Below are 72089 nucleotides of genomic sequence, written 5' to 3'. Positions count from 1 at the left end.
ATCATCCCGTGATCAACTCCTTGATCACATTGTGCACATTATGATGATGTCCTACCGAGTGGGCCCAGAGATACCTCTCCGTCACACGGAGTGACAAATCCCAGTCTCGATTCGTGCCAACCCAACAGACACTTTCGGAGATACCCGTAGTGTACCTTTATAGCCACCCAGTTACGTTGTGACGTTTGGCACACCCAAAGCACTCCTACGGTATCCGGGAGTTGCACAATCTCATGGTCTAAGGAAATGATACTTGACATTAGAAAAGCTTTAGCATACGAACTACACGATCTTGTGCTAGGCTTAGGATTGGGTCTTGTCCATCACATCATTCTCCTAATGATGTGATCCCGTTATCAACGACATCCAATGTCCATGGTCAGGAAACCGTAACCATCTATTGATCAACGAGCTAGTCAACTAGAGGCTTACTAGGGACATGGTGTTGTCTATGTATCCACACATGTATCTGAGTTTCCTATCAATACAATTCTAGCATGGATAATAAACGATTATCATGAACAAGGAAATATAATAATAACAATTTATTATTGCCTCTAGGGCATATTTCCAACAGTCTCCCACTTGCACTAGAGTCAATAATCTAGTTCACATCGATATGTGATTAACACTCAAGGTCACATCCCCATGTGACTAACACCCAAAGAGTTTACTAGAGTCAATAATCTAGTTCACATTTACCATGTGATTAACACTCGATGAGTTCTGGGTTTGATCATGTTATGCTTGTGAGAGAGGTTATAGTCAATGGGTCTGAACCTTTCAGATCCGTGTGCGCTTTACAAATCTCTATGTCATCTCCTAGATGCAGCTACCACGCTCTATTTGGAGCTATTCCAAATAACTGTTCTACTATACAAATCTAGTTTACTACTTAGAATAATCTGGATTAGTGTCAAAGTTTGCATCGGCGTAACCCTTTACGACGAACTCTTTTACCACCTCCATAATCGAGAAAATTCCTTAGTCCACTAGTTACTAAGGATAAATTTGACCGCTGTCCTGTGGTCCATTCCTGGATCACTCTTGTACCCCTTGACAGACTCATGGCAAGGCACACTTCAGGTGCGGTACACAGCATAGCATACTGTAGAGCCTATGTCTTAAGCATAGGGGACGACCTTCGTCCTTTCTCTCTATTCTGCCGTGGTCGAGCTTTAAGTCTTAACTTCATACCTTATAACTCAGGCAAGAACTCCTTCTTTGACTGATCCATCTTGAACACCTTCAAGATCATGTCAAGGAATGTGCTCATTTGAAAGTACCATTTAAGCGTTTTGATCTATCCTTATAGATCTTGATGCTCAATGCTCAAGTAGCTTAATCCAGGCTTTCCATTGAAAAACACTTTCCAAATAACCCTATATGCTTTCTAGAAATTCTACGTCATTTCTGATCAACAATATGTCAACAACATATACTCATCAGAAATTCTATAGTGCTCCCACTCACTTCTTTGGAAATACAAGTTTCTCATAAACTTTGTATACACCCAAAATCTTTGATCATCTCATCAAAGCATACATTCCAACTCCGAGATGCTTACTCCAGTCCTCAAAAGGATTGCTGGAGCTTTGAATACTTATTAGCATCTTTCAGGATTAACAAAACCTTCCGATTGTATCACATACAACCTTTCCTCAAGAAAATCATCGAGGAAACAATGTTTTGACATCCTACCTGCAAGATTTCGTAAATAATGCAGTAATCGCTAATATAATTCCAACAGACTCTTAGCATCGCTACGAGTGAGAAAGTCTCATCGTAGTCAACTCCTTGAACTTGTCGGAAAACATCTTAACGACAAGTCGAGCTTTCTTAATGGTGATACTTACCATCATTGTCTGTCTTCCTTTTAAAATCCATATGTACCCAACAACCTTACGACCATCAAGTAGTTCTTCCAAAGTCTACACTTTGTTTTCATATATGGATCCTCTCTCGGATTATATGGCTTCGAGCCATTTATCGGAATCCGGGCCCACCATTGCTTCTCCATAGCTCGTAGGTTCATTGTTGTCTAGCAACATGACTTCCAAGACAGGATTACGTACCACTCTGAAGTAGTACGCATCCTTGTCATCCCACGAGGTTTGGTAGTGACTTGATCTGAAGTTTCATGATCACTATCATAAGCTTCCACTTCAATTGGTGTAGGTGCCACAGGAACAACTTCCTGTGCCCTGCCACACACTAGTTGAAGAGACGGTTCAACAACCTCATCAAGTCTCCACCATCCTCCCACTCAATTCTTTCGAGAGAAACTTTTTCTCGAGAAAGGACCCGATTATAGAAACAATCCTTATTGCTTTCGGATCTGAGACAGGAGGTATACCAACTATTTTGGGTGTCCTATGAAGATGCATTTATCCGCTTTGGGTTCGAGCTTATCAGCCTGAAACTTTTTCACATAAGCGTCGCAGCCCCAAACTTTTAAGAAATGACAGCTTAGATTTCTCTAAACCATAGTTCATACGGTGTCATCTCATCGGAATTACGTGGTGCCCTATTTAAAGTGAATGTGGTTGTCTCTAATACCTAACCCATGAACTATCGTGGTAATTCGATAAGAGACATCATGGTATGCATCATCCAATAGGGTGCAGTTATGATGTTCGGACACACCATCACACTATGGTGTTCCAGGCTGTATTAGTTGTGAAACAATTTCCACAATGTCTTAATTCTGTGCCAAACTCGTAATTCAGATATTCATCTCTATGATCATATCATAGATATTTTGTCCTCTTGTCACGACGATCTTTCAACTTCACCCTGAAATTACTTGAACCTTTCAATAATTCAGACTCGTGATTCATCAAGTAAATATACTCAACATCTACTCAAATCATTTGTGAAGTAAGAACATAATGATATCCACTACACGCCTCAGCACTCATTGGACTGCACACATCAAAATGTATTACTTCCAACAAGTTAGTTCCATTTTACTGAAAACGAGGCTTTCAGTCATCTTGCCCATGTGGTATGATTTGCATGTCTCAAGTGATTCAAAATCAAGTGAGTCCAAACGGTCCATTTGCATGGAGTTTCTTCATGCATATACACCAATAGACATGGTTCGCATGTCTCAAACTTTTCAAAAACGAGTGAGCCAAAAGATCCATCAACATGGAGCTTCTTCATGCATTTTATACCGATATGACTTACGTGGCAGTGCCACAAGTAGGTGGTACTATCATTACTATCTTTTGGCATGACCATGTGTATCACTATGATCGAGATTCAATGAACCATTTTTCATTTTAGGTGCAAGACCATTGAAGGTATTATTCAAATAAACAAAGTAACCGTTATTCTCCTTAAATGAATAACCGTATTGCGATAGACATAATCCAATCATGTCTATGCTCAACGCAAACGCCAATCTCGATGGTAGAGGGAGCGTGCGATGCTTGATCATATCAACATTGGAAGCATTTCCAACACATATCGTCAGCTCACCTTTAGCTAGTCTCCGTTTATTCCGTAGCTTTTATTTCGAGTTACTAACACTTAGCAACCGAACCGGTATCTAATACCCTGGTGCTACTAGGAGTACTAGTAAAGTACACATTAACACAATGTATATCCAATATACTTCTATCGACCTTGCCAGCCTTCTCATCTACCAAGTATCTAGGGTAATTCTGCTCCAGTGGTTGTTCCCTTTATTACAGAAGCACTTAGTCTCGGGTTTGGGTTCAACCTTGGGTTTCTTCACTAGAGCAGCAGCTGAATTGCCGTTTCATGAAGTATCCCTTCTTGCCCTTGCCCTTCTTAAAACTAGTGGTTTCACCAACCATCAACAATTGATGCTCCTTCTTGATTTCTACTTTGGTGTCAAACATCGCGAATATCTCATGGATCATCATATATGTCCCTGATATATTATAGTTCATCACGAAGCTCTAGTAGCTTGGTGGTAATGACTTCGGAGAAACATCACTATCTTATCTGGAAGTTCAACTCCCACTCGATTCAAATGATTGTTGTACTCAGACAATCTGAGCACAAGCTCAACAATTGAGCTTTTCTCCCTTAGTTTGCAGGCTAAGAAAATCGTCGGAGGTCTTATACCTCTTGACGTGGGCACGAGCCTGAAATCCCAATTTCAGCCCTCGAAACATCTCATATGTTTCGCGACGTTTCAAAACGTCTTCGGTGCCTCAACTCTAAACCGTTTAACTGAACTATCACGTAGTTATCAAAATGTGTATGTCAGATGTTCGCAACATCCACAGACAACGTTCGAGGTTCAGCACACTGAGCGGTGCATTAAGGACATAAGCCTTCTATGAAGCAATGAGGACAATCCTCAGTTTACGGACCTAGTCCGCATAATTGCTACTATCAACTTTCAACTAAATTTTCTCTAGGAACATAACTAAATAGTAGAACTGAAGCGCGAGCTACGACATAATTTGCGAAGACCTTTTGACTATGTTCAGGATAATTAAGTTCATCTTATGAACTCCCACTCAGATAGACATCCCTCTAGTCATCTAAGTGATTACATGATCCGAGTCAACTAGGCCGTGTCCGATCATCACGTGAGACGGACTAGTCAACATCGGCGAACATCTTCATGCTGATCGTATCTACCATACGACTCATGCTCGACCTTTCGGTCTTCTGTGTTCCGAGGCCATGTCTGTACACATGCTAGGCTCGTCAAGTCAACCTAAGTGTTTCGCGTGTGTAAATCTGTCTTACACCCGTTGTATGTGAACGTTAGAATCAAACACCCGATCATCACGTGGTGTTTTGAAACAACAAACTGTCGCAACGGTGCACAGTTAGGGGGAACACTTTCTTGAAATTATTATGAGGGGTCATCTTATTTACTACCGTCGTTCTAAGTAAACAAGATGCATAAACATGATAAACATCACATGCAATCAAATAGTGACATGATATGGCCATCATCACTTTGCTCCTCTTGATCTCCATCTTCGGGGCTCCATGATCATCATCGTCACCGGCATGACACCATGATCTCCATCATCATGATCTCTATCATCGTGTCTTCATGAAGTTGTCTCATCAACTATTACTTCTACTACTACAGCTAACGGTTAGCAATAAAGTAAAGTAATTACATGACGTTTATGTTGACACGCAGGTCATAAATAAATTAAGACAACTCCTATGGCTCCTGCCGGTTGTCATACTCATCGACATGCAAGTCGTGATTCCTATTACAAGAACATGATCAATCTCATACATCACATATATCATTCATCACATCCTTTTGGCCATATCACATCACATAGCATACCCTGCAAAAACAAGTTAGACGTCCTCTAATTATTGTTTGCATGTTTTACGTGGCTGCTATGGGTTTCTAGCAAGAACGTTTCTTACCTACGCAAAGACCACAACGTGATATGCCAATTGCTATTTACCCTTCATAAGGACCCTTTTCATCGAATCCGATCCGACTAAAGTGGGAGAGACAGACACCCGCCAGCCACCTAATGCAACTAGTGCATGTCAGTCGATGGAACCGGTCTCACGTAAGCGTACGTGTAAGGTTGGTCCGGGATGCTTCATCCCACAATGCCACCATCAAGATTGGACTAGTAACGGTAAGCATATTGAACAAAATCAACGCCCACAACCACTTTGTGTTCTACTCGTGCATAGAAACTACGCATAGACCTAGCTCATGATGCCACTGTTGGGGAACGTAGCATAAATTCAAAATTTTCCTACGTGTCACCAAGATCTATCTATGGAGTCATCCAGCAACGAGGGAGGAGTGGATCTACATACCCTTGTAGATCACGCGCGGAAGCGTCCAAGAGAACGGGGTTGATGGAGTCGTACTCGTCGTGATCCAAATCACCGATGATCCTAGCGCCGAACGGACGGCACCTCCGCGTTCAACACACGTACGGAGCAGCGAAGTCTCCTCCTTCTTGATCCAGCAAGGGGGAAGGAGAGGTTGATGGAGATCCAGCAGCACGACGGCGTGGTGGTGGAAGTAGCGGGATTCCAACAGGGCTTTGCCAAGCGCTGCGGGAGGAGGAAGGTGTGTCATGGGAGGGAGAGGGAGGCGCCAGGGCTTAGGTATGGTTGCCCTCCCTCCCCCCACTATATATAGGGCCAAGGGAGAGGGGGAGGGCGCATCCTTGCCCCTTCCTCCAAGGAAGGGTGCGGCCAAGGGGGGGAGGAGTCCATCCTCCCCAAGGCACCTCGGAGGTGCCTTCCCCCTTTAGGACTCTCCCCTCCTCTTGTCCCTTTGGCGCATGGGCCTCTAGGGGCTGGTGCCCTTGGCCCATGTAGGCCAAGGCGCACCCCCTACAGCCCATGTGGCCCCCGGGGCAGGTGGCCCCACCCGGTGGACCCCCGGGACCCTTCCGGTGGTCTCGGTACAATATCGGTGACCCCGAAACTTGTCCCGATGGCCGAAATAGCACTTCCTATATATAATTCTTTACCTCCGGACCATTCCGGAACTCCTCGTGACGTCCGGGATCTCATCCGGGACTCCGAACAACTTTCGGGTTACCGCATACTAATATCTCTACAACCCTAGCGTCACCGAACCTTAAGTGTGTAGACCCTACGGGTTCGGGAGACAAGCAGACATGACCGAGACGTTCTCCGGTCAATAACCAACAGCGGGATCTGGATACCCATGTTGTCTCCCACATGTTCCACGATGATCTCATCGGATGAACCACGATGTCGAGGATTCAATCAATCCCGCATACAATTCCCTTTGTCTATCGGTATGTTACTTGCCCGAGATTCGATCGTCGTATCCCGATACCTTGTTCAATCTCGTTACCGTCAAGTCTCTTTACTCGTTCCGTAACACATCATCCCGTGATCAACTCCTTGATCACATTGTGCACATTATGATGATGTCCTACCGAGTGGGCCCAGAGACACCTCTCCGTCACACGGAGTGACAAATCCGAGTCTCGATTCGTGCCAACCCAACAGACACTTTCGGAGATACCCATAGTGTACCTTTATAGCCACCCAGTTACGTTGTGACGTTTGGCACACCCAAAGCACTCCTACGGTATCCGGGAGTTGCACAATCTCATGGTCTAAGGAAATGATACTTGACATTAGAAAAGCTTTAGCATATGAACTACACGATCTAGTGCTATGCTTAGGATTGGGTCTTGTCCATCACATCATTCTCCTAATGATGTGATCCCGTTATCAACGACATCCAATGTCCATAGTCAGGAAACCGTAACCATCTATTGATCAATGAGCTAGTCAACTAGAGGCTTACTAGGGACATGGTGTTGTCTATGTATCCACACATGTATCTGAGTTTCCTATCAATACAATTCTAGCATGGATAATAAATGATTATCATGAACAAGGAAATATAATAATAACCAATTTATTATTGCCTCTAGGGCATATTTCCAACATCTCCGTGGGTCCTTGAGTTGCTTAGAATTTCTAGGATCAAAACCAAAATGCAAATGAAATATGATATGCATGTGATGACCTATGTATAACATTCCAAAATGAAAATTTGGGATGTTACATGTCTTCTGTATATCTTTGAAGTAGGCAACCGTCTCAATCATATCACCTTCTTTAGTTGCATTTCTGTTCAAGCTTGACTTTTCGTGATGTGCTTGGTAGTATAAGGAACAGTCAGCTCCGTGCCATGGTACTCCGACATGATGTGCATCATTCGGCTTGCGCAAAAAAGAAAAACAAGAAGAGCGATTAAAATCTTCCCAATAGGCAAACGATAGGCAAATTAAACCCTAGGGCACAACACACACTGAGATGGAGACCACTAGTCTTTTTCAGGCATTTTTAGTTGAATTTGTTTTAGCAACAACCAAGGTTAGCACATGTAAAGCCTTTTTGGTTCCAGAAGTACCAACAAGGCATTATATGTAACCACGAACAAATGCATGTCTCTGCTCACACCATATGTAGGCAACTAGAAACCATTTTTTGACAACAGTTGCTTACCACCCCTGACACACACTTTTTCGATTCAAGCAATGATGCCAGTAGGAAATATACAACTGTCACCAAAAAAAATTAGTTGTTTGCATGTGTGAACAACAGTTGCCTACTCAGGCTCCATACTCATGCTCAAAACAGAAATGTCAGTAAGAAATATATCTACTTTCAACCACATCTAGTTGCTTGCATTTTTTACAACAGTTGCTACAAATCTTAAGAAATTTAGAGCATCAGGGACCAGCCAATAGTTGTCTACCGTCCACACTAGTCTGCCTCAACAATGAGAAACTTGTGTAACCAATTTTTGTCGCACTACTTTTGTTGTCGCCTACCATATGCGAAGCAACAAAACACTGAATCCAAGCAATAAAACTATTTTCTCCTACCACCACTCACTTGTAGTTAAGTTGCAATTATGAGGTTTTTTAGGAACAACTTCTCTTCTAGGGGGATGCCTTGGTGCAATCGCAAATATTTAGTCAAGGAAGGTTTGTCAATCAACGAATGGTTATGCTTGGCAATAAAATAAGTGACCTCCCAACGGCCATCAATGAATTTTACTATCATCTTGGCTTTGCACCTAGTCTGTATTATCTTTTCTCTTTTCCGTTTCTTACTCTTCTTCTTTTTGTTAGTAGCATCATCAGCTAACACAATGACATTGTCTTCTCCATCATCATCATTCCCACCTTCATAAGGATCTTCTAGCATTTCAACGCTAGGTGCAGTCACAATATCGTGGTCATCGTTTTGGGGTTTCTGAAACTTGTTGCAAACAAACTGGTACTTATCTATTTCGCCAGTAACAATAGACCTTCTAGAAGTATTCATCTTGATTGAAAAAACCCACATGCTGAGCATAAGCATTATAGTGTTCTCTTGCACCTAGCAAAGTGTCAAACCTTGTACCCAATGAAGGTTCCTTTGGCTGGGACCACGATTCATCATCGTTATCAGCATCTCCCTCTGCACCCTCACGCCCAACAGTCCCACCTGTTGCACCCAAAGTATCTGTGTCATCAAGTGTGTGCTCTTCTGTGTGCATTGCTTGCATGCCAGGGTCAGCAACATTCTGTGTGGTTGGAGGGTTTGGAGGTTCAGCCACAAACTCATGGATATTGTTCAGTGGGGGTGCCTTTTGCGTAGAAGGTTGTGTGCAGTACATGGGCTCAACGTTTTCCACTACAACATTGGGTGTCAAGTCACAATTAAGGTCATCTGGAAATTCATTAAGGTCAATCATCTCCTGCATAATTGGTAAATAATAAACACACAAGTTAGAAGAGGGAAGCAACTACTGACCAAATAAGTAGGAATAATACATCAACATCAGGCAACAAAACCAATCAACACACAATGTATAATTTAATAGTTGCATGCACCAATCAACACAACATATTCTAACATGACAAATAATTGTTTTTCTTTTTTTCAGGTGGAGAAATCAGGGTCAGGGGGAAAGAGCAACAAATAATTGTGGACTGGAAGTGTTATCAGAAGCACATAACAGTGCATCTCTAGTTTTCAAATGTATTGGAAAATGTTGAGAGATTTGTAGTAGTATAACTACTAAATGACTTGTTTTGTGCTTTTTTCTTCAAATTATGCACCAATTCTGCTTTTTAATGTCGATGCTTCACCCCATGTGTTTTCAATGTCATGATCACGACTGTCCCATGGTTTCGCCTTGTTTTTTTCATTTCTTATACACTTGCAGGCTATTAGGGGTCGTGGGCTGGAGCAGCAGAAGGTGGCACCAACCACAAGCTCGAGGTAATGTTATCACAATCTTTCAACATAGCATTTTCTAATACATGTCTATAGTTCCAAAAAACACACTAAGCCTGGACAAGCAACAAACAATGTGCTTACCATACACATTACTTTTGCCTAAGCATGAACTCGTAGTTGCGCAGCACATGCACAATAGTTTTTGTTCGCGGTCCCTGGGGTTGTGCGGGCTATCAGTCACGTGGCAACAGGTGGCAAGCCTGGACAGTCATGCACTTGCTCATCCCGACACATTTTTTATAGTCGCTTGCATTATTGGCAACAGTTGCCTACCCACCTGACACAAACTTGCTTGAAACAGAGATGCTAGTAACAACATTTTTCTAGTTCCTTGCATTTTTAACAACAGTTGCCTAACCAACCTGACATGCTCTTCCCTTGCTCTTTTTCGCTCGAAACAGAGATGCTAGTAACAAAAAATTTCTAGTTGCTTACATTTTTAACAACATTTGCCTACCATCCTTATATACTCTTGCTCAAAACAGATATGCCAGTAATAAAATCCTAAGAAATATATCTACTGCAACCATATCTAGTTTGCCTCAAGAATTAGAAAACTAATGTAGTTTTGCACTATTTGTGTTTCTTACAATCTGTCCTACTTTTCTGTTGCTTACCATATGCACTACTTTTTTCCCTAAACATGTTGAACTTGTTGCTCATGTTTTGCAATACATTTGCCTAGTCATCACAAATCTCATTGCTTACTTTTTTGTCCTCTTTTTTCTTCTCTATAGCATGTGTGCCAGAGAAAACAACAAAACATAGAGAAGACTCATCTTGGACAGATGGTAAGGGAGGGGAGGGGCAGGGGGTGGAGGGTGGAGGGTGGGGGAGATCTACCATGAAGAAAGATCAGGGAGAAGGGTAAAAATCGGACCTCTACTCACAGAAAACAGTAGATCTTTTCGAAGCTCTAGTACTTCAGATCCATGGCGATCTGTAGGCAGGAGGGTTCCTTGGGGGAGAAGAAGAGGAGATATGGGTGGGAGCAGGTGGAGAGAAGGATGGGGAAAGTAATCAGGGGCAGAGAGGAGGGGGAGCACGTGATTGTGGAGGCAGGGGCAGGTTGGAGGAGAGATCAGGTGACCACCAGTCACATCCTCCCATCACAGCATGGGAACGCGCGTGTAGACATGGGAGATCAGAACTTTCCTTTTTTGCAAGGGGGACCAGAACTTTCCAAATCTGGTAGGTTGACAGGGATCCCTAACGAGCACCCAATTGAGCACCCAGTTGCTGCCTAGACGCATCCTTTGTTTTAAGGGAAACTCCTCTTCCTGCTGTCAAAAGAAACTAGTACTACCTTGGAGGGAAATTGTATTTTCTATTCATTTAGAGCAACTCCAATGGGGCGATCCATTTCGTCCGCCCGAGTCCGTTTGGGTCGGCGCGCACAAAAGTGGCGGTCCAACGCGCCGACCCAAACTCAAATCGTGTCCGCCCGGCGTCCGTGCCGACCCATTTCAGGCCCAAAATTGTGCCTGGAATGAGTCGGCGCGGACGCGCCGCGCATCTCCTCGCCGTCCGCCGCGTCCCCACCTGGCGGCCACCCAACCGCCACGGTCAACATAATTTATGACGACCGCCCACCTTGGGCCCATGCGTCAGCGACGACGGCCGTCCTTTTTTAAGTCGGGCGTGCGGCGGGGCCGTCCTCATCCACTCCCACTCGCCCCTCGTCCCCATCTGGCCACCCCTGCCCCCACGCCGGCGGCAACCCTAGCCACCGCCAGCATGGGTTTCTTCTCCGGCATCGGCAGCAGCCGCAAGGGCAAAGCCCTCGCCCGCCATTCCCCCTCCCTTCCCGCCCTCCCCGCGCCGGCGCGCGCTCCCCTGCAGAGGCAGCCCATCAACGTGCCATTGCACCAGGCCGAGTGGCACTGGCACCACCAGCGCTACTCCTGGACCGGAGTAGTGCGCGAGTGGGTCAACGCTCCGCCGATCTGGCTCGGAGCGAGGGAGAAGCAGGAGGCAGCCTACCTCGACCACTGGCGCCGCGCTCGGCTGGCCGAGGAGCGCCGGGAGGGCGAGCGCCTGCAGATGCTCGAGCGCGAGGCCGAAGAGGAGGCGCGCCAGGCCTAGGCAGCGGCGGCGCAGGCAGCGGCGGCAAAGCCCGACATCACCGCCGTCTGGAACACGACGTTTCCCTGGACCGGCACTGCGCCGACATTGATCGACCTCACCGGTCCCGACGCAGATGCCGCCGCCGACGAGGACGCCTAGGGCAGCGCGTCATCTAGTTTTTAGTGTTTTAATTAATGTAATGTGGACTTTCGCCGACCTTCGTGGCCGGCTTTTATGTTTAATTAAATGCATGTATTTATTTTCAAACTGCTCACAATATTTTTTTTGGCGTGCCGACGAAATGGATCAGGCCAGCGTTGGACGCTCGCGCCGACCCAAACACAGCGCCGGGCGTTTGTGTCCGCCGAGCCGACCCAAACGGACAGAAAAGGACAAATGTGTCATCCGTTTGAGTCGGCCCGTTGGAGTTGCTTTATGGGCTTAAAATGGTCATCTAAGTTTTTGTATTCACCATTGAAAAAAAATGTCTTGGTATTCAAGTGCCGCCCATCCTTGCGCGTCATGTTTGTGCAGCACCCATGTGCGTCGCATCCATTTCACACTCTGACGCTCGGATCTCCTTCCCCCACAAGGCACGAGCGCGATCCTAGCGAAATGACCACACCTACGGATGCAAAGCTCTGCACTCGACGACTCCTCCACCACGTCTGAACAGTCGAGCCATTCACACGCCATCCACAGTGCGGCAGTACGGAAGCTCGTCGATTTTTCTCCTCCGCACACGGCATCGCGCTGCACCACGCCATGGTAGTCGTAGTACTGCGAGTCTGCGTGCAACTCTCGCTCTCTCTACGGAAGTGTTAGGGTGCGTTTGGTTGCAAGGGCGGTTATAAATGGGTTGGGATCGTTCAGAAAATAGACATGTTTGGTTATAAAGCACATGAATGATTCGAGCCAAAAAAGAAGAATATGCCATGAAGATGCTGAACCGTTCCACCCAATCAAATCGGTCGAATCAAATGGCCACCCTTTGCATGCATGACTATGTGAGCATGACTAGTGGTCTCGTCCTAAATAATTAGCTCACCACTTATATTCAGCCAAACACATGAATTGAATGGTTCAATCCCAAAAAAATTGAACGGTCCCAACCCATTCATACGACACCTTCAACCAAACGCATCCGTCCGTCCCATGCTACTATTGCTTGAGCTTCTCTCTCCTCGCCCGACAGAGAAAGGACGGGGCCTTCTCCGACACACGCCCCCCTCCCCGTCTGTCCCCCACTCCACCACCACCACCTTTTCTTTTCTACACTTCCCCACCACCTCCAAGAAAATCACTTCTCCTCGCTCTCTCTCACACACACAGCGCGCCGCGCTCCAAGAACAAGAAGAAGAACCCACTCCAAGTCGTCCAAGGGAGCATGGCGGCAATGGCGGAGGGGGCGGGGGAGCCGGAGCTGGTGTCGATCCCCGTGACGCCGCGGGGTCTGTCCACGCCGGAGGGGATGTCCACGCCGCCGGTTAGGAGGGGAGGGGCAGCGACGAGCGGCGCCGGGACGCCGGTGCGCCGGGTGGTGGAGGGCCTGCGCGGCTACCTGGAGGAGGTGGGCCACCTCACGCGCCTCAACCCGCAGGACGCCTGGCTCCCCATCACCGAGAGCCGCAGCGGCAACGCCAGCTACGCTGCATTCCACTCCCTCAACGCCGGCCTTGGGTTCCAGGCGCTCCTCCTCCCACTCGCCTTCCCCGCCCTCGGATGGTCAGTAACCTCCTGCTCCGCTCCTCACTCGCCATTCTCACATCCTAAACCCCAGCAAGCCCTCAGACTCGAGCATTGTTCGTCGTTCCCCCTTTTCAACTTTCTTGTCCTGGATTCCGTTTTGTACATGTTCTGTTCTAACCTCAGAATCAAACATTGTTTAGGTTGGTCAGATTGGTGGAGGCTTCAAGTTCAGTGCTGAAATTTTACAAAACAAAAGTATTTTCTAGCTTAGATAGATGTTTACTTTCAAGATTGTTGCAGCTTGTATATATGGGAAAGAAAATGTTTACAAGTTTAAACGCATCAGAAACTGTTTAAAGGTGTTATATTAAAAGAATGTGTAATTTAGAAATGTATTTTTCATGGTCTTTTCCTTGATTTTAGATCTTAAGTCCCAAGTGTTGCAAGTATGCAGCTGCCTCTAATAAAGGCATGAGGTGTATTGATAAAGGAAAATCACAAATTACAGTATATAATATTGATACAGTGGACAGTGTGCAAAATATATGTCGTAAACAATATCCTAACATGACACTAGAAGGATAAGTGCATATTCCAATCCTAACATATGCTTCTCTTATACTGTAGGAGCTGGGGAATAATATCATTGACTGGTGCTTACTTCTGGCAACTGTACACACTCTCCATTCTAGTCAAGCTTCACGAAGCAGTCCCGGGCAGGAGGTACAACAGATATGTGGAGCTTGCACAAGCTGCATTTGGTGAGACAAAGACATGCCCTTCGCTATTTTGCAAATTCATGACAATTAACTCTTGATTCCAACCTGGATATATGTGCCAATGTTTGCTGTCAATGATGTGCCATGTTTGGAGTCGTTGTCAATGTTGACGATCTGTTTCATGTAGCTTAACGGAAGAATCTTTTAACATTATTAGCTAGGTGTAGTGTTCAAGCATGGGTAGTGCCGGCTTAATGTACAATCACTCTCATATTTGATCCACATCTGGAACAGTAGAAATGACTGCTTAACGGTTATAGCATATCACTCTCATGCTACAGTGGTGTAAAATGTGGAACTTCCTGCTACCACAGTTACTCCATGATCTTTCTAATCAAACCATTGCAACACCCACTTTCAGTATAACCAATTATTGCCTATTGTTATACCAAGCTGAGTTAGTACATGCAATGCTGTCTAGATTGTCTGCTGCTCTGTTGCTATATTGATGATGACTGGAAATTCGTTTGTAGGACTGAAAAATTAGCTGAGTAACTGATTTCTATCTTGTTTGTTCATTCAGGAGAAAAACTGGGGGTGTGGCTAGCTCTTTTCCCAACTATTTATCTTTCGGCAGGCACTGCAACTGCATTGATCCTTGTCGGAGGGGAGACTATGAAGCTCTTTTACCAAATAGTGTGCGGCCCCCTTTGTACACCGAGCCCTATTTCGACGGTGGAGTGGTACTTGGTATTCACATCCTTGGCAGTCATTCTTTCCCAGCTCCCAAATCTCAACTCGATTGCTGGGCTTTCGCTTATCGGTGGCGCCACAGCGATAATGTACTGCACCATGTCATGGGTTCTCTCTGTGAGCCAGCAACGGCCGGCAGCAGTCTCTTATGAACAAGTGAGATCCACTTCTTTTGGCTCATCACTGTTCTCTACCTTGAATGCTCTTGGGATAATAGCCTTTGCATTCAGGGGACACAATCTTTCATTAGAAATACAGGTTAGTACCACTACTAAACAACCAGTCCTGTTAGACTTTCAGTACTATGTAGTTCCATTTGGTGGCTTCATTTGTTTTATTTAAATTAATTTTACAACTACCAGGCGACGATGCCGTCGACTTTCAAACACCCTGCACATGTGCCTATGTGGCGCGGGGCCAAAGCGGCTTATCTTCTGATTGCGATGTGCATCTTCCCTGTTGCCATTGGGGGTTACTGGGCCTACGGGAACATGGCAAGTACTTCAATCATCTACTCCTCACTCATCATCATCATCCTGTCGCGATGCTTTTCTTTTTTTGCTAACAATCCTTGGTCCTTTTCTGTTGTTCTTTTCCATGCCGGCAGATGCCACCAGGAGGGATCCTGACCGCCCTCTACATCTTCCACGGCCACGACATCTCTCGTGGGCTCCTCGCGGCGACGTTCCTCCTCGTCGTGTTCAACTGCCTTAGCAGCTTCCAGATATACTCCATGCCAGTGTTCGACAGCTTCGAGGCCTTCTACACAGGTCGCACCAACCGGCCCTGCTCAGTCTGGGTCCGGTCCGGATTCAGGATCTTCTACGGGTTCATCTCGCTCTTCATCGGCATCGCTCTGCCGTTCCTCTCCAGCCTCGCCGGCCTTCTGGGCGGCCTAACGCTGCCGGTGACGTTTGCCTACCCGTGCTTCATGTGGATCTGCATCAAGAAGCCTGAGAGGTTCAGCTACAGCTGGTACGTGAACTGGGGCCTCGCCCTGCTCGGCACCGCCTTCAGCTTGGCCTCCTCTGTGGGTGGTGTCTGGAGCATCATTAACACTGGGATGAAGCTCAAGTTCTTCAAGCCCAACTAGCATGTCTACTGTTTTCAGCTTGCAAATTTATGATATATAGGTATATGCTTCTTATATTACATGCCTTGGCAAGACCAATGGCATTAAGTGGTGTCGATCTTATATTAGTAGACTTTGTCTTGGTAAAATGTAAGTATCCCCTGTTGGATAAGAAAAACACGAGCCGATGAAATGATCAAATCTCGCAGTGGCAACCTTATGAAGGTCAAATGTAACTCGAACAATTTATATAATGACTATCTCTGTGGTAATAGTGTATGTACTTTTGTTTCTTTTTCTCAGTTTTGAATTTTTATGGTGGACCAAAAAAAATATATGATCCAATCCCTCTTTGATTTGTAGGATTTGAAAAACGCAGGTTTGCATGTCATTCGCACTTATATCCTCCGTTGCACCACAAAAAGTAAATCAAGACGTTGTGGTGCATTGAAATTTTGGATTCCTAGGATATGTTTAATTGGAGCGAGTCCAATATGAATTTTCTTAAGGAATCCTTTGCATCACATTTGAAAGCAAAATTTCAAAGAAGCACTCAGTCTATAGTTTTAAAAATCTTAAAAAAAATTGGACGTCAATTTTGAATTGAACAACATTAAACAAAATGCAAATACAACCGAGCTTTTATTTTTACAAGGTGAACGTTGTAGACATCACAAAATTATAGTTTCGTGTTAGATTTTATGGGCCTCGACCCAATACAATCCTTAACCTCAGTCCTTGACGGTTAATACACCATTGATCTCAAGATCTGCTATGGGTCGTGGAAGACAGCAGAGAGAGGGGTGGTGCATGAAGGGATCTTGCTGGCGAAGAACATGACACGGTGGTTTACCTAGATTCAGGCCACGAAGATGGATGAAAATCATAAATCCTGCCTAACTATCTTTATTGATCAATGAGAGAATTACAGTGCAGCAGATATGATCTAGAGAGCTAGCTATGGATCCAGAATGACTTGATCCTTGATGGAGGCCGGTCAGTCACTATCCGGAGGACACGATACCAATCGATGATTTCGCCGTTGCGAGGAACATATCTCTCATACTAGCAAAATCCCTGACTTAGCACACTTATCTTTGGCCCCTGTGAGTGCCTACACAGGCGTGGCAGGCCTGAGAGTCGGGAGTCGTTAGACACACTTTTGGGTGACTCGGTCTGGGTACGCTCGTAGGGCATCCTCCTCCGACTACTCAACGATAAGGGCATCTTCAGCCGCGCCCCCACGAAGGCCTTCTCAGACGATTTTTTCGCGCCGGCGCCAAAAAAACGGTCCAGTCGCGCCCTCAGGAGCCTGATTTTCGCTGGCCTGGGCCGAAAACAGCGCCGGCGAACTCAGGCCGAACCTGGCGCGCTGGGGGGCGCCCGGGGGCGCCGGGGCGAACTGTTTTGGCGCGAAACAGCCGCGGGCCCGCCGCGTCAGCGACACGGCGCCTCGTCTTCCCCCAACGGCATCGGTTCCCGCGGGGAATCAATGCCAAGGCTGCCGCCGGTCAGCCTTGCCATTGATTCCTCATGGGCGGCGCATCACGGGACGGCGCGCCGACGCCTCCCCTCCCTCGCACGCGTACACACGGATGCGGCGCGGCTATATAGCCGGTGGCCTGCACTCGCCTGTGCCCACACCAGCCCCGCCCCTCGCCGCCGCCCAGCTCCTCCCTCTCCCTACCTCTCCCGAGCGTCGCCGCCCAGCCCCTCCCTCTATCTCTCTACCTCTCCCGAGCCCGTCGCCATGGCGGAACGCTACCCCGGAGACGAGGCGGCGGCCAACGGCTTCGGCCGCCGTTCGCTCCGCGAACAGGAGTCCTGGCTCCTGTTCCAGGCGAACATCCCGGCGCCGTCGGACATGCGCGCCGGGCCGACGGGGTGGAGGCTCAGCGCCGGGGGAGTGCCCATTCCCCCGTTGCCCGATGCCGTGGCGAAGCTGAATTACTTCGCCGAGGAAGTCGAGGTCGTGCGCGCCTCCCTCACCGACGCCCAACTCTCCCTCCCCCAGTACGCCGCCGACAACCACGCGGCTTGGGCAGCGTATTTCGAGCGCCGCCAGCAGCAGCGCTTGGCGTCCATCAACGGCGCCGGTGACGGCGAAGCTCGACGACGACGACACGGCCCTGGAATGGGCGCGCAGGGACTCCATAGCGATGGAGAAGGAGCGCCTGGAGAAGGCGAAGGAGCGCCAGCGCGCCGCCCTGCATCGCTTCGCGGAGTGTCGACGCGGCCGCGACGAAGGCGGAGTCGTCGTCATCTGCGACAGCGACGACGACGACGACGATGTGCCGCCACCAGTCCGCCATGGCGACGCCGGGCAGGGGTCCAGCAGGGGCGCCCGCGTCAAGGAGGAGAAGGCTGACGACGACGGTGGCGACTTCAACCAGTTTTTCCTTTAGGTTAGTTTATGTATATGTGCTATGTAATGAAAATCCGCGAACTTCGCCGAAATGTGCCGAAATTTATCGTGTTTGGCCGAAATTTATCGTGTTTAAGCCGAACTTTGCCGAACTTCTTTTATTTTAAAACGTGCCTGGGGGCGGCCCTGGGGCCGGCGGCTGGGGACCAACTCGCCCCCAGACCCAATTTTTGCGCCGGCTCACCCCCAGGCGGCGATTTTAGGCGCCCCTTGGGGGGCCAACGGCTGGAGATGCCCTAAACCCCCACCAGTACGTGAAATGAGGCAGTTTGTTATTCGGGAGAGGTGAGTTAGAACATTATCAACTGACTGCTTCTTTGTAAATCCTTTTCCCAACGCCCTAAAAAATCCTTTTCCCAACCATTCATTGGACTAGCAAGGTGAAAGAGACCTCCCTAGCTGCCTACAGCCAGTAATTCTCAAACCCGAGTCCTCTAATCTCAAGAGGCATATCTACTCCTTCACTAGAAGAAAATAACATTAGATTATGGTTGGACAAGTCTCTAATCAAAATTTCCACATTAACAAGGGGAAATAAAGTCCTCAGTCTTGAGATATACAAAATCACAACTTTTTAAATTTTATTCTTTTGGAAATCACAAATTAATTTAAAGAAGAAAAAACTAAAACAGAAATGAGAAAGTAAAAAGAAAAAAGAAAAATTAAAATAGAAAACAGGGCGCTGAAAGTGCGTTATATCGACTAGAGGGGGGGTGAATAGGCGATTTTTATGAAAGTCTTCAAAACGTGAGAGTTATGAAGACAAACAGCGAAGATTACGCCCATTACTATGCAGCGGAAGTTAGATTACACTAGGCCAGCCATGGTCATGTATTCAATAGAGTGAAAGCACAATGACAAACAACTGCAGTGTAATAAGGATCAGGTAGGAAGAAGTTATGAAGCCAAACAGATCATACATTCACGTTGTGAAGACAAAAGATAAAGCAAGCATGCAATGGCTTCACAATATGTAACAGTAAGAAAGGAAGTGAAGATGAAACCAGTGACTCGTTGAAGACAATGATATGTTGGACCAGTTCCAGTTGCTGTGACAACTGTACGTCTGGTTGGAGCGGCTAGGTATTTAAACCTTAGGACACACAGTCCCGGACACCCAGTCCTGAACACACAGTTCAGGACACCAAGTCCTCACCGTATTCTCCTTGAGCTAAGGTCACTTAGTCCTCGCCCAATCACTCTGGTAAGTCTTCAAGGTAGACTCCCAAACCTTCACAAACTTCGTTCACTGGCAATCCACAATGTCTCTTGGATGCTCGACGCCTAACCGTCTGGAGGATTCATAGTCCTCAAGTGTAATAAGTCTTCAGATCACTCAGACAAGAAGACCTAAGTGATGCCCAATTTGCTCTGGCTCTGGGTGGTTAGGGCTTTTCTCCTCACTAGGAATTTTCTCTCAAAGGCTTCGAGGTGGGTTGCTCTCAAACGATAAAAGCCGTGCACTGAAATCTGAGTAGCCAACCGTTTATGGTTGTGGGGGTGGGCTATTTATAGCCACTTGGCAACCCGACCTAATTTGTCCGAAATGACCCTGGGTCACTAAGAAACTGACACGTGTATCAACGGTCAGATTTTAAACTCTCATGGCAACTTTACTTGGGCTACAAGCAAAGCTGACTTGTCCGGCTCTGGACAAGATTCGCTCTCATTGTCTTCACACTCGAAGACATAGGTTTTTTGATTTAGGCATCACTTCAGTCATTCTGACTGGTTCTCCTGGACCCCACTTAACAGTACGGTGGTTCCTATGACTCAGCACAAAAGAAAAAGAACTACGAAAGATCTAAGTCTTCGAGCTCCATATGCTTCATAACATGTCTTCTTTTGTCATAGTCTTCAAAGTGAATATCTTCATGTACCACCTTTGTCTTCAATGTCTTCATACATTTTTAGGGATCATCTGTGGTAGTAAAACCGAATCAATGAGGGACTTCTACCTGTGTTTTCCTGCAATTCTCACAAACACATTAGTCCCTCAACTAGGTTTGTCGTCAATACTCCAAAACCAACTAGGGGTGGCACTAGATGCACTTACAATCTCCCCCTTTTTGGTGATTGATGACAAACTAGTTGAAGTTTTCAACGGGGAATATAATGTGTGAAGTTTGTAAAGGATAGTGAATTGTCTTCATAAGTTGCAAAGGCTCCCCCTAAAGATGTGCATATAAGTTAATTTGCTTTTGGGATGCAAATGCATATGGCATGTTGTACTTGTGGAGATCCTCTTCAGCTTATGATGACAATCCACTATGCATGTGAAAGTATATGAAGATAATGACATGCATAATGGAAAATGGACGTCTGCAGAATGAGATAAGTGCGGAATTTATCGTCGCACATGCGGAATTTATCTTCGCAAACAGAGTGGCAAACAAGTAGCAGAGGACCATCAAGTTTTAGTGTTTACAGCTCAAAAAACCAAATGAAGCAAAAACAAGAGTTGTAAACATGAAGCAAAATATAATAAAACATAAGGCACCCGCCCATATTGACCCGCTTGAAGACTATAAACATCATATGCTTCTCCCCCTTTTGTCAGTAATGACCAAAAAGGTTTGAAGACATAGAGTTTGCTACGTGTTCCCAGGCGCAGTAGGGTCGGTGGAGTTGTTTGGCGGTGCTGAGCTGGGATGTGCTGAAGCAGGTGGTGGTGATGTAGCATCGTCGTCTTCATCAATGATCCTTGCAGTAACTGTGGCAGCAGATGAAGAGAACTCAGAGTCTTCTAGTGATGGTGTGTTGCGCATCACAGCCCTTCTAGGAGGTGTGGTGTCAAACTTGAATCGCTCTGTGAAGCCATCCTCTTCAAGTTCAGCTTCAGTGCATATCATTGAGAGCCCTTTCCATGTACGACGGCAGGTTTCGTGTGTAACGAAGGCATTCTTGGTTGCAAGGTTTCGAAGACGATTGACATCCACCAAGAGGCTCTTCATCTGACGTTTTAGCCAGTCATGATTCCTATCTTGTTTTTGGTGAAGGGCCACAAGAAGCTCTCGGTTCAGTGAGGACACGAGCACGCTTCTTGGGTCTTGGAGCATTTGTGCTGTCTGTGGCTTTAGTAGATGCTGGTGCATGTGTAGTGCCAGCCAACGGATATACCCTGGATATGGCTTCAACACCTTCAACATTCTGCGTGAAGCTCTGGTGTTCTGCATTCTGAAGACTTATTGGTTGCTTGGCAGGCTCTAGATATATAGCTTCAGCAGAGGTATCCACATCTGGCAAGAAGATCCGATGGTTTCGGGCTGAGGGCTGATACGAGATCGCAGAGTGCAGTTTGATCAGCCTCATCACCCAAGGAGCATAGAACTTCAAACCAAATAAATCGGAGCCTGACGCTGCAAGTTGGCGTATGAAGAAATCCTGTGCGTTGAACCATTTTCCATGAAGGATACAGAATATCATTGTCTTTAGAGCACCTTCGACCTTGGCATTTGGAGAGTGCCCTTTAATAGGCCAGAGAGTCCGCCGGATGATGTGATATATGGTTCTGGGCAGGAACTCAAAGTCTTCAACGAAGAACTCTGTTGGATAAGGAGCATCGTGGGGCAAGGGCTTCATCATTGAGAGCATCTGACTCATATTTGGTTCAGGCCTCTTGAATATGCTCTCAATAGCTTCAGAATGTAGTTGACAGTCTTCCTCGTAGTATTCGCCAGGAGTGGGCAGGCCGGTGAGCTCAATGATATCAAATGCATTGGCTTCATGATGGACATTTCCGGTCATCCACTCCAGTACCCAAGTCTTCGGATCTCTGTTGTATCCTTTAATGTGGAGGGTGGCATAGAACTGAAGCAGAAGCTCTTCATTCCAGTGCTCTTCATCAGTCACAAATGGCAGCAGACCCACTTGCTTGAAGCAATCCAAGGCTTCCTCAAGACATGGCAGACCAGCAATGGCTTCAACCTCAAGGCGCTTGTGCGGGAAGATGCGACCTTGGTTGTATAGGATGCTTGAGTAGTAGCTGCGCTGAGGATAGCTCCAGAACCTATCTGATACAATCCTTTCCCTTGAATAGGGGTTCTTGGAGCTGTTGAAAAATGTATTGTCTGCCTTGAAGCTATTAATATCAAAGGAGCCAGGTGCTGATGCAGGACCTGGGAACCTTGGAAGCCTTGGGATTGGCTTCTGGACATGAGGCCTGTGCTCAATATGATAATCAAACTGTGGACCTGCAGCAGACTCAGGAACAGAAGTGTCTGGCTCAGTAGCTTCGCTGTCCGCTGAAGCATTTGGTGGGGCGGGCTCCACATTGGCTTCAGTATTTGTGGTGGCAGCCGCAACACTTTCGTCCTCCGCTTGTGTTGGAGGGACAACCTCAGGCACGTTCTCCTGGAGAACTGCATCTTGATGTAGCGGTGGAGTGGGTTCTGGTGGTGCTTCTTCATTGTCTTCGGCTGATGCAGCCGGAATTTCTGCAGTATGGACTTGAGGCCGTGGACCTTTGCGAAGCCTACGGAACGCAGACGACGCTTGTGGGGTCGGAGTGGGCTAGACCTCAAAGTCTTCTTCCTCCTGAGGGCGATCCGCCCATGACTCATCTTGTGCCATTGGCGTCAGAGAACGGCCAATACTGATGAGTTCGCTTGTTTCAAGCTGAGGAAGGGCTGCATCATCTTGTACATTGTCTTGATGACCAATATCTTCAGCAGCTATGGGGTCGGCCGCTGGAATATCTTCAACTTCAGGAGCCTCTGTGGGAGCAGGCTCATGAACTGTCAGTCTTCTTTCTGCATTGGGGTGAAGGACAGAGAGGGGTTCAACTATCAAGGGCTCTGTGGGAGCAGCCCGAGATTTCATGATCTTGCGTTTCTTTTTGCTAGGGGCAGTAGGAGAGGCTTCAGAGCTTTTCCTTTTCCTGGCTTCAGCCTCTGCATTCCGTGTCTTCTTAAGCTCAGAAGCGGTTGACCGGCTCTTTAGCTTCGAGCCAGTCGTGGCGGTTGGGAAGACAATCGGAATAGCTTCTTGTCTTGGTGCCTCTGGTTCATTCACAGCAGGCTGCTTCTTCTTCTTCGCGGCCATCTTGGGGTCGATGCCAGGACGCCCAAGTGCCTTGCGCTTCTCGGCCTCATTGTAGGCCTGCACACATCGTTCTGCCAGAGACTTCATCCGCTCTCGTGAGCCCTGAGCTTCAGCATGCTTCTTCAGGAAATTTTCCTTGAGCTCATGCAACATGGTTTTGAAGCTCTTGACTTCCTGCACGCTGAGCCTAGCCATGTGCTTCTTGAAGTGAGCCTTTTCATGATCAATTTTCTGCTTCAGCTCAACTATGCGCTGAGCAATGGCAAGTTCTGAGGCAATTGCGCCTTGGAAGGCGACACTGAGACCGACAGGCAGCTGCAGATCTTCGAAGCTGATGTCTGGTGAGGCAAACCATTCATCGATGAAGTTGTGGATGATGGCGACATCAAAGAGAGGTAAATTGTTGAAGATTTCAGCTTCTTCTTTGCTTTTGATAAGCTGCTCTAGAGCGTCATCTCCCAGATCTTCATTGCTTGATAGATCAATGGCTTCGCTGCGCAGAATGGCAGCAACAGTGAGCTCTTTGCCGGTTTGTTGCTGGGGCTCCTTTTCTTTCTGGGGCTTGGAGACGCGGGATACGTCTTCAGACTGCACACTGACTTCAGGAGGTGCAGTTTTCAATGGCTTCGCTTTTGAGATTTTTGAGGCAGGGGCCGGCTTTGAAGCTTTTGGTTTCTTCGTCTGCTTTGGCTTCGGCACAACAGGAGCTTCATCAGACTCAGAGTCAGCTGGAGGGTCATTTACGGCAGTCCCTTGGACTAAGATGTGAGTGATCAGGCCCTCAAGATTGGCAAACGGACCGATGACATTGGGTTCCGCGTCGCGTGTGCCATCTGCCCTTGGTGCGGAGGGACCAGGGTTGAAGTCTAACCCAAATTTCTTTTTGTTCAGCTTCGCTGATTGTTGAGCAAACTGGAAGTTGCGCTTGAAGAGATTGTCGTCACGACACCAGAGGAGTGACGACGGATGCGCATCATCAGGCTGTGGTCCTCGGACCATGCATGGGTAGAAGCCTTGAGCAATGGCTTCATCTCTGGTCTTGGGTACGAGATTCTTGTATAAGATGTCCCCCCATGGCTTCTTGATGGCACTTTTCTCAGCATACTCCTCAGTGACGAAGCGGTATTTGAACCACTGTTCAGCCCAATAGCGTCGAATCCATTGGATTTGGGTCTTGCACTGCCCATAGCTCTCTTCTGGATCTGTTTTGTACATTTCTGCCAAGTCTTCAGGCAAATCCTTGGAAGTTCCCTCACGTCTCTGTCTGCCCCCCTTCCTTGCTGCTGATTCTGAAGCCATAAATTTTAACTTGAAAGGCTTCGAAGCTTTCAAAGGCTTCAAAGGCTTTCTTTTTCTGGACCAACAGGAACTGGCTTCAGGAGAGTTTATGTGATGTTGTAGGAATTCTGCAAATGAATGCAGACTATGAGAACCGAAGGATTCTCCCACGGACATGTACCTGTGACAGCATTAAGGTGCGAGGGAAGGGGAAGAGGTCATATGCATTCTCAGAAGGTTTTGAAGATTAATCAGTTTAGAAGACATTGACCTCATCGTGCGAAGACATTCACTCATAGATAAGAAGTTGGTTCCAGATTTGTACGAACCCACATATCAGTACAAGTGAGGAATCTAACTACTTTATGAAGCACAAGTGAATATACTAGGCATGTTATGAGATGCAGCAAGAGATCTAACTAGTGTGAAGAGAAAACTTCTTATGGTAGAAAGTGACAGAACCATGAGATCAAAAGAGGCTGTAAAAAGAAGTTTTATTTACCACACTGGAACTGCTAGACGGAAGTGGGATTGATGCCGAGCAGTTCAGTCCTCCGTGCCCTAACTTGGCGACGGAAAACACCTACGGCGACGGCGGAGAGGACGATGTCCGCGGTCGGCGTGAGGACGGCGTTGGAGAGGTTGCGGCAGCGAAGCGCTTCGTCTCCGGCGTCGTCGAGTGCTAGCGGTGGCGCTAGGGTTCTTGCGAGGAAGGAAGAAGGAGATAATGATTGTGGTAAGTGTGAATTTATAGGCTCAGGGGCGGCACTGTGCTATTACACAGGTGCCCCTGGCGGTTCGCATTTGGGGAACGCGTGGCCAGTTAGCGGAAGTTTGGGGTTTGTTCCATGTCCCACGCACGCCTAAATTGTCGGGCAGTCGTTCCTACTTCTCCGGTTTTTATGTGGAGGAATGAGCATTAAAAACGGACTTTATGGTTGTCTCTATATCTTCAGCCGACAAGGACACAGTGAAGACATTCGACAGTTTCAACAGAATGCATATGACTTAGAGAGATAGAGTTTGAGATAGAAAGCATAGAGAAGTTTGGGGTCCGATCACATTCACTTAGTTCAAAAGATTCAACACGAAGCCATAGCTATAAGTGAATGCTGTAGAGGACAGAGCACTAGTATGTATATATATATCTATACAAGCAACATAGTGAAGATAATTATGAAGACATGTTCGAAGCCAAACCAAATGTGAAGATATTGCAAGGTAACGCCATGAGTAAAACACTTCAAAATGGAACGTTTGGTGGTGGCGTTACCCACCGTATAGGAAGTATTAGACCCAGACACGGCGCACAATTATCGTGGCGCTCCGAAGTCAAATTCCTCATTAATGTATTCACATTTAGAATGTATGTCTTCATTGATTGAAGATATACTTTACTTTGTGTGTTGCACATCTAAGTCGTCAATATGCATAAGTGTTAGGATGTGTGCCTGATCACAGGACATTTGAGGATTCCAAGATATTTAGCTCACACCGTAACTTGCAAAACTTCTTCTCATCCAAGGGCTTGGTGAAGATATCTGCCAATTGCTCTTCAGTGTTGACGTGTATGATATCAATGTCTTCCTTCACAACATGATCTCTGAGAAAGTGATGACGAATTTCAATGTGCTTTGTCTTCGAGTGCTGAACTGGGTTGTTGGCAATCTTGATGGCGCTTTCGTTGTCGCAGTAAAGTGGCACTTGCTTCAGATGAATGCCATAGTCCTTGAGTGTTTGCTTCATCCACAGAAGCTGAGCGCAGCAAGATCCAGCAGCAATGTATTCAGATTCAGCAGTGGAGAGAGATACACAGTTCTGCTTCTTTGAAGACCAACATACAAGTGATCGTCCCAGAAAGTGACATGTGCCTGATGTAGACTTGCGATCAACCTTGTCACCAGCATAATCAGCATCCGAAAATCCAACCAAATCAAACTCTGAGCCCTTTGGATACCATAATCCTAGAGTTGGGGTGTGAGCCAAATATCGAAGAATTCGCTTCACAGCTAAGTGATGCGACTCCTTTGGTGCCGCTTGAAATCGAGCACACATGCAAACACTAAGCATAATATCTGGCCTAGATGCACATAAATAAAGCAAAGAACCAATCATGGAGCGGTATACCTTTTGATCGAACTCTTTACCATTGTCGTCAGGACCTAGATGATGTTTGGCTGGCATTGGTGTTGTGAAGCCTTTGCAGTCTTGCATACCGAACTTCTTCAGGCAATCTTTGAGATACTTCTCTTGAGATATGAAGATGCCATTGCGTTGTTGTCGTATTTGAAGACCAAGGAAGAACTTCAGCTCCCCCATCATGGACATCTGATATTGCTCTTGCATCATATATCCAAACTCTTCACTGTACTTCTGATTGGTGCAGCCGAAGATAATGTCATCCACATATATTTGGCACACAAACAGTTCACCATCATATGTCTTCGTGAAAAGAGTGGGATCCAGGGAACCAGGTATGAAGCCTTTGCTCTTCAGGAAGTATTTGAGTGTGTCATACCAGGCCCTAGGGGCTTGTTTGAGGCCATACAGTGCCTTGTTGAGCTTGTATACCATGTCAGGATGTTTTGGATTTTCAAAGCCAGGCGGTTGTGCAACATACACTTCTTCTTCAATCTTGCCATTGAGAAAGGCACTTTTCACATCCATTTGATATAGAAGTATGTTATGATGATTTGCATAGGCCAGCAGTATGCGTATGGCTTCAAGCCTAGCCACAGGAGCAAATGTTTCATCGAAGTCAATGCCCTCCACTTGAGTATATCCTTGAGCAACGAGACGAGCTTTGTTTCTGACAACTTGACCATGCTCATCTTGCTTGTTGCGGTATATCCATTTGGTGCCTATTATGTTGTGCTTCCGTGGATCAGGACGCTTAACCAGTTCCCATACATTATTCAGTTCAAACTGTTGAAGCTCTTCTTGCATAGCTTGAATCCATTCAGGTTCCATGAAGGCTTCTTCAACTTTCTTGGGTTCTGATATTGATACGAATGCGAAGTGCCCACAGAAATTTGCTAGCTGAGTTGCCCTTGAACGAGTGAGTGGACCAGGTGCATTGATGCTGTCAATTATTCTGTCAATCTGCACTTCATTGGCAACACGAGGATGTACAGGGCGAAGACTTTGCTCTTGCTGATCTGTGTTGTTGTTGGGAGGAATGTCTTCAGGCTGAGCATTGTCTTCATGTTGATCAGGTGCTGAGATGATAAGTTCTTCTTCAGGATGAGCTTCAGAAGGTATAATCTCTCCAGTTCCCATAAGCTTGATTGATTCACTAGCTGGAACTTCATCTAGCACATTTGGCAGTTGCTCTCTTTGTGAACCATTTGTCTCATCGAACCGCACATCCACTGTTTCAACCACTTTGTAATGAAAGAGATTGAAGACTCTGTAGGAGTGCGAATCCTTTCCATATCCAAGCATAAAGCCCTCATGTGCTTTTGGTGCAAACTTTGAGGTGTGGTGTGGGTCCTTGATCCAGCACCTTGCGCCAAATACTCTGAAGTAACTGACATTTGGCTTCTTGCCAGTTAGGAGTTCATAAGATGTCTTGTTCAGAAGCTTGTGAAGATAAACACGATTGATTGTATGGCATGCAGTGTCAATGGCTTCAGTCCAGAATTTTCTTGGAGTCTTGTATTCATCTAGCATTGTTCTGGCCATCTCAATGAGTGTTCTGTTCTTGCGTTCGACGACGCCATTCTGCTGTGGCGTGTACGGAGCTGAGAATTCATGTGTGATGCCCAAGGTATCAAGATATGTATCAAGGCCAGTGTTCTTGAATTCAGTGCCATTGTCACTTCTGATGTGCTTTATCTTGGCGCCAAAATTGTTCATAGCTCGATTGGCGAAGCGTCTGAAGACATCCTGCACTTCAGTCTTGTAAAGGATTATGTGCACCCAAGTATATCTAGAGTAATCATCAACAATGACAAAGCCATAGAGGCAAGCAGAAGTAGTAAAAGTTGAGTAGTGAGTGGGACCGAAAAGATCCATGTGGAGCAGTTCGAAGGGTTGTGTAGTAGTCATGATTGTCTTCGAAGGATGTTTTGCCCTTGTCATCTTCCCTGCTTCACAGGCACCGCATAAGTGATCTTTCTTGAACTTGACGCCCTCGATGCCTATGACATGCTTCTTCTTCGCAAGGGTGTGGAGGTTCCTCATGCCAGCATGCCCAAGCCTCCGATGCCAAAGCCAGCATTCTGAAGCTTTTGCAAGAAGACATACTGCAAGTTGTGGTCCTGCTGAGAAATCTACCACGTACAAATCATCTTTCGATACCCTTCAAACACTAGAGACTTGTCAGATTCCATTAGTACCAGGCAACGATATTTTCCAAACATTACGATCATGTTCAAATCGCAAAGCATTGAGACAGACATTAAGTTGAAGCCAAGGGATTCAACAAGCATGACTTTATCCATGTGTTGATCCTTTGAGATTGCAACTCTACCTAGACCCAATACCTTACTTTTACCAGTGTCAGCAAATGTGATGTGGCTCTTGTCGGATGGACGTAAGGTTGAGTCCATAAGAAGGCTTCTTTTGCCAGTCATGTGATTTGTACACCCACTGTCAATAATCCATTCTGAAGACTTTGAAGTCGCTGGTGTCGTACCCTACAGTGCAGTTAGGGGGATAGGCTTCACGAAGAGAATTGTGAAGCAAAAACATTTGACGAACCAGTGGGTTATGAAAACTTAGATCCAGATTAGGACTAATAGGGAGAGTAGCATGCGATTCAGGAACGAAGTACATAATGATGCCATTCGGGCATTTTATCTTGCGCCCTACAAGATTTTTAAGGTCCCCAGCAATAGCATCAGAAGATTTTGTTTTTCTGCTGGAGACCTTTCCCTGCAAAAGAGAGTTAAGCTTTCTTAACCACCCACATCTTCAAGGGTGGCTTAGAAGCAATAAGTCTAAGTGCAGCATCTGAGAATTTTGGCTTTGAAGCCTTAGCAAACAGTCTAGCAGGTGGACAATAATACTCATAGGAATAAGCAGAATAATTTTTGGTCATATGAACATGACGGTTCGAAGAACCGCTCTCATATTCATATGCCTGAGTATGGTTTCCCTGCAAAACATTTGCGTTAGTGTGACTCAGGTGAGTCCTCTGTTTGTATGAAGCCTTTGGACCGTATGAAGCCTTTGGTCTGAGGTTTGTCTTCTTCAAGTGAGGTGTCATGAAGACATTCACAGGAAGATTTTCCAGACACTTTTTCGGAACCCAGATCTTCTTCATAGGCGGTCCATTCCTGCAGTTAGTACCAATGTACCTGGCAAACACTTCACCATTCTGATTCTTAAACAGTTTATAGTTTGCATCAAAGGATTCATCAATGATAATGGGGTTAGCACAAGTGAAGCCAGATAAATTGGATGGATCTGCTGAAAGTTCCTTTGCAGCAACCCATGTGGTTTTGGGGTACTGCTCAGGTTTCCAGTAAGAGCCATCTGCATTTATTTTCCTCACGAACCCAACACCCTCTTTCCTAGGGTTTCGGTTCAGAATCTGCTTCTTGAGGACATCACATAATGTCTGATGTCCTTTAAGACTTTTGTACATCCCTGTTTCAAGCAATGTCTTCAACCTAGCATTCTCATCAGCAATAGCAGTGGTATCCTCAGCAGAGGGGTTAGTTACCACATCAACAGTTGAAGATATTGCAACAGCAGTAGCAGTGGAACATTCAGCAACAGAAGTAGCATTATCACGCTCAATGCATTTAAGACATGGTGGTTCAAATCCTTCCTGAGCGGAACTGATCTGTTCGGCGCGAAGTGACTCGTTTTCCTTTTGAAGATCTTCATGAGCCGCTCTCAATTTCTCAAGTTCTTGCTTCCTTTGAAGATAATCATAGGAAAGCTTTTCATGAGTTGTTGAGAGAGTATCAAGACGATCTTCAAGTTCCTGATACTTAACGTGAAGATTTTTTATGTCTTCAATTAAGGATTCAGATCGAGTCATTTCAGCACCCAACAGATCATCGCTTCTGTCTAACAGTTTTTGAATATGTTCCATAGCTTTCTGTTGTTCAGTTGCAATTTTAGCAAGTGTTTTGTAGCTGGGTTTTGAATCACAGTCAGAGTCATCGTCACTAGATGTTTGATAGCGAGTAGTGCGTGTGTTTACCTTGGCACCGCGTGCCATGAAGCAGTAGGTAGGAGTGGAGTCGTTCTTGTCATTTGCGTCGGTGTCGGTGATGCAGTCATTGTCTTCAGTGTTGAAGATGGACTTGGCGACGTATGCTGTAGCCAGACTCGCAATGCCAGAATCAGACTCCTCCTCAGACTCCACCTCTGCCTCCTCAGAAGCAGACTCCTCCTCTGAATCCATCTCCTTGCCAACAAACGCACGTGCCTTGCCAGATGAGCTCTTCTTGTGTGATGAAGACTTTGAGGAAGACTTGGAAGAAGACTTTGAGTATTTCTTCTTCTTCTTGTCGTCAGAATCATATTCCTTGCTCTTCTTCTTCCTTCTGTTCTCATTGTCCCACTGTGGACACTCAGAGATGAAGTGTCCAGTTTTCTTGCACTTGTGACATGTTTTCTTCTTGTAGTCATGAGCAGAAGCTTCATCATTCCTTGAGCTTGATCGTGAAGATTTTCTGAAGCCTTTCTTCTTGGTGAATTTTTGGAACTTCTTCACTAGCATTGCAAGTTCCCTTCCAATGTCTTCAGGATCATCAGAACTGCTGTCAGATTCTTCTTCAGATGAGGAAACAGCTTTTGCCTTCAAGGCACGAGTTCGCCCATAGTTTGGACCGTAGATATCTCTTTTCTCAGAAAGCTGAAACTCATGTGTGTTGAGCCTCTCAAGTATGTCAGACGGATCGAGTGTCTTGAAATCAGGACGTTCTTGAATCATCAGGGCTAGGATGTCAAACGAACTATCAAGTGATCTCAGCAGCGTCTTGACGATTTCATGTTTGGTGATCTCAGTGGCGCCGAGGGCTTGAAGCTCATTTGTGATGTCAGTGAGCCGATCAAATGTGTGCTGGACATTCTCATTGTCATTTCGCTTGAAGCGGTTGAAGAGGTTGCGAAGAACACTGATTCTTTGATCTCTCTGGGTTGAGACGCCTTCATTGACCTTGGAGAGCTAGTCCCAGACCAGCTTGGATGTCTTCAAGGCACTCACACGGCCATACTGTCCTTTTGTCAGATGGCCGCAGATGATATTTTTGGCAGTAGAGTCCAGTTGAGTGAACTTCTTGACATCAGCAGCAGTGACACCTTCTCCAGCCTTGGGAACGCCGTTCTCGACGACATACCATAGGTCGACGTCAATGGCTTCAAGATGCATGCGCATCTTATTCTTCCAGTAGGGATATTCAGTTCCATCAAAGACGGGGCATGCAGCGGAGACTTTGATTATCCCTGCAGTCGACATAGCTAAAACTCCAGGTGGTTAAACCGAATCACACAGAACAAGGGAGCACCTAGCTCTGATACCAATTGAAAGTGCGTTATATCGACTAGAGGGGGGGTGAATAGGCGATTTTTATGAAAGTCTTCAAAACGTGAGAGTTATGAAGACAAACAGCGAAGATTATGCCTATTACTATGCAGCGGAAGTTAGATTACACTAGGCCAGCCATGGTCATGTATTCAATAGAGTGAAAGCACAATGACAAACAACTGCAGTGTAATAAGGATCAGGTAGGAAGAAGTTATGAAGCCAAACAGATCATACATTCACGTTGTGAAGACAAAAGATAAAGCAAGCATGCAATGGCTTCACAATGATGTAACAGTAAGAAAAGGAAGTGAAGATGAAACCAGTGACTCGTTGAAGACAATGATATGTTGGACCAGTTCCAGTTGCTGTGACAACTGTACGTCTGGTTGGAGCGGCTAGGTATTTAAACCTTAGGACACACAGTCCCGGACACCCAGTCCTGAACACACAGTCCAGGACACCAAGTCCTCACCGTATTCTCCTTGAGCTAAGGTCACTTAGTCCTCGCCCAATCACTCTGGTAAGTCTTCAAGGTAGACTCCCAAACCTTCACAAACTTCGTTCACTGGCAATCCACAATGTCTCTTGGATGCTCTGAACGCGACGCCTAACCGTCTGGAGGATTCACAGTCCTCAAGTGTAATAAGTCTTCAGATCACACAGACAAGAAGACCTAAGTGATGCCCAATTTGCTCTGGCTCTGGGTGGTTAGGGCTTTTCTCCTCACTAGGAATTTTCTCTCAAAGGCTTCGAGGTGGGTTGCTCTCAAACGACAAAAGTCGTGCACTGAAATCTGAGCAGCCAACCGTTTATGGTTGTAGGGGGTGGGCTATTTATAGCCACTTGGCAACCCGACCTGATTTGTCCGAAATGACCCTGGGTCACTAAGGAACTGACACGTGTCTCAACGGTCAGATTTCAAACTCTCATGGCAACTTTACTTGGGCTACAAGCAAAGCTGACTTGTCCGGCTCTGGACAAGATTCGCTCTCATTGTCTTCACTCGAAGACATAGGTTTTTGATTTAGGCATCACTTCAGTCATTCTGACTGGTTCTCCTGGACCCCACTTAACAGTACGGTGGTTCCTATGACTCAGCACAAAAGAAAAAGAACTACGAAAGATCTAAGTCTTCGAGCTCCATATGCTTCATAACATGTCTTCTTTTGTCATAGTCTTCAAAGTGAATATCTTCATGTACCACCTTTGTCTTCAATGTCTTCATACATTTTTAGGGGTCATCTGTGGTAGTAAAACTGAATCAATGAGGGACTTCTACCTGTGTTTTCCTGCAATTCTCACAAACACATTAGTCCCTCAACTAGGTTTGTCGTCAATACTCCAAAACCAACTAGGGGTGGCACTAGATGCACTTACAGGCGCTACGACCTACAAATGGGCCGGACCATTACCACGTGTGCGAGGAGCAGGAACGCTTGCCAGATCAAAAATGGAGAGAAAAGGGTAGGGAACCACGGATCAAACCCTAGTCTCCCGCAATGAGGGCGGAGGTTATAGCCACTGCGCTGCTCAAGTGCTCACATTCTTTAAGTGCAACAGTTATATAAGAACTATGGAGCCCGGGCAAAGAACGAATGTCGCTGGAAATCATGAATGTCGCTGGAGCAAAGGTTCTGGAACTTGGGGTGTCCGAGTTCCACGAAGTCTGCACACTCTGGAGTCTTCAGACATGATCTAGTGTTCGTCTGGAATCGGTGACAACACTTCTAGAATGTCCAGACTAAATACCAGGAAGAGCTCGGAACCTCCAGACACCGGAGTCACTGGAATATGGCATGACTTGCACCAGTGGTACTGCAGCCAATGTATCTTTCCGTTTTTGCCCCTCGCTTACCCCTTCATGCCTTAGGATTATATATACCCTTCTCCCACCTCAGAACTAGGGGAAACTAAGAAAAGGCTAAACATTAGAGCTTAGCTTATGTACCTCTCCATGTAGGATTGCTCCTTCATGGAGATGACTCCCCTACTGGAGGTGAAGGCCTCCTCTTGAGGAAGACTCTGCAGGAGTATTAAGACCTCCACCTATGGGGAAGATTACTCAATGAAAGTCAAGACCTACTTATCTAAGTTGTCTTAGGAGTTGATGAAGAACCCTATCTTGTTTCATCTTTCTCTCTCTCTTGGATGATTTGGATAAAGCATTTATCCATGTGTATCCTGTGTTGCAATATGTGTGTTAATTTGTGTTTCTTTCCCTTGTGATTCCTCCCGTTTTCCCTTATGTTGCAATCGGTGCAAATTTGATCAAACTAGTCCATCATAGTTGATTCAAAATCGATTCAACCACTAGCATAAACTATTTTAGATAACAATTGACCAAATCTAAATTAAAGATTACATAAAAATTAAACAAACTACTCATCATCACTATCAGTGATCTCGGCAACCATCCTATCCCATTCCTCGTGGATCATGGGGCGAGTGCCCTCGCCCGTTCCGCCGCCACCGCCTTGCCATCTCCGTCGCCATCAGACACAGAGTCGTCAATGTCGCTGGAGCAAAGGTTGATAACCGTCGTCACCCCGACCTATAGAGCTTGTACTGTCGACACTCTCTTTTGACACGCTCCAGATACACGCGGCGGAGCTCCGCCATGTATTCCTCGTCGGTGCACTCCGCCTTAGGTGATCACGGGCCTCCAAATTTTCCTGCAGCTCGTGTGCGGAGGCCACACAAAGATAGACGGGGGCCAAAACCGACAAGCCGCCGGGAAAGTTTAGATGGGCCAGGCGTTTTCGCTAAGGAGGCACACGGACATGATGTCATACGCCCGTGCTGCCTGTACCGCCGAGTGATAGGAACTGATCCAGTGGGTTTCACGGTTGGTGATCTCCGCCACCCACGTCCCCCACGCCCATTGCCGCACGCCGAGGTACCTCCTCCATGACGCCGACGGCGGTGGCAGGTCAGGGAACCAGGACACGCCACCGGGACCATGGGCTGCGGAGCATGGATCGCCGCTTCTGATCGATGGTGGGGAGTAACGGCGGTTGGATCCGGTCATTTTGGGCGGTGGGGCGGCGCTGGAGTGGATACAGCGGCGCGCCAGTGAGGATGCGGGAGATTGGGCGGCGGCGCAACGTATAAGATCGAGCGATAGGTGAGAGATGTGAGATTTTTACTCCAGCGGTGGGCGGCCGAGTATATTTAAGGGTCGGGGCAGGCCTGGAGTAAACTTTATCCTCCTCTAACGGTTTTAAGAGATCGGTTAAGTGCTATTTGGAGGAGTAAAATTCTCTACCGCTTTTTAGGGGATCGGTAAGAGATGCTCTAAAGTGGGATATCTATGTTTGCTGGTCGTGTATTGCTGCCATTTATGTGAATCTCTCTCAGCCCAATAGTATGGATAATCAAATTAAAGATATCCATAGCATGGGAACGTTGAAGCTTCTTGTTTTTCTCCCCACCAGGAGCTCATCTTTGAATTCCTCATGTGCAGCCCCATAGACAAACAATAGGCCCCACTTAGTTTTTTCTTTCACCACATCCCATAGAAGTAATTGCATGATAGTATATGCCATGCTCACTGGAGATAATCTCCAACCTCTCTTTTTCATACCACATAAAATCCCTCCAGCTTTTCCCACAGAAGGAATCACTTCCAACAAAACAACTCATAAGGATCCAATTTTCTAAAGAAACCAGCAGAAGATTTCTTTTTCATAGTTTCCTGAAGCACAAGGAAATCAAGGGAGCGACGAAGGGACTGAGGAGTAAAAAGAATTCCTAACTCTCCGATATATATAATCCTAAATGACTCAAAACATTTTTCTAGACTCAACAACGCCAGCTATTCGATCAAGCAGGGGGCTCCTAAGGTCGGGGAAGGCTCTGATACCAACTTGTAACGCCCTCATGCGGCTATATCTCCTACGTGTCGAAGCACGACTTAGAGGCATAACCGCATTGAAAGCAATGTCGCAAGTGAGGTAATCTTCACACAACCCATGTAATACATAAGGAAAAGAGATACATAGTTGGCTTACAATCGCCACTTCACACAAATACATGAATAAAGCATTACATCAACCAGATACAAACAAGGTCCGACTACGGAACCCAAAATAAAAGAAGACTACCCCAAATGCTACACAGATCCCCGATCGACCCCAACTCGGCTCCACTACTGATCAACTAGAACGAAACAACACAAAGGACAAGATCTTCATCGAGCTCCTCCTTGAGCTTGGTTGCATCATCTGCACGATATCATCGACACCTGCAAGCTGGTTTTGGAAGTATCTGTGAGTCACGGGGACTCGACAATCTCACACCCTCGCGATCAAGACTATTTAAGCTTATAGGTAGGAAAAAGGTATGAGGTGGAGCTGCAGCAAGCGACTAGCATATTTGGTGGCTAACATATTCGCAAAAGAGAGCGAGAAGAGAAGGCAAAAGCACGGTCGAGAAACTATGATCAAGAAGTGATCCTAGAACAACCTACGTCAAGCATAACTCCAACACCGTGTTCACTTCCCGGACTCCGCCGAGAAGAGACCATCACGGTTACACACGCGGTTGATGTGTTTTAATTAAGGTAAACTTCAGGTTTTCTACAACCGAACATTAACAAATTCCCATCTGCCCATAACCGCGGGCACGGCTTTCGAAAGTTCAAATCCCTGCAGGGGTGTCCCAACTTAGCCCATCACAAGCTCTCACGGTCAACGAAGGATATTCCTTCTAGCGGGAAGACCCGATCAGACTCGGAATCCCGGTTACAAGACATCCTCGACAATGGTAAAACAAGTCCAGCAAGACCACCCGCTGTGCCGACAAATCCCGATAGGAGCTGCACATATCTCGTTCTCAGGGCACACCGGATAAGCTAAGCGTACGGGAGCCAACGTAACCCAAGTTGCCAAGGGACGGCCCCGCACGGTGCTCTGGGTTGGACCAACACTTAGAGAAGCACTGGCCCAGGGGGGTTAAAATAAAGATGACCCTTGAGTCTGCAGAACCCAAGGGAAAGAAAAGGCTAGGTGGCGAATGGTAAAACCAATGTTGGGCCTTGCTGGAGGAGTTTTATTCAAGGCGAACTGTCAAGGGGTTCCCATTATAACCCAACCGCGTAAGGAACGCAAAATCCGGGAACATACACCGATATGACGGAAACTAGGGCGGCAAGAGTGGAACAAAACACCAGGCATAAGGCCGAGCCTTCCACCCTTTGCCAAGTATATAGATGCATTAATTAAATAAGAGATATAGTGATATCCCAACAAAATAACCATGTTCCAAACATGGAACAAGCTTCAATCTTCACCTGCAACTAACAACGCTATAAGAGGGGCTGAGCAAAGCGGTAACATAGCCAAACAACGGTTTGCTAGGAGAAGGTGGTTAGAGGCTTGGCTTAACAATATGGGAGGCATGATAAGCAAGTGGTAGGTATCGCGGCATAGGCATAGCAAAAGAGCGAGCATCTAGCAAGCAAAGATAGAAGTGATTTCGAGGGTATGGTCATCTTGCCTGAAATCCCGCAAGGAAGAAGAACGAGTCCATGAAGAAGACAAACGGACGTAGTCGAACGGATCCTCACAACTCCGAAACGAAACCGAAGCTAACGCGAGAAGCAACCCGGAAAGAAGCAAACAACATAGTAAACAACCATCACATAATCATGGCATGATGCACAACAAGTATGATGCATGTCCGGTTTAATGAGGCATGGCATGGCAAAGTGCACAAGCAATTCTACAAATTAAGTGGAGATCAATATGCAACGAGTTGCATATTGACGAAACACCACAACAAGTTATTTAGTTCGATCTCGTTTAAGTACCCAACAAAATTAAATGTTGGTTAACATGGCAAGAGGTGTAGCACAAAAAATTATCTATTTAGGCAAGTTTAAATGAGGCCGGAACGCCAAACAACAATTCCGGTAAATCCCCATATGCATTTATCTATTTGGTGCAACAGCAATTTTAAACATTTAAATGTTATTATCATGATGCGAATGACATGAACAAGTTTATGCAATTTTTATTAAAAGTTGGCAAGAGCATTATGAAGCATTTGTCACCGTGGTGGAAAGAAAAGGGGTGCCACGGCAACGAAACGTAAATGATGCCACGGCAACATTCCGATGATCCGGTAGCTCACGGGGATACCGGTGCAAAAGGAAGTGGGTGCGAGTGTGTCATGCAAGAAGATGGGGTGCTCCCGGATTCCGGGTTCCCACAAGACGGTGGCAAGGCAAAAGAGGGGCTTCGTGCAACGAACAACTCGGACATGGATCAACACACGGTCCAACTCATACAAAGCAAGCATTCGTTCACGGACGTTGTCTCGAGGTTATACCTTCGAAGCATGCGTTATCGGAGGGGTTCAAGTTCGATGCGGTGTAGAGGAAGTAGACGTTCTCGGGACGTTGAGGGAAGTAGTGGTACTTCTCCGAAGAGGAACTTGATGAACCCAACATCTCCAAGGCGACGGTAGCCGTACACGGCAACGGTAACTTGGAGGGTCATCCAATACGTGGTACTTAGGTGAATCCACGAGAAAGGGTAGTCGTACATGGTTCATCGAGGAACTTGACGTTTCGTCTGTAGTCGTTCGAGCGTCCGACGGTAATGGTACTCGGTCGTTTCAAAGAGGTACTTGGGGTGATTCGACATTGCCGGTCCCGTCATCTCGAAGGGGTACTTGACATCCTTAGCGATTCCAAAGACGACGGTAGAGGTACACTTGTTGTAGGGGTACTTGTCGGATCCACGGCGACGGTAGAGGTACAAACGTTCTGGCGGTACTTGAGGAATACTCGACATCTTGTCGAACCTAAGTGACAGTAAACATTCTCGCGGACGAAACCGGGAGGCGAAGGCAAGGCAACGCGGCGGCGGCGTGTGCTCACCGGTGAAGCAGCAGCAGAAGACGAAGGTGGACGGCATCGGCCTTGGCGCGGAACGAGGGGGGCGGAGCTCCTGCTTGAGCAGAGGGCTCGGGCGCGGGACTTGAGGCACTGGAGGCGATGGGGCTAGGCGGGCCGGAGCAGAGCCAGGAGGAGGAGGTCGCGGGCGACGAAGCAGCTCGAGGAAATGGGCTCACTGGCCAGAACGGGGCACCACGGCAGAGGAAAAGGGGTCGCTGGTGGCGCTGTTAGTGCAGCTCTGCTGGAGGCGCGGGCGCCATGGCAGGGAGGCGACGGAGGGGCGACGGAGGAGTTTGCTGGGGCGCGACCTCCAGGGAAGCAGCGCCGCTGCGGGTGCTGTGCGTGCGTGAATGGTGGCGGCGGAGGAGTTGCACGATGGTGGCGGTGCAGGCTGACATTGCAGAGGCAAGGGAAGGAGCGAGGAGGCGTGGCCATGGGGATCGGGATCGTGATCCCTCTCTCTGTTGCGAGCGTGTGAGGAGGAGGGAATCGAGGAGAGAAGTGGGATCGGGCTCGGTCCTCCCTGGCGGCGCAAGGGGAAAGCGAGGGGGAGAGACCAGGGGGTCGGGAGGGGGTGTTCTGGGCTAGGGTTAGGATTAGATGGGCCGGCGCGGGAGGCCCAGTTGGGAGGAGGTCTAACAGGCCGGTGGGGATGGAGAGGCCCAGGTGGGCTGACCTCCCTCTCTCTCCCTTTCTCTAAATTCTCTTTTTCCATTTAAAAACAAAACAGAAAAAGAGAAAGAAAAGAAAGAGAAGTTAGGGATGGAATCTGGGCATGAGGATAATTTTCTTGAGGTCGCAAAAATGTGTTTGTACCGAGAAAAATAGAAAAGGCCAAGATTGAGATATTTAAATTCAAACTCATTTGATTTAAATTCAAATGATTTGAATAGGAAGTGAGGGTTGGGAAGGTCCAAAATGTTCGGATTTTTGGTGGAGCTCCGAAATATGATGAATGAATTTATGGACAAAGTTTGAGGTTAAGATGTGTGGTAACAAAGGCCTGGGGAATTACTTGCAAGTGTGTTTTGGTGATTCCAAATTAATGAAATATTTATAATAACTCCCTAAATATTAGGAGGATATGTTATAAAGAGAAGTCACTCTTCCCTCGATTTAAATGGATCGAAGATCCACACAATTTATTTAGTTGAGATGCAGAAGATTTATGAGATGATGGCATGATGACATGATGCAATGATGAATGCAATGAACCAAATAAATCACACGACGAAACCGGGAAACCCTGGAAGGCATCTGAAGCTCCGGTCTTGGGGCGTCACAGCAGGCCTGGAGTAAACTTTATCCTCCTCCAACGGTTTTAAGAGATCAGTTAAGTGCTGTTTGGAGGAGTAAAATTCTCTACCGCTTTTTAGGGGATCGGTAAGAGATGCTCTAAAGTGGGATATCTATGTTTGCTGGTCGTGTATTGCCGCCATTTATGTGAATCTCTCTCAGCCCAATAGTATGGATAATCAAATTAAAGATGTCCATAGCATGGGAACGTTGAAGCTTCTTGTTTTTCTCCCCACCAGGAGCTCATCTTTGAATTCCTCATGTGCAGCCCCATAGACAAACAATAGGCCCCACTTAGTTTTTCTTTCACCACATCCCATAGAAGTAATTGCATGATAGTATATGCCATGCTCACCGGAGATAATCTCCAACCTCTCTTTTCCACACCACATAAAAGCCCTCCGGCTTTTCCCACAGAAGGAATCACTTCCAACAAAACAACTCATAAGGATCCAATTTTCTAAAGAAACCAGCAGAAGATTTCTTTTTCATAGTTTCCTGAAGCACAAGGAAATCAAGGGAATGACCTTCTATTAAACAAGAGAGGCAGGAAGCCGCCCCCCTCCCGTCTTTCAATTCTGTAATCACATTCATTTATATCTATGAGGGTTTCCCACCCTGGTAGACAGAGGATGGGCAGAACTAGCAGCATTATTAAGGGTTGGAGTACTGCTCACGGGTCTAGACACAACCACATTAACTTTCCTAGTTCTTTTCTTCTTGGACATAACACTTGTAAAAAGAATCCTCATTAATAGAGGCAATAAACCTCTGGTCTATCTCAATGGGGGTGCCCACCCCTTTCTGATTAGTTATGTATAAACTATAAAGTACTATTAACATTAGCATCAGCATCAGCAACAACAGGAATATCAATATCATTATTCATCCTGGTTTTCTCAAATTCCCTAATAATTTCCACACAAGTAAAATCATCATCAGGAATAATCACAACCAACTTAGCAGCTCTAAGCATCAATTGTTTATTGGATAAGGCATCAAAAGAATTGGATTTAGGGTTAATAGGAGTACCATCCAGGTTCCTCTTCCTTGTCAATGCAGCAGCTCTAGTTCCCACGTTCTCCATGTTATTCTGCACACATCTCTTCAGGGAATAAAGGTAGAGTGGGAATCACCACTTCTCAGAAGAACTGCTAGGAGATTGGAGCATACATGCCGCATCAGATTGCAGTCCACTATCATCATTATCCTGGGGACAGTTGGTGACCACATCCACAAAAGATCCACTTCTCTAACAGCAATATTGCTGGAGACAGTCAGTGACCATAGCCAGGTCTTATGTATAGTACGTATCATTCATTGTGAATTATTTTCTTCTGAAACAAAATCTAGTAGGCACTGGTTTACAATCGAAGTGTTAAAGAAACCAATTATATGTATATGCTTATGCCACCTTTGGTTTCTGTAATAACAGAATCATGCACATGTTGATTTATTCAAGATTCCTCGTTTCTCTAAAAAATAAATAAAGAACAGGTTCAGGTCCAAACAAAGAATCCCATGAAATTAAAAAAAAAATTGTATACTAAACTGTTGTAACAACATGGAGGATCCTGCATGTGAAGTAATGTGGTTCAGGAGATCACACATGATAGGAGACGTCTGAACAATTAAGCTTTATATATGCATCCTGGTCTGAAGTAACGAATGTAGTTTCTAGAATCAATTCTATCAGCAACTGTATATACAACTGCAACAATTGGTGTATATACAGCTGTAACAACTGGGTACAGGAGGCCACATATGTGAATCGGCGTTATTCATCTCCAGGTGTCAGTTCAACGCTCTAAGTAGCCTCAAGACCAGAATAACGCACCTCCTCACCATGAACAGGTCATGAATAAGAACAGAAGCTAGCCCCCGTCAGGTTGAACAGAAGTGAGCAGCGATGAGAATTCACATAAGAAACTCCCCCATGACCGGTAGACATAGTCATCATGGAGCGCTGTTGGGGTGCAGTCTGAAACACCAGATACTCAAGGAGGATTTGGAAGAAATTATCCTCCACAGCATCGAGTTTGCATGATGTGGAATGTTTGTTTCCCAAAAGAACAGCATTTGCACACAAGCATAAGAATCCTTTTGGAAATCAGCAGCCTTGCAAGAAAACAATGAGATAAATGAGAATTTTTTAATAAAGTCTTCATCTTCAATGAGAAGGTGAGACAAATTAGTGCAGCTACATTGAACATTGCTGTGTTGCATCTTTTATTACCACTCCAAGGTCGCTTCTTAATATGACAAGGCACACATAACTTTTCGCAGCACACATAATATTAAGCTACAGACTGCACTTCTTGGGATACTTCTGCCATCCAAATTCAATACAGAAAGCATCACCGTCTCCACGGCCAAATTTGTGTGTGAGCAGCTTTAAGACTCTAAAAGTACATAGAACTATAGGAATCTTGCACCTGATGTTACATGCTTACTGAGGACTACTAGAAATTTCTGACTACCCTTTGTTTCAAACTAAATTTCCTAATCCTCTTTACTTCAATTTTCATATACAACCCAAAATAAAATGAAACTAGTCCTAGAAGTACATGAAATTCACTTTTTGTTAGCTTGCGCCTTTCCTCTCCAGTATTCGCAAATTAAAAGCAGCTATAAATTTTTGCATGAAGTTCATCCCTTTAAGTAGAGAATTCACCGAAACATGCAAAGAGCTAGAAGAAACATACTGACTTCTTCTGCAAAGATTTTCAGATGCAAATGTGCAAATCCATATCATTCCTGAAATGCAATACAAAGCAATGGGTGCCGAGAAGTTCCAAGTGATTCATCTGCAAATAAGATTTAACAGTTATGCCTGGCTCGATAAGAAAAAGAGCAGGACAAATGAAATATCATCAAAACAGATTGCAAGGAGTGGTTATGGACAGTGATGTTGGTCTACTGCACCTTAGCAAAGATGAGCCTGTTGTGAGCCTTCATTGCAGGAGGAGGGCATCATTCATGTACCAAATAGCACCTAGATACCAAATCACAACTCACACATTGATAACTCAGGCATGAATTGCAGGCTCTCTGGTACGATTAGAACCACAATCCAACTGAACATTTCTGATGTGACATTTGTTCATCAACTGTCCTGCCTCACTGAATCGACCCATTTTAGTAAGTGCAGAAACAATTGGCCAGTATGAGTGATGATGATCGGTCACAGTACAGCAACTAGACTCTGTTGCAGCTAGAATTTCTTTGGCATCATCAACTCTTCTTTCATCACACAGAGCTTTAATCAGGATGTTGCATGTGTAACCGTCTGGAACAACACCTAATCTCAGCATGGCATTAAAAATACTACGAGCTTTATCTACTTTCTTCATTCTGCAAAAACTCAAAATGGGAGCATTGAAGGAATATGCATCGGGAGTAATGCCGTCTATTTTCATTTTATTAAGAAGATCAATGGCCTTGTTAACGTGCCCTACTGAACAAAGCGCACGCATTAGTACATTGTAAGTATGAGCATTTGGTCTAACACCCCACTCTGCCATCTCACTGAAGCAATCAAACGCATCATCCATTTGATGGGCATGGCATAGCCCGTCAATGAGGGAGGTAAAAGTAATGATATCTGGCATGAAACCATGTTCCATAAGCATCTTAAGAACGGCCTTTGCATTATGTACATCCCCTAACTTTGAGTAACCACTTATCAGTATATTAAAGGTAACAAGGTTTGGAAGGAAACCTTTCTCTCGCATCTGTTTTATAATCTCCACTGCCCTATCCACTGCACCTTCCTTGACAAAGCAATCTATCACCATGTTATAAGATGCCACACTAGACAAGAGCCCATCCAAAACCATGCGCTCTAAATAGTGGTTTGCCTTTGAAGAACTTCTGCAGTCCAGTAAGGATTTGATGATCATAATATAGACATGAAATCCAGGATTCCCGCCTTTCTTTACGAAATCATCAACCAACTCACACAAATCACTCAACTCCAGGCACTTCACAGCACAAGAGACCACAATGCCAAACATTGCATTGTCAAGGAGAAGACCCCTAGTTTTCATCTTCTTCACGACCTCAACTACCTCTTTGGCCATCCCATTCTTTGATAAGCAATACAGCATAGTATGCCACGCACTTGGGTGCAGTGGAGGCTGACGTCCTATCCACTCACTAAGCATCTCATACGCCTTGTGGCTCCCCAAGCACCGGAATGCACCATGAACCAAAGTCCTGTACGAGGCCTCGTTCGGTGATACACCCTTATCCTTCATCGTATTGAACACATGAAGTGCGTCCTCTGGCCTGCCAGCATTGCAGAACCCATCAACCAACATCGTGTAAGTGAACACATTCGGCTTGATCCCGACGCCCTCCATCTGCCTCACCAGCCGGAGCGCCTCATCGACGATCCCACTACGACAGACCCCGTGAACGAGTGTGTTGTAGGTGAAGCAGTCCGGCTGGCACCCGTCCGCAGGCATCTGCTGGAACCTGAGGTACGCCGTGTCGACGGCCCCAGCCCTCACGGACGCCGCGATCAGGGCGTTGTACACCGCGGTGCTGGGCCTCAGCCCGAGGCGCGGCATTTGCACGAACACCTCGTGCGCGTACTGCGCGAGGCCCAGCCTGCCCCAGCTGGCGATCATGGAGCAGAGCAGCTCCTCGGAGACCTCGCACCCGCAGCCCCTGACCTCCGCCACCAGCGCCGCGGACAGCACCAGCGGCCCGCGCCGCCACAGCGCGTCCTCCAGGGCCCGCCGCACCGAGGCGTCGCGCGCGAAGTGGGTCCCGAACCGCGACGCCCAAACGTAGAGGCGGACGCAGAGGCGGGGCTCGAGGGGCACGGCGGCGTGCAGCACGCGGACCACGAAGCGCGGGCCCAGGCGCGGCAGCGCGGCGGCGAACTCCGAGTTGAGCCGCGCGAACCAGTCCTTCTCGGCCAGGATCGACGCCGCGCGGGCCGGGTCGGCGGGTTCGGACGGACTCCGGCCGGAGTTGGTGGAAAGGTTGGATCTCGGCGGATTACGGGCCGAGAGATTGGCGCGGCAGCGCAGGAGGAGATCGGGGCGCCTCCTGCCTGCCATCGCCATCCGCTTCGACCGGGAGGCGGAAGAAATTCAGACAAAATGTTTTGGGGAGCGGCGCGGTGTCTCTCCTGTCTCGTGGAGAGGTTTGCAGGGTTTTAGTGGAGAGTTGTCAGCTAACCATTCTAAAATCACTTCAAGAATGAAAATTCAACTTCAATTCAAGTTTTCCAAATTTGGGAAGGGAAGTTTAAAATCCGGGTCTATGATTTGTTTTTGTTTTTTTGGATTTCGTTGCAAATCAAGTGTCGGGTTTATGAGCATGGCAAATCCAACACTCAAATAGCAAATTATGTTGTCACGAGGATGGTAGTTTCTTTTAGCAAGCATGACAAATTCATGTCATTTTCAATTTTTTGCCAGGAATGCCATGCTTGCTACAGAAAATTGTCATCCTCGCGATAACATATAACAACACCAACAAAGTTTTTCATGTATCTCTTTACAAACTCCTTTGATGTTAGGTTAGTCTACCTCGACCTTTCTTGACGTTATCAATGTGTCTTAACACCCTCTATGCATTGGTGTTTCTGAAGACATGCGCTGAAGCACAAACTATTTTAGATGATGTTGGACAAGCTTCTCCGTAACCGGCGTCACTCAGCTCTCTCGCGTATATCATCATTTTGGGCCCGATCCTTTCTTGTGTGGCCACATATCCATCTCAACATGCACATCTCTACTACACCTGGCTATTAGACATGTCGCCATTTAGCTGGCCAACATTTAATGCCATATAACATCGCAGGTCAAACATCGTCCTATAGAATTTATCTTTTAGCTTTTGTGGAACTCTCTTATCACAAAGAAGGCCAGAAGCTTGGCGCCACTTGATCCATTCAAGTTTCGGTTCGATGAGTCACATCTTCATCAATATCACCATTCTTCTGCAGCATCGACCTAGATACAAAAAGGTGTCCTTCTGAGGTACCACCTACCCATCAAAGCTAGCTTCCTTCTCCTCGCGCCTAATAGTACTGAAAACACACCTCATGTACTCAGTCTTATTTCTACTAAGGCTAAAACATTTCGATTCTAAAGCCTGTCTCCATAGCTCCAATTCTATCAATTCTATTAACCCCCGTCCGACTATTATCGACTAGCAACACATCATCCGCAAGGAGCATACTGTTGGGTTTCTTAGTAATTTCAAAAAATTTCCTACGCACACGCAAGATCATGGTGATGCATAGCAACGAGATGGGAGAGTGTTGTCTACGTACCCACGCAGACCGACTGCGGAAGCGTTGACGCAACATAGAGGAAGTAGTCGTACGTCTTCCCGATCCGACCGATCCAAGCACCGTTACTCCGGCACCTCCGAGTTCTTAGCACACGTACAGCTCGATGATGATCCCCGGGCTCCGATCCAGCAAAGCGTCGGGGAGGAGTTCCGTCAGCACGACGGCGTGGTGACGATCTTGATGTTCTACCGACGCAGGGCTTCGCCTAAGCACTACAACGATATAATCGAGATGGAATATGGTGGCAGGGGGCACCGCACACGGCTAAGGAACGATCTCAATGATCAACTTGTGTGTCTAGATGTGCCCCCTGTTGGGGAACGTAGCAGAAATTCAAAAAATTTCCTACGTATCACCAAGATCTATCTATGGAGAGACCAGCAACGAGTAGAAGGAGAGTGCATCTACATACCCTTGTAGATCGCTAAGCGGAAGCGTTCAAGTGAACGGGGTTGATGGAGTCGTACTCGTCGTGATTCAAATCACCGATGATCAAGTGCCGAACGGACGGCACCTCCGCGTTCAACACACGTACAGCCCGGTGACGTCTCCCACGCCTTGATCCAGCAAGGAGAGAGGGAGAGGTTGAGGAAGACTTCATCCAGCAGCAGCACAACAGCGTGATGGTGGTGGAGGAGCGTGGCAATCCCGCAGGGCTTCGCCAAGCACCATGGGAGAAGAGGAGGAGGGAGAGGGGCAGGGCTGCACCAACGAGAGATCAAATCGCGTGTTATGGGCAGCCCCTAGGCCTCATATATATAGGGGAAGGGGAGGGCTGCGCCCCCTTTAGGGTTTCCCACTCCAAGGGGCGGCGGCCAGCCTCCAGATGGCATCTAGTGCGGCGGCCAAGAAGGGGGGAGGAGTCCATCCTCCCCAAGGCACCTCGGAGGTGCCTTCCCCCTTGAGGACTCTTCCCTCTAGGGTTCCCTAGGCGCATGGGCCTCTTGGGGCTGGTGCCCTTGGCCCATGTAGGCCAAGGCGCACCCCCTACAGCCCATGTGGCCCCCCGGGGCAGGTGGCCCCACCCGGTGGGCCCCCGGGACCCTTCCGGTGGTCCCGGTACAATACCGATGACCCCGAAACTTGTCCCGATGGCCGAAACAGGACTTCCTATATATAAATCTTTACCTCCGGACCATTCCGGAACTCCTCGTGACGTCCGGGATCTCATCCGGAACTTCGAACAACATTCGGTAACCACATACAAGCTTCCTTTATAACCCTAGCGTCATCGAACCTTAAGTGTGTAGACCCTACGGGTTCGGGAGACATGCAGACATGACCGAGACGTTCTCCGGTCAATAACCAACAGCGGGATCTGGATACCCATGTTGGCTCCCACATGTTCCACGATGATCTCATCGGATGAACCACGATGTCAAGGACTCAATCGATCCCGTATACAATTCCCTTTGTCTATCGGTATGTTACTTGCCCGAGATTCGATCGTCGGTATACCGATACCTTGTTCAATCTCGTTACCGGCAAGTCACTTTACTCGTTCCGTAACACATCATCCCGTGATCAACTCCTTGGTCACATTGCGCATATGATGATGTCCTACCGAGTGGGCCCAGAGATACCTCTCCGTTTACACGGAGTGACAAATCCCAGTCTCGATCCGCATAAAACAATAGATACTTTCGGAGATACCTGTAGTGCACCTTTATAGTCACCCAGTTACGTTGTGACGTTTGATACACCCAAAGCACTCCTACGGTATCCAGGAGTTACACGATCTCATGGTCAAAGGAAGATATACTTGACATTGGCAAAGCTCTAGCAAATGAACTACACGATCTTTTGTGCTAGTCTTAGGATTGGCTCTTGTCCATCACATCATTCTCCTAATGATGTGATCCCGTTATCAACGACATCCAATGTCCATAGCCAGGAAACCATGACTATCTGTTGATCACAACGAGCTAGTCAACTAGAGGCTCACTAGGGACATATTGTGGTCTATGTATTCACACGTGTATTACGATTTCCGGATAATACAGTTATAGCATGAATAAAAGACTATTATCATGAACAAAGAAATATAATAATAACTTATTTATTATTGCCTCTAGGGCATATTTCCAACAGTCTCCCACTTGCACTAGAGTCAATAATCTAGTTCACATCGCCATGTGATTAACACTCACAGGTCACATCACCATGTGACTAATACCCAAGAGTTTACTAGAGTCAGTAGTCTAGTTCGCATCACTATGTGATTAACACTCAATGAGTTTTATGTTTGATCATGTTGCTTGTGAGAGAGGTTTTAGTCAACTTGTCTGAACCTTTCAGATCCGTGTGTGCTTTACAAATCTCTATGTCATCTCCTAGATGCAGCTACCACGCTCTATTTGGAGCTATTCCAAACAACTGTTCTACTTGGAGCTATTCTAAATTATTGCTCCATTATATGTATCCGGTCTCTCTACTCAGAGCTATCCGGATAGGTGTCAAGCTTGCATCGTCGTAACCTTTACGACGAACTCTTTTACCACCTCCATAATCGAGAAAAATTCCTTAGTCCACTAGTTACTAAGGATAACTTTGACCGCTGTCCTGTGAGCCATTCTTGGATCACTCTTGTACCCCTTGACTGACTCATGGCAAGGCATACTTCAGGTGCGGTACACAGCATAGCATACTGAAGAGCCTACGTCTTAAGCATAGGGGACGACCTTCGTCCTTTCTCTCTATTCTGCCGTGGTCGAGCTTTAAGTCTTAACTTCGTACCTTACAATTCAGGCAAGAACTTCTTCTTTGACTGGTCCATCTTGAACACCTTCAAGATCATGTTAAGGTATGTGCTCATTTGAAAGTATTATTAAGCATTTTGATCTATCCTTATAGATCTTGATGCTCAATGTTCAAGTAGCTTAATCCAGGCTTTCCATTGAAAAACACTTTCAAAATAACCCTATATGCTTTCCAGAAATTCTACGTCATTTCTGATCAACAATATGTCAACAACATATACTCATCAGAAATTCTATAGTGCTCCCACTCACTTCTTTGGAAATACAAGTTTCTCATAAACTTTGTACAAACCCAAAATCTTTGATCATCATCAAAGCATACATTCCAACTCCGAGATGCTCACTCCAGTCCTTAGAAGGATTGCTGGAGCTTTGCATACTTATTAGCATCTTTCGGGATTGACAAAACCTTCCGGTTGTATCACATACAACCTGTCCTCAAGAAAATCGTCGAGGAAACAATGTTTTGACATCCTATCTGCAAGATTTCATAAATAATGCAGTAATCACTAATATAATTCCAACAGATTCTTAGCATCGCTACGAGTGAGAAAATCTCATCGTAGTCAACTCCTTGAACTTGTCGGAAAACATCTTAACGACAAGTCGAGCTTTCTTAATGGTGATATTTACCATCATCGTCCGTCTTCCTTTAAAATCCATCTGTACTCAACAGCCTTATGACCATCAAGTAGTTCTTCCAAAGTCTATACTTTGTTTTTATACATGGATCCTATCTCGGATTTCATGGCTTCTAACCATTTGTCGGAATTTGGGCCCACCATCGCTTCTCCATAGCTTGTAGGTTCATTGTTGTCCAGCAACATGATTTCCAAGACAGGATTACGTACCACTCTGAAGTAGTACGCATCCTTGTCATCCCACGAGGTTTGGTAGTGATTTGATCCGAAACTTCATGATCAATATCATAAGCTTCCACTTCAATTGGTGTAGGTGCCACGGGAACAACTTCCTGTGCCCTGCTACACACTGGTTGAAGTGATGGTTCAATAACCTCATCAAGTCTCCACCATCCTCCCACTCAATTCTTTCGAGAGAAACTTTTCCTCGAGAAAGGACCCGATTCTAGAAACAATTCATATTGCTTTCGGATCTGAATTAGGAGGTATACCCAACTGTTTTGGGTGTCCTATGAAGATGCATTTTGTCCGCTTTGGGTTCGAGCTTATCAAGCTGAAACTTTTTCACATAAGCGTCGCAGCCCCAAACTTTTAAGAAACGACAACTTAGGTTTCTCTAAACCATAATTCATACGGTGTCATCTCATCGGAATTACGTGGTGCCCTATTTAAAGTGAATGTGCTTGTCTCTAATGCCTAACCCATGAACAATAGTGGTAATTCGATAAGAGACATCATGGTACGCACCATATCCAATAGGGTGCAACTATGATGTTCGGACACACCATCACATTATGGTGTTCCAGGCGGTATTAATTGCGAAACAATTTCCACAATGTCTTAATTGTGTGCCAAAACTCGTAACTCAGATATTCATCTCTATGATCATATCATAGACATTTTATCCTCTTGTCACAATGATCTTCTACTTCACTCTGAAATTACTTGAACCATTCAATAATTCAGACTTGTGTTTCATCAAGTAAATATTCTCAACATCTACTCGAATCATCTGTGAAGTAAGATCATAACGATATTCACTGCATGCCTCAGCACTCATTGGTTTGGACACATCAAAAATGTGTTACTTCCAACAAGTTGCTATCTTGTTTCATCTTACTGAAAACGAGGCTTTTCAGTCATTTTGCCCATGTGGTATGATTTGCATATCTCAAGTGATTCAAAAACAAGTGAGTCCGAACGGTCCATTTGCATGGAGTTTCTTCATGCATATACACCAATAGACATGGTTCGCATGTCTCAAACTTTTCAAAACGAGTGAGTCCAAAGATCCATCAACATGGAGCTTCTTCATGCATTTTATACCGATATGACTTACGTGGCAGTGCCACAAATAGGTGGTACTATCATTACTATCTTTTGGCATGAACATGTGTATCACTACGATCGAGATTTCAATGAACCATTCATTTTAGGTGCAAGACCATTGAAGGTATTATTCAAATAAATAGAGTAACCATTATTCTCTTTAAATGAATAAGCGTATTGCAATAGACATAATCCAATCATGTCTATGCTCAACGCAAACACCAAATCTCGATGGTAGAGGGAGCGTGCGATGCTTGATCATATCAACATTGGAAACACTTCCAACACATATCGTCAGCTCACCTTTAGCTAGTCTCCGTTTATTCCGTAGCCTTTATTTCGAGTTACTAACACTTAGCAACTGAACCGGTATCTTAATACCCTAGTGCTACTAGGAGTACTAGTAAAGTACACATTAACATAATGTATATCCTATATACTTCTATCGACCTTGCCAGCCTTCTCATCTACCAAGTATCTAGGGTAATGCTGCTCCAGTGGTTGTTCCCCTTATTACAGAAGCACTTAGTCTCGGTTTTGGGTTCAACCTTGGGTTTCTTCACTAGAGCAGTAGCTGAATTGCCGTTTCATGAAGTATCCCTTTGTTCCCTTGCCCTTCTTGAAACTAGTGGTTTCACCAACCATCAACAATTGATGCTCCTTCTTGATTTCTACTTTCGTGGTGTCAAACAACGCGAATATTTCAAGGATCATCATATCTATCCCTGATCTGTTATAGTTCATCACGAAGCTCTAGCAGCTTGGTGGCAATGACTTTGGAGAAACATCACTATCAAGTGATTGTTGCACTCAGACAATCTGAGCACAAGCTCAACGATTGAGCTTTTCTCCCTTAGTTTGCAGGCTAAGAAGATCGTCGGAGGTCTCATACCTCTTGACGTGGGCACGAGCCTGACATCCCAGTTTCAGCCCTCGAAACATCTCATATGTTCCGCGACGTTTCGAAAATGTCTTTGGTGCCTCTACTTAAACCATTTAACTGAACTATCACGTAGTTATCAAAATGTGTATGTTCGATGTTCGAAACATCCACAAACGACGTTTGGGGTTCAACACATTGAGCGGTGCATTAAGGACATAAGCTTTCTACTGTCCGCATAATCGCTACTATCAACTTTCAACTGTATTTTCTCTAGGAACATATCTAAAACAGTAGAACTATAGCGCGAGCTACGACATAATTTGCAAAAGGTCTTTTGACTATGTTCAGGATAATTAAGTTCATCTTATGAACTCCCACTCAGATAGGCATCCATCTGGTCATCTAAGTGATCACATGATCCGAGTCAACTAGGCCGTGTCCGATCATCACGTGAGACGGACTAGTTAACGTCGGTGAACATCTTCATGTTGATCGTATCTACTATACGACTCATGCTCGACCTTTCGGTCTCCGTGTTCCGAGGCCATGTCTGCACATGCTAGACTCGTCAAGTTAACCCTAAGTGTTTTCGCTGTGTAAAACTGTCTTACACCCGTTGTATGTGAACGTAAGAATCCATCACACCCGATCATCACGTGGTGCTTAGAAGCGACGAACTGTAGCAACGGTGCACAGTTAGGGGAGAACACTTCTTGAAATTTTGTAAGGGATCATCTTATTTACTACCTTCGTCCTAAGTAAACAAGATGCATAAACATGATAAACATCACATGCAATCAAATAGAGTAGTGACATGATATGGCCAATATCATATAGCTCCTTTGATCTTCATCTTCGGGGCTCCATGATCATCTTGTCACCGGCTTGACACCATGATCTCCATCATCGTGTCTTCATGAAGTTGTCACGCCAACGACTACTTCTACTTCTATGACTAACGCGTTTAGCAATAAAGTAAAGTAGTTTACATGGCGTTCTTCAATGACACGCAGGTCATACAAAAAATAAAGACAACTCCTATGGCTCCTGCCGGTTGTCATACTCATCGACATGCAAGTCGTGAATCCTATTACAAGAACATGATCAATCTCATACATCACATATCATTCATCACATTCTTCTTGGCCATATCACCTCACATAGCATACCCTGCAAAAACAAGTTAGACGTCCTCTAATTGTTGTTGCATGTTTTACGTGGCTGCTATGGGTTTCTAGCAAGAACGTTTCTTACCTACGCAAGACCACAACGTGATATGCCAATTGCTATTTACCCTTCATAAGGACCCTTTTCATCGAATCCGTTCCGACTAAAGTGGGAGAGACTGGCACCCGCTAGCCACCTTATGCACCAAGTGCATGTCAATCGGTGGAACCTGTCTCACGTAAGAGTACGTGTAAGGTCGGTCCGGGCCGCTTCATCCCACAATACCGTCGAAACAAGATTGGACTAGTAACGGTAAGCATATTGAACAACATCAATGCCCACAACTACTTTGTGTTCTACTCGTGCAAAGAATCTACGCAATAGACCTAGCTCATGATGCCCCTGTTGGGGAACGTAGCAGAAATTCAAAAAATTTCCTACGTATCACCAAGATCTATCTATGGAGAGACCAGCAACGAGTAGAAGGAGAGTGCATCTACATACCCTTGTAGATCGCTAAGCGGAAGCGTTCAAGTGAACGGGGTTGATGGAGTCGTACTCGTCGTGATTCAAATCACCGATGATCAAGTGCCGAACGGACGGCACCTCCGCGTTCAACACACGTACAGCCCGGTGACGTCTCCCACGCCTTGATCCAGCAAGGAGAGAGGGAGAGGTTGAGGAAGACTTCATCCAGCAGCAGCACAACAGCGTGGTGGTGGTGGAGGAGCGTGGCAATCCCGCAGGGCTTCGCCAAGCACCATGGGAGAAGAGGAGGAGGGAGAGGGGCAGGGCTGCACCAACGAGAGATCAAATCGCGTGTTATGGGCAGCCCCTAGGCCTCATATATATAGGGGAAGGGGAGGGCTGCGCCCCCTTTAGGGTTTCCCACCCCAAGGGGCGGCGGCCAGCCTCCAGATGGCATCTGGTGCGGCGGCCAAGAAGGGGGGAGGAGTCCATCCTCCCCAAGGCACCTCGGAGGTGCCTTCCCCCTTGAGGACTCTTCCCTCTAGGGTTCCCTAGGCGCATGGGCCTCTTGGGGCTGGTGCCCTTGGCCCATGTAGGCCAAGGCGCACCCCCTACAGCCCATGTGGCCCCCCGGGGCAGGTGGCCCCACCCGGTGGGCCCCCGGGACCCTTCCGGTGGTCCCGGTACAATACCGATGACCCGAAACTTGTCCCGATGGCCGAAACAGGACTTCCTATATATAAATCTTTACCTCCGGACCATTCCGGAACTCCTCGTGACGTCCGGGATCTCATCCGGGACTCCGAACAACATTCGGTAACCACATACAAGCTTCCTTTATAACCCTAGCGTCATCGAACCTTAAGTGTGTAGACCCTACGGGTTCGGGAGACATGTAGACATGACCGAGACGTTCTCCGGTCAATAACCAACAGCGGGATCTGGATACCCATGTTGGCTCCCACATGTTCCACGATGATCTCATCGGATCAACCACGATGTCAAGGACTCAATCGATCCCGTATACAATTCCCTTTGTCTAGCGGTATTTTACTTGCCCGAGATTCGATCGTCGGTATACCGATACCTTGTTCAATCTCGTTACCGGCAAGTCACTTTACTCGTTCCGTAACACATCATCCCGTGATCAACTCCTTGGTCACATTGCGCATATGATGATGTCCTACCGAGTGGGCCCAGAGATACCTCTCCGTTTACACGAAGTGACAAATCCCAGTCTCGATCCGCATAAAACAATAGATACTTTCGGAGATACCTGTAGTGCACCTTTATAGTCACCCAGTTACGTTGTGACGTTTGATACACCCAAAGCACTCCTACGGTATCCAGGAGTTACACGATCTCATGGTCAAAGGAAGAGATACTTGACATTGGCAAAGCTCTAGCAAATGAACTACACGATCTTTTGTGCTAGTCTTAGGATTGGGTCTTGTCCATCACATCATTCTCCTAATGATGTGATCCCGTTATCAACGACATCCAATGTCCATAGCCAGGAAACCATGACTATCTGTTGATCACAACGAGCTAGTCAACTAGAGGCTCACTAGGGACATATTGTGGTCTATGTATTCACACGTGTATTACGATTTCCGGATAATACAGTTATAGCATGAATAAAAGACTATTATCATGAACAAAGAAATATAATAATAACTTATTTATTATTGCCTCTAGGGCATATTTCCAACACCCCCTGCCTCCGTATATAAAGGAGCCAAGGGGGAGGGGGCCGCCGGCCAGGAGGAGGGCGCAGGAGGAGTCCTACTCCTACCGGGAGTAGGACTCCCCCCCCCAATCATAGTTGGACTAGGATTCCCTGAGGGGGAAAGAGAGAGGGGGGGGCGGCCACCTCTCCTAGTCCTAATAGGACTAGGGGAGGGGGGAGGCGCGCGGCCACCTTGGGCTGCCCCTTTCTCCTTTCCACTAAAGCCCATTAAGGCCCATATGGCTCCCGGGGGGTTCCGGTAACCTCCCGGTACTCCGGTAAAATCCCGATTTCACCCGGAACACTTCCGATGTCCAAATATAGGCTTCCAATATATCAATCTTTATGTCTCTACCATTTCGAGACTCCTCGTCATGTCCGTGATCACATCCGGGACTCCGAACTAACTTCGGTACATCAAAATGCATAAACTCATAATAACTGTCATCGTAACGTTAAGCGTGCGGACCCTATGGTTCGAGAATGATGTAGACATGATTGAGACACATCTCCGGTCAATAACCAATAGCGGGACCTGGATGCCCATATTGGTTCCTACATATTCAACAAAGATCTTTATCGGTCAGACCGCATAACAACATACGTTGTTCCCTTTGTCATCGGTATGTTACTTGTCCGAGATTCGATCGTCGGTATCCAATACCTAGTTCAATCTCGTTACCGGCAAGTCTCTTTACTCGTTCCGTAATACATCATCCCACAACTAACTCATTAGTTGCAATGCTTGCAAGGCTTATGTGATGTGCATTACCGAGAGGGCCCAGAGATACCTCTCCGACAATCGGAGTGACAAATCCTATTCTCGAAATACGCCAACCCAACATCTACCATTGGAAACACCTGTAGAGCTCCTTTATAATCACCCAGTTACGTTGTGACGTTTGGTAGCACACAAAGTGTTCCTCCGGCAAACGGGAGTTGCATAATCTCATAGTCATAGGAACATGTATAAGTCATGAAGAAAGCAATAGCAACATACTAAACGATCGGGTGCTAAGCTAATGGAATGGGTCATGTCAATCAGATCATTCAACTAATGATGTGACCTCGTTAATCAAATAACAACACTTTGTTCATGGTTAGGAAACATAACCATCTTTGATTATCGAGCTAGTCAAGTAGAGGCATACTAGTGACACTAAGTTTGTCTATGTATTCACACATGTATTATGTTTCCGGTTAATACAATTCTAGCATGAATAATAAACATTTATCATGATATAAGGAAATAAATAATAACTTTATTATTGCCTCTAGGGCATATTTCCTTCAGTCTCCCACTTGCACTAGAGTCAATAATCTAGATCACATCACCATGTGATTAACATCGATAGTTCACATCATCATGTGATTAACACCCATAGTTCACATCGCCATGTGACCAACACCCAAAGGGTTTACTAGATTCAGTAATCTAGTTCACATCGCTATGTGATTAACACCCAAGGAGTACTAAGGTGTGATCATGTTTTGCTTGTGAGAGAATCTTAGTCAACGGGTCTGCCACATTTAGATCCGCATGTATTTTGCAAATTTCTATGTCAACAATTCTCTGCATGGAGCTACTCTAGCTAATTGCTCCCACTTTCAATATGTATCTAGACCGAGACTTAGAGTCATCTAGATTAGTGTCAAAACTTGCATCGGCGTAACCCTTTACGACGAACCTTTTTTCACTTCCATAATAGAGAAACATATCCTTATTCCACTAAGGATAATTTTGACCGCTGTCCAGTGATCTACTCCTAGATCACTATTGTACTCCCTCTCTTAACACAGTGTATGGTATACAATAGATCTGGTACACAGCATGGCATACTTTATAGAACCTATGACTGAGGCATAGGGAATGACTTTCATTCTCTTTCTATCTTCTGCCGTGGTCGGGCTTTGAGTCTTACTCAACTTCACACCTTGTAACACAGGCAAGAAACTTTTTCTTTGAATGTTCCATTTTGAACTATTTCAAAATCTTGTCAAGGTATGTACTCATTGAAAAAACTTATCAAGCGTCTTGATCTATCTCTATAGATCTTGATACTCAATATGTAAGCAGCTTCACCGAGGTCTTTCTTTGAAAAACTCCTTTCAAACATTCCTTTATGCTTTGCAGAATAATTCTACATTATCTCCGATCAACAATATGTCTTTCACATATACTTTATCAGAAATGTTGTAGTGCTCCCACTCACTTTCTTGTAAATATAGGCTTCACCGCAAGTCTGTATAAAACTATATGCTTTGATCAACTTATCAAAGCGTATATTCCAACTCCGAGATGCTTGCACCAGTCCATAGATGGATCGCTGGAGCTTGCATATTTTGTTAGCACCTTTAAGATTGACAAAACCTTCTGGTTGTACCATATACAACTCTTCTTTAATAAATCCATTAAGGAATGCAGTTTTGTTTATCCATTTGCCGGATTTCATAAAATGCGGCAATTGCTAACATGATTCGGACAGACTTAAGCATAGATACGAGTGAGAAACTCTCATCGTAGTCAACACCTTGAACTTGTCGAAAACCTTTTGCGACAATTCTAGCTTTTTAGATAGTAACACTACTATCAGCGTCCGTCTTCCTCTTGAAGATCCATTTATTCTCAATTGCTTGCCGATTATCGGGCAAGTCAACCAAAGTCCATACTTTGTTCTCATACATGGATCCCATCTCAGATTTCATGGCCTCAAGCCATTTTGCGGAATCTGGGCTCACCATCGCTTCTTCATAGTTCGTAGGTTCATTATGATCTAGTAGCATGACTTCCAGAACGGGATTACCGTACCACTCTAGCGCGGATCTTACTCTGGTTGATCTACGAGGTTCAGTAGTATCTTGTTCTGAAGTTTCATGATCATCATCATTAGCTTCCTCACTAACTGGTGTAGGTGTCACAGAAACAGTTTTCTGTGATGTACTACTTTCCAATAAGGGAGAAGGTACAATTACCTTATCAAGTTCTACTTTCCTCCCACTCACTTCTTTCGAGAGAAACTCCTTCTCTAGAAAAACTCTGAATTTAGCAACAAAAGTCTTGCCTTCGGATTTGTGATAGAAGGTGTACCGATGAAGACAAAAGTCTTGCCTTCGAATTTAACAACAGTCTCCTTTGGGTATCCTATGAAGACATATTTCTCCGATTTGGGTTTGAGCTTATTAGGATGAAACTTTTTCATATAAGCATCACAACCCCAAACTTTAAGAAACGACAACTTTGGTTTCTTGCCAAACCACAGTTCAGATTGTATCGTCTCAACGGACTTAGATGGTGCCCTATTTAACGTGAATGCAGCTGTCTCTAATGCATAACCCCAAAATGATAGTGGTAGATCGGTAAGAGACATCATAGATCGCACCATATCTAATAAAGTATGGTTATGACGTTCGGACACACCATTACATTGTGGTGTTCCAGGTGGCGTGATTAGTGAAACTATTTCACATTGTTTTTAACTGAAGGCCAAACTCGTAACTCAAATACTCTTCTCTACGATCAGATTGTAGAAACTTTATTTTCTTGTTACGATGATTTTTCACTTCACTCTGAAATTCCTTGAACTTTTCAAATGTTTCAGACTTATGTTTCATCAAGTAGATATACTCATATCTGCTCAAATCATCTGTGAAGATCAGAAAATAATGATACTTGTCGCGAGCCTCAATACTCATCGGATCACATACATCAGTATGTATTATTTCCAATAAGTCAGTTGCTTGCTCCATTGTTCCGGAGAATGGAGTCTTTAGTCATCTTGCCCATAAGGCATGGTTCGCAAGCACCAAGTGATTCATAATCAAGTGATTCCCAAAGCCCATCAGCATGGAGTTTCTTCATGCGCTTTACACCAATATGACCTAAATGGCAGTGCCACAAATAAGTTGCACTATCATTATTAACTTTGCATCTTTTGGTTTCAATATTATGAATACGTGTATCACTATGATCGAGATCCAATGAACTTGTTGCATTGGGTGTATGACCATCGAAGGTTTTATTCATGTAAACAGAACAACAATTATTCTCTGACTTTAATGAATAATTGTATTGCAATAAACATGATCAAATCATATTCATGCTCAACGCAAAAACCAAATAACACTTATTTAGGTTCAACACTAATCCCGAAAGTATAGGGAGTGTGCGATGATGATCATATCAATCTTGGAACCACTTCCAACACACATCGTCACTTCACCCTTAACTAGTCTCTGTTTATTCTGCAACTCCCGTTTTGAGTTACTAATTTAGCAACTAAACTAGTATCAAATACTAAGGGGTTGCTATAAACACTAGTAAAGTACACATCAATAACATGTATATCAAATATACTTATGTTCACTTTGCCATCCTTCTTATCTGCCAATCACTTGGGGTAGTTCCGCTTCCAGTGACCAGTCCCTTTGCAGTAGAAACACTTAGTCTCAGGCTTAGGACCAGACTTGGGCTTCTTCACTTGAGCAGCAACTTGCTTGCTGTTCTTCTTGAAGTCCCCCTTCTTCCCTCTGCCCTTTTCTTGAAACTAGTGGTCTTGTCTACCATCAACACTTGATGTTTTTCTCGATTTCTACCTTCGTCAATTTCCGCATTACGAAGAGCTTGGGAATCGTTTCCGTTATCCGTTGCATATCATAGTTCATCACGAAGTTCTACTAACTTGGTGATGGTGACTAGAGAATTCTGTCAATCACTATCTTATCTGGAAGATTAACTCCCACTTGATTCAAGCGATTGTAGTACTCAGACAATCTGAGCACATGCTCACTAGTTGAGCGATTCTCCTCCATCTTTTAGCTATAGAACTTGTTGGAGACTTCATATCTCTCAACTCGGGTATTTGCTTGAAATATTAACTTCAACTCCTGGAACATCTCATATGCTCCATGACGTTCAAAACATCTTTGAAGTCTCGATTCTAAGCCGTTAAGCATGGTGCACTAAACTATCAAGTAGTCATCATATTGAGCTAGCCAAACGTTCATAACGTCTACATCTGCTCCTGCAATAAGTCTGTCACCTAGCGGTGCATCAAGGACATAATTCTTCTGTGCGGCAATGAGGATAAACCTCAGATCACGGATCCAATCCGCATCATTGCTACTAACATCTTTCAACACAATTTTCTCTAGGAACATATCAAAAAACACAGGGAAGCTACAACGCGAGCTATTGATCTACAACATAATTTGCAAAATACTACCAGGACTAAGTTCATGATAAATTTAAGTTCAATTAATCATATTACTTAAGAACTCCCACTTAGATAGACATCCCTCTAATCCTCTAAGTGATCAGGTGATCCAAATCAACTAAACCATGTCCGATCATCACGTGAGATGGAGTAGTTTCATTGGTGAACATCACTATGTTGATCATATCTACTATATGATTCACGCTCGACCTTTCGGTCTCCGTGTTCCGAGGCCATATCTGCATATGCTAGGCTCGTCAAGTATAACCCGAGTATTCTGCGTGTGCAAAACTGGCTTGCACCCGTTGTAGATGGACGTAGAGCTTATCACACCCGATCATCACGTGGTGTCTGGGCACGACGAACTTTGGCAACGGTGCATACTCAGGGAGAACACTTCTTGATAATTTAGTGAGAGATCATCTTATAATGCTACCGTCAATCAAAGCAAGATAAGATGCATAAAAGGATAAACATCACATGCAATCAATATAAGTGATATGATATGGCCATCATCATCTTGTGCTTGTGATCTCCATCTCCGAAGCACCGTCATGATCACCATCGTCACCGGCGCGACACCTTGATCTCCATCGTAGCATCATTGTCGTCTCGCCAATCTTATGCTTCCACGACTATCTCTACCACTTAGTGATAAAGTAAAGCATTACATCGCGATTGCATTGCATACAATAAAGCGACAACCATATGGCTCCTGCCAGTTGCCGATAACTCGGTTACAAAACATGATCATCTCATACAATAAAATTCATCATCATGCCTTGACCATATCACATCACAACATGCCCTGCAAAAACAAGTTAGACGTCCTCTACTTTGTTGTTGCAAGTTTTACGTGGCTGCTATGGGCTTAAGCAAAAACCAATCTCACCTACGCATCAAAACCACAACGATAGTTTGTCAAATAGACTCCGTTTTAACCTTCGCAAGGACCGGGTGTAGCCATACTCGGTTCAACTAAAGTTGGAGAAACTGTGACCCACAAGCCACCTCTGTGCAAAGCACGTCGGGAGAACCGGTCTCGCGTAAGCGTACGCGTAATGTCGGTCTGGGCCGCTTTATCCAACAATACCGCCGAACCAAAGTATGACATGCTAGTAGGCAGTATGACTTATATCGCCCACAACTCACTTGTGTTCTACTCGTGCATATAACATCAACATATAAAAACCTAGGCTCGGATGCCACTGTTGGGTTTCGTAGTAATTTCAAAAAAATTCCTACGCACACGCAAGATCATGGTGATGCATAGCAACGAGATGGGAGAGTGTTGTCTACGTACCCACGTAGACCGACTGCGGAAGCGTTAACGCAACATAGAGGAAGTAGTCGTACGTCTTCCCGATCCGACCGATCCAAGCACCGTTACTCTGGCACCTCCGAGTTCTTAGCACACGTACAGCTCGATGACGATCCCCGGGCTCCGATCCAGCAAAGCGTCGGGGAGGAGTTCCGTCAGCACGATGGCGTGGTGACGATCTTGATGTTCTACCGACGCAGGGCTTCGCCTAAGCACTACAACGATATAATCGAGGTGGAATATGGTGGCAGGGGGCACCGCACACGGCTAAGGAACGATCTCAATGATCAACTTGTGTGTCTAGATGTGCCCCTGCCTCCGTATATAAAGGAACCAAGGGGGAGGGGGCCGCCGGCCAGGAGGAGGGCGCAGGAGGAGTCCTACTCCTACCGGGAGTAGGACTCCCCCCCAATCCTAGTTGGACTAGGATTCCCCGAGGGGGAAAGAGAGAGAGAGGGGGGCCGGCCACCTCTCCTAGTCCTAATAGGACTAGGGGAGGGGGGAGGCGCGCGGCCACCTTGGGCTGCCCCTTTCTCCTTTCCACTAAAGCCCATTAAGGCCCATATGGCTCCCGGGGGGTTCCGGTAACCTCCCGGTACTCCGGTAAAATCCCGATTTCACCTGGAACACTTCCGATGTCCAAATATAGGCTTCCAATATATCAATCTTTATGTCTCGGCCATTTCGAGACTCCTCGTCATGTCCGTGATCACATCCGGGACTCCGAACTAACTTCGGTACATCAAAATGCATAAACTCATAATAACTGTCATCGTAACGTTAAGCGTGCGGACCCTACGGTTCGAGAATGATGTAGACATGACTGAGACACATCTCCGGTCAATAACCAATAGCGGGACCTGGATGCCCATATTGGTTCCTACATATTCAACGAAGATCTTTATCGGTCAGACCGCATAACAACATACGTTGTTCCCTTTGTCATCGGTATGTTACTTGTCCGAGATTCGATCGTCGGTATCCAATACCTAGTTCAATCTCGTCACCGGCAAGTCTCTTTACTCGTTCCGTAATACATCATCCCACAACTAACTCATTAGTTGCAATGCTTGCAAGGCTTATGTGATGTGCATTACCGAGAGGGCCCAGAGATACCTCTCCGACAATCGGAGTGACAAATCCTATTCTCGAAATACGCCAACCCAACATCTACCATTGGAAACACCTGTAGAGCTCCTTTATAATCACCCAGTTACGTTGTGACGTTTGGTAGCACACAAAGTGTTCCTCCGGCAAATGGGAGTTGCATAATCTCATAGTCATAGGAACATGTATAAGTCATGAAGAAAGCAATAGCAACATACTAAACGATCGGGTGCTAAGCTAATGGAATGGGTCATGTCAATCAGATCATTCAACTAATGATGTGACCTCGTTAATCAAATAACAACACTTTGTTCATGGTTAGGAAACATAACCATCTTTGATTAACGAGCTAGTCAAGTAGAGGCATACTAGTGACACTAAGTTTGTATATGTATTCACACATGTATTATGTTTCCGGTTAATACGATTCTAGCATGAATAATAAACATTTATCATGATATAAGGAAATAAATAATAACTTTATTATTGCCTCTAGGGCATATTTCCTTCACATACAACATGAGATATTTCATTGTATACCCCCTATGACCTCATCCATCACCAAAGCAAAAAAGATAAGTGCTCAAAGCTGACCCTTGATGCAGTCCTATTTTAATTGAGAAGTCATCAGTGTGGCCATCACTTGTTCGAACACTTGTCACAATTTTTACTGCACATGTCTTTGATGAGCATAATGTACTTTGTTGCAAACATGGCCAAATGGGATAGTCTTAGTGTGTCGGCCCGTTGGCCCACATGCCCGATGTCAGGGTTAAATTCAGCAGATCTTGGGTAGGGGGTCCTGAGCTGGTGATCTTGGCTTGATGGTAACAGGACGAACAAGAGAAATGATGTTTACACATGTTCAGGTCCTCTCGAATAGGTAAAACCCTACGTCCTGCTTTGGTTGTGTTGATTGTGATGAAGTACAAAGTACAAGATAATCTATCTCAAGATCGTATGTGTATGAGTGTAACTTAACCCTACGAGCTAAACCCCTCGGCTTATATAGGAACCGGGGATACCTAGGATTACATATAGCATATAGGTCGGTTACATCTAGGGATAAGTTTGCCGATGATTTGAACATGTCTTGAAGTGCGCGCAGATCTTCGGACTATTCCATCTTGAGCACGCGCGGGGGTCATGGTAAACATGGCCCATTCTTCGGTCTGGGGGTCATTGGCCCGTCCCATGACTGACAGGCTGACATGGCTAGCACCCCCGTCCAAGACACCGTCACCCGAGCCATGAGGGGCCTGGCCCGACACATTTATAATTGGGTTGTGTCGGCGCTTGGCCTGCCTAGGGCCATGCCAGGGACGCGAGTCTGGGCATGAGTGCTAGCACGACACGACCGGTTTAATTTTTCATTTTTATTTTTATACAACCCAATAGGCTTAATTGTAATGCCCTCGATGCAGCTATATATCCCACGTGTCGAAGCACGACTTAGAGGCATAACCGCATTGAAAGCAATATCGCAAGTGAGGTAATCTTCACACAACCCATGTAATACATAAGGGAAAGAGATACATAGTTGGCTTACAATCGCCACTTCACACAAATACATGAATAAAGCATTACATCATCCAGATACAATCAGGGCCCGACCATGGAGCCAAAATAAAAGAAGACTACCCCAAATGCTACACAGATCTCCGATCGTCCCGACTGGGCTCCACTACTGATCAACTAGAACGAAACACCACAAAGGACAAGATCTTCATCGAGCTCCTCCTTGAGCTTGGTTGCGTCATCTGCACGGTTCAACGGCACTTGCAAACTGGTTTTGGAAGTATCTGTGAGTCACGGGGACTCAGCAATCTCACACCCTCGCGATCAAGACTATTTAAGCTTATGGGTAAGGTAACAGGTATGAGGTGGAGCTGCAGTAAGAGACTAGCATATATGGTGGCTAGCATACGCAAAAGAGAGCGAGAAGAGAAGGCAAAAGCAACGGTCGAACAACTATGATCAAGAAGTGATCCTAGACAACCTACGTCAAGCATTACTCCAACACCGTGTTCACTTCCCGGACTCCGCCGGAAAGAGACCATCACGGTTACACACGCGGTTGATGTATTTTAATTAAGATCAACTTTAGGTTTTCTACAACCGGACATTAACAAATTCCCATCTGCCCATAACCGCGGGCACGGCTTTCGAAAGTTCAAATCCCTGTAGGGGTGTCCCAACTTAGCCCATCACAAGCTCTCACGGTCAACGAAGGATATTCCTTCTAGCGGGAAGACCCGGTCAGACTCGGAATCCCGGTTACAAGACATTTCGACAATGGTAAAACAAGACCAGCAAAGCCACCCAGATGTGCCGACAAATCCCGATAGGAGCTGCACATATCTCGTTCTCAGGGTGATGAAGCTATGTACCTAGGGTAGGGTCATGGACCTGTCCCAACTGCCCTACCCAAGGACATCACTAGAAGAAATCACCTTTCAATCGACTTGGAGGTGTTCCACTCGACAGACTCGAAGACACTCGACCAAGAAGCAATCACTCGACCAAGACCAAACCACTCGACGGCCAGGAGACCTAAAGGCACTCCGCACGCTAACGGTCGGTTATTAAGTAGCTTTTATGGTCATCATAGCACTTTATTAGGGGCGTTACCAGTAACGCCCGACCTTAATGTATTTAAAACCCAGCACAACTGTGGGCCGGAGGGGGCCGACGAACTCTATATAAGCCACCCCCCTCCTCAGTGTAAAGGGTTCGCACCCCTGTAATTCATACACGCATAATCCAGTCGACTGCCTCTGGGCTCCGAGACGTAGGGCTATTACTTCCTCTGAGAAGGGTCTGAACTCGTAAACCTCGTGTGCTTACAACTTCTCCATAGCTAAGATCTTGCCTCTCCATACCTACCCCCCTACATTATTGTCAGACTTAGAACCACGACAGTTGGCGCCCACCGTGGGGCAGGTGTTTTAGCGATTTGTTGGAGGAGTTGCGATCTTTTCCGATCCAAATCATCATGGTTTCTGGCGGAGTTTTGGTGGAGGGCCGCGAGATCCGTCTCGGCACGCTCACGTTCATCGCCGACGACTCCGCCTGGCTTCAGGAGGCTCCGCTCGACGTGGACGCACTCCCTGTCCGCGAGGCAACGCACTTTAGCGCGTGCGTCCGTGGCGTTCTCTTGCGGCAACCGTCGACCCACTACCAGTCGACTCCTGTGTTGTCCTCCCCCCTGTTTCCCGCCGGCGCAAGCGCTCCGGTCGGTCAAGACTTCAGCGGTGGGTGAGACACGTGGTCGCATGCCAGTCGGCCACCCCTCAAGTCGCGGCGATCGAGCCTGACGAATCCCTCTACGGCCTGTTCGATCTGTCGACTAGCTCCGTAGAGACCGCATCCGAGTGCGACAGCAGTGATCCAGCAGCGGAGGTTCTGATGGTCGATGGACCGCCCAGTCCTCTCGGTTTTCCCGCATCGACGGAGGCGCAGGTGGAGGCGATCTGTCGCGTCCCCATGAGGAATATCTCCCCGAGCCTCTCACGTCGCTGCAGAGAGAGCCGGAACATGGATGCACTGCACACTCCTATCGTTGGAGAAACCCCCGAGGCTCGTGCCTTGGAGGACGCACGCCTAGCAAACTTGGTCGAGCGCACTCGACTGGAGAACCTCCAGCGAGCACTCGACGAGCGTGCGCGACAACGGGTTCCAGAATCCAGTCGACGTCAGCTCTTTCCGCCCCCGCAGGTATATCGAACTCCGATTCAGAATTTAGCAGCTGCAACCCGTATAGCAGAGTCGATTCAGCCTTCCTAGTCGGAGGCTGGCAGAGGCTTGCTGCAGATCAGAGCGTTACTCCGGGTAGCAGGAGACCAGAATTCCGTTGTTTCTCAGTCGCGGAACAGGATTCATATCAGATCCGTTGCTGCAGACACAGTCCAGTAGGATCATAGCCCAAGATCGCCCCCGAGGCGTGAGGGACGTGGGGACCGGCGTAATCAGTACGAGAACCGTGAGCAGTATGATCACCGATTCGATCGTGACGATCGACGTCGAGTGCCCACCCCTCCCCCGAGGAACGGGTCGTATGCGCCTCGACACCAGGATGACAGGCGCCCTCATAGTGTTGGGCGAAGGATTCCAGTCGACCCCAGGGAACCAGGCTTTGATGCGAGATCCATTCCCGTTCAAGGTTTGGTCGACAGGAACAAAGCTCACCGAGAAGGTCACGACAGAGATGCACCTACCAGCAGCAGAGTACATGTTTCGGGGCCAGAGTGCTTTAGTAGAGCCATCAGGGCCGCTGTGATTCCTCCCAACTTCAGGTTGGCGACTGGAGTCAGTAAGTTCACTGGTGAGTCCAAGCCCGATACTTGGCTTGAAGACTACCGAGTGGCCGTCCAGATTGGCGGCGGCAATGATGAAGTGGCCATGAAGCACCTGCCTCTCATGTTAGAGGGCTCGGCCAGAGCGTGGCCGAATCAGTTAGCACCCAGCAACATTTACACTTGGGAAGATCTCGCTCGAGTGTTTGTCACCACATTTGAAGGAACATGCAAGCGACCGGCAGGGCTGACGGAACTGCGGTCTTGCGTGCAGAAGCCGAATGAAACTTTGAGGGATTACATCCAGAGATGGATCACATTACATCACACGGTAGAGAATGTGCCTGACCACCAAGCAGTATGTGCCTTCAAAGAAGGCGTCAAGTACAGAGAACTGAATCTGAAATTCGGTTGAACCGAAGATATGTCTCTGAATCGGATGATGGAGATTGCCACCAAGTACGCTAATGGTGAAGATGAGGATCGACTCAGGAGTGGCAAGCTCAAGTCAGTCGCTCAAGAAACCGGAGGAAATTCCAATCGGAAACAGAAGCGGAAAGCCGAGCCAGCTGCTCCTGGGGAAGCCTTGGCTGTAACTCAAGGAAAGTTTAAGGGGAAACCCAAAGGACCTTGGAACCCCAAGAAAGTTAAAGACCAAGATGGAAACGATGTGTTGGATTTGCCATGTCACATCCACACCAAGACAGATGAAGAGGGTAAGTTCATTTACCCAAAACATACCACTCGATAGTGTCGACTCTTGATCCAGTAGTTCCAGGGCAAGCAGCCCAAAGATAAGGAAAAGGAGTCGGACAAAGTTGAAGACAAGGAAGACAGTGACGATGGATACCCCCAGGTCAATTCCACCATGATGATTTTTGTTGATGTTGAAAGCAAAAGTCGACCGAAAGTTATCAACCGTGAGGTGAATATGGTTGCTCCGGCAACACCCAGTTATCTGAAGTGGTCTCAGACTGCCATCACATTCGACCAGTCCGATCACCCAACGCACATTGCCACCCCTGGGAGGCAAGCTTTGGTGGTCGACCCAGTTGTTGAAGGCACTCGACTGACCAAAGTCTTGATGGATGGTGGTAGTTGTTTGAACATATTGTATGCTGAGACGTTGAAAGGGATGGGCATTCCGATGTCCAGACTCAGTGCCAGCAACATGAGTTTCCATGGAGTCATTCCTAGGAAGAAGGCTGAGTCACTCGGCCAGATTGCTCTTGATGTGGTTTTCGGTGATTCCAAGAATTACCGCAAAGAAAAGTTGACGTTCGAAGTTGTAGATTTCCAGAGTGCGTATCACGCTATTTTGGGCAGGCCGGCTTATGCACGCTTCATGGCTCGACCATGTTATGTGTATCTCAAATTGAAGATGCTTGGTCCCAAAGGTGTGATCATTGTTACGGGCAATCGGAAGAAAGCAGAAGAGTGTTTTCAGAAAGGTTCAAAGATCGCTGATGCTCAGATGGCAGTGGTGGAGCTACAGGAATACCAGAAGACTGCAGACCCGAGTGATTTGTTGCGAGCCAAGAAGCCCGCTACAGAATCAGCTTTTCAGTCGTCTGGCGAAATGAAACCGGCTCACATCCATCCGACCGATCCCAGTGCTGCTCCGACTCATATATCAACAACACTCGACTCCAAATAGGAAGAAGCGCTCATCCAGTTCCTCTGTGAGAACTGGGACATTTTCGCATGGAAGCCTTCTGACATGCCGGGTGTTCCCAGGGAGCTGGCTGAGCACCGCCTAAGAGTAGACTCAAAAGTAAAACCTGTCAAAGAACATCTCTGATGGTCCGCCGTCCAAAAGAGAAAGGCTATTGGTGAGGAGGTGGCTCGGCTCTTAGCAGCGGAGTTCATCCGAGAAATCTACCACTCCGAGTGGCTCGCCAACGTTGTCATGGTCCCCAAGAAGGACAAGTCACTTCACATGTGCATTGACTTTAAACATATCAATCGGGCTTGCCCAGAAGATCATTTTCCTCTCCCCCGCATCGACCAGATAGTCGACTCGACTATGGGATGTGAGCGACTGTCTTTTTTAGATGCCTATTCCGGGTACCATCAGATCCGTCTGTATGGACCTGACGAGATCAAAACAGCTTTCATCACTCCATTCGGGTGCTTCTGTTATGTTACCATGCCGTTCGGCCTCAAGAATGCCGGAGCCACATTCATGAGGATGATTCAGAAGTGTTTGCTCACTCAAATCAGTCGGAATGTGGAAGCATACATAGATGATATTGTGGTCAAGTCACGAAAGGGTTCCGACCTGCTGACAGACCTTGCTGAAACCTTTGCCAACCTCAGGAGGTATGATATCAAGCTTAATCCATCAAAGTGCAAATTCGGAGTTCCTGGCGGAAACTTACTTGGTTTTCTCATTTCCGAACGGGGAATCGACGCCAATCCAGAAAAAGTCGGTACTATACTCCGAATGAAAAGTCCTGTGCGAGTGCACGACGTCCAGAAGCTTACTGGTTGCTTGGCCGCTTTAAGTCGATTCATATCTCGTCTCGGTGAAAAGGCATTGCCTCTTCACCGATTGATGAAGAAGTCCGACAAGTTCGAGTGGACTCCTAAAGCTGATGCAGCGTTTGCAGAGCTCAAATCTCTGCTCTCCACCCAGCCGGTGCTTGCTGCCCCAATCAGCAAGGAGCCTTTGCTGCTTTGCATCACAGCCACAAGACAAGTCGTCAGTATGGTACTTACAGTCGAGCGAGAAGAAGAAGGAAAAGCCTTCAAAGTTCAGCGCCCAGTATATTATATTTCTGAAGTTTTGACCCCGTCGAAGCAAAGATATCCTCATTATCAGAAGCTTGTATATGGGATTTATATGACCACAAAGAAAGTTGCTCACTACTTCTCTGATCATTCCATTACAGTCGTCAGTGACGCTCCATTGTCAGAGATCCTACATAACAGAGATGCAACTGGTCGAGTGGCAAAATGGGCGATTGAACTCCTTCCTCTAAATATCAAGTTTGAGGCAAAGAAAGCTATCAAGTCTCAGGCAATAGCAGATTTCGTCGCCGAGTGGATTGAACAGCAACTGCTGACTCAGGTTCACTCAGAGCATTGGACCATGTTCTTCGACTGTAGCGACCAGACCTCAAACAGTCTGATCTCTGTGCTTCGGTGTCATCCCTGGATCAGTAATGCTGACACCACATAGTACTTGAAGGATTTATAGCAGAGTAGCAATCACACACTTATTACATCGAGTGTCTCAAATGAGAACTTATTACAATAAATATGGCTTAAGGCCATCTAATAATGATAACAGCGGAAGGCTTGGAAGATAAGTGAGTCCATCAACTCCAACGGCATCACTGAGTATAGAACCACGACCTAAAAGCTCCTTATTCATCGTCTGAAAAGTCTGCAACATTAACGTTGCAGCCCGAAAACGGGTCAGCACATGGAATATGCTGGCAAGGTAACACATAGAGAGTAATGGAATGAAACAACTATACTATATGCATATTTGACTGGTGGAAAGCTCTATGGTTACAGTTTTTGCGTAAAGCCAATTTTTCCCTACTTCAAAGGAATAAATTTAATTACTATCATGGTGGTTGTTAAACATTGAGAATGGTTGACAGCATTCTCAATCCCAATTAAAATAACATCATTAAACCCAACAAAATTAACTTTAGAGTAACATGTTGAGATTCACATGATAATCCAGGTACTAGATACTCAAGATGTCCATAACCGGGGACATGGCTAACCATGATTAGTTTATTACACTCTGCAGAGGTTTGTGCACTTTTCCCCACAAGACTCGATCGCCTCCGTTGGATTTCTCGCACTACATGGTGTTTGAGAAACGGATGACCGAGACACAGTCTTTCAGAAGCGCTAGCACCTTACGATGGATAGACCGGTACACCTACTTTCCCCTACATCTGCTAGTCTACCCTGTAAGAGTTCGCACGACTTAATCAACTATGCCACAGCCCATAATGGCTTGTGGCTGCACACGGAAGTTTCTAGTATGAATAATCTCATGATCCCTTTGAGCCTGGGTGGCGGTCCAAAAGAAAAACAGGCAAGTCCTGGAATACCCAGGTGCCTCAATCCACCCAAATGTGTGTTTAGGTTGCCACCTTAGATAAACCCTTAATTAACAATCTCGCATCTGTCATGGATATCACTCACCCAATCCACGTCTATTAGCATAGCATGTCATAATAAGCAAACATAGAAATAACTCCCAAAGGTTTGATAATAAACAGGTAATAGGTACTACCTCATCTACTTCCCATCCCACAAATTAATTAGATCCTAATCATGCAATGTGTGAGGATTGATCTAATGCAATAAAACTGGGTTGTAGA

The 72089-nt window shown here is 46.1% G+C and overlaps 2 protein-coding genes across 4 annotated transcripts; one reads left to right on the top strand and one right to left on the bottom strand.

Annotated features, from left to right (window-relative positions):
• Positions 1-13118: 13118 nt before the first annotated feature.
• On the top strand, positions 13119-16356 carry LOC123102581 (lysine histidine transporter-like 8). Its single transcript, XM_044523981.1, has 5 exons — positions 13119-13569; positions 14161-14294; positions 14836-15263; positions 15368-15499; positions 15613-16356. Exons 1-5 carry the CDS (start codon positions 13232-13234, stop codon positions 16096-16098), a joined length of 1518 nt encoding a protein of 505 aa, XP_044379916.1. The 5' UTR covers positions 13119-13231; the 3' UTR covers positions 16099-16356.
• A 25775-nt stretch (positions 16357-42131) lies between these two features.
• Positions 42132-45659, bottom strand: LOC123102580 (putative pentatricopeptide repeat-containing protein At3g16890, mitochondrial). Of its 3 annotated transcripts, none has more exons than XM_044523980.1 (3): positions 43435-45659; positions 43215-43316; positions 42132-42627 (listed from the first exon to the last, which is right to left on the bottom strand). In XM_044523980.1, the coding sequence occupies exon 1, from the start codon at positions 45585-45587 to the stop codon at positions 43539-43541; it is 2049 nt and encodes a 682-aa protein (XP_044379915.1). In that variant the 5' UTR covers positions 45588-45659; the 3' UTR covers positions 42132-42627; positions 43215-43316; positions 43435-43538. The 3 variants fall into 3 exon arrangements, with proteins under 3 accessions (XP_044379915.1, XP_044379914.1, XP_044379913.1); XM_044523979.1 differs by having other exon boundaries at positions 43219-43316; XM_044523978.1 differs by having other exon boundaries at positions 42132-43316.
• Positions 45660-72089: the final 26430 nt, after the last annotated feature.

This window comes from Triticum aestivum, chromosome 5A (assembly GCF_018294505.1).
Source record: "Triticum aestivum cultivar Chinese Spring chromosome 5A, IWGSC CS RefSeq v2.1, whole genome shotgun sequence".
Classification (NCBI taxonomy): domain Eukaryota; kingdom Viridiplantae; phylum Streptophyta; class Magnoliopsida; order Poales; family Poaceae; genus Triticum; species Triticum aestivum.
The sequence above is the reverse complement of the archived record's forward strand: the minus strand, read 5'-3'. Positions and strand labels throughout refer to the sequence as shown.

Coding starts and splice junctions, on each gene's coding strand:
- LOC123102580 (XM_044523978.1), bottom strand. CDS start 45,587: ATGGCGATGGCAGGCAGGAGGCGCCCCGATCTCCTCCTGCGCTGCCGC.
- LOC123102581 (XM_044523981.1), top strand. CDS start 13,232: ATGGCGGCAATGGCGGAGGGGGCGGGGGAGCCGGAGCTGGTGTCGATC. Junction 13,570..14,160: donor GCCTTCCCCGCCCTCGGATG/GTCAGTAACCTC, acceptor CTTATACTGTAG/GAGCTGGGGAATAATATCAT. Junction 14,295..14,835: donor GCTTGCACAAGCTGCATTTG/GTGAGACAAAGA, acceptor TTGTTCATTCAG/GAGAAAAACTGGGGGTGTGG.